Source organism: Adelges cooleyi, unplaced genomic scaffold (assembly GCF_023614345.1).
Source record: "Adelges cooleyi isolate 19-005CV unplaced genomic scaffold, UGA_ACOO_1.1 ACOO_flye_CR_arks_rails_tigmint_CR_PRNA_1, whole genome shotgun sequence".
NCBI classification, from domain to species: domain Eukaryota; kingdom Metazoa; phylum Arthropoda; class Insecta; order Hemiptera; family Adelgidae; genus Adelges; species Adelges cooleyi.
Genome location: NW_026095751.1, coordinates 3,200,045 through 3,255,315, shown reverse-complemented (window position 1 = coordinate 3,255,315; position 55,271 = coordinate 3,200,045). Strand labels below are relative to the sequence as shown.

The window sequence follows — 55,271 nt, the reverse complement described above, 5'->3', positions numbered from 1 at the left end:
AGTAAAAAATGATTTTTCTACAAGAACAATTTACCGATCAATGGTTGCACATTTTTTTTTAAAGTATCAAATACTTTGTTCAACGATGACTGAAAATACACTATCAGCATTATGTCTTACTAAAGTGTACAACAAAGTGAATATTTTAGATCAAAATAGATCATAATTATTATAAATCGTGTTCATCCCACGCTCAATAAGGTACACGTTATGTTCCCTTGGTCCTAACTCAAACCATCCAGGGTGTAATAACAGTTGGTTGATTAGGTCTAAGCGATTCGCCACCGAGATAGCACTTAATAATAATAACACTTTAATGTAAATTACATTTTTTCGTTTATAAAAAATGTTATATAAAGATTTTTTCGTTTGTTATACACGTGTTATAGGTAGGTAAATGCTAGATCTATCTTCAGACTTATTCACAGCCCTTAAAACCTAAAATGTTTAAATAAAAACCATTACACTTAAATCTCTCTTATGCGTTGTAACTCACTTTTTTGGTCTTTTAATTTAAAATTTAATTTTTATTTTACATAATATGTTTTTGGTGTATGATAGATCTATAACAAACTGAATTTAAGCTCTTAAAACCTAATATTTCAAGTAAAAAATAAAAAAAAACTAAAAACCTAAATTCCCCTTTTATGCGTTGCAACACACCTTTTTGGACTTGTTAAAAAAAAAATGTCGTCTAAAGATTGTTATTTGTTGTTTTAAACATGTTAGACCTATTACAGACTTATTTCAAGCCCTTAAAAACCTTTATTTAAAACTTAAAAAAAACCAACTCAAATCCGCTTTATGCGCAGCAACTGGCACTTGGGTTTTTCAATTTAAAATAAAAATGTAATCTAAAAATGTTTTATTGTTTTACACATGTTTTTGGTATATGATAGATCTATAACAGACTTATTTTCAGCCCATAAAAGCCTAATATTTCAAGTAAAAAATAAAAAAAAAAGAATTCAAATTGTATCATGTTACATATAGGGTGTAATGTAAAGTTCTACCGAGCTTTAAATGAGACAATCAGGATGCTCTTTGGGTACAATAAATGGTATTAATTTTTTTTTTTAATTTAAAAATTATTTAAAATAGAACTCGTTTCTCATTAAAAAATTGTCTTACGAAAAAGATAATTTCAAATTTGAAATCAGACGAAAAAATCTTGTTGAATTGATATGTAACATGATTTTTTGGTATCTGGCCACACATACGCCCACAGGGTGGCCATCATGTGACCAAAACCAACAGATGACACATCATTTTGGGTTAGAGTTTAAATCTCAATTCGTTGGTGTCCTTAGAATTATTTTATATTAAATTATGTGTCTCCTGCCATAATATATTGGTTTTAGTCACATGTCGACCACTCAGTGGCTCACTTAAAGTCGACCCGGAACCACGTCTAGGAATGCGTTTAAAAATCTAAAAAAAAAAATATCAAAAATTATCTTTTCGCTCAAATAATATATTCTCAAGAGAAGAACAAAATAAAACAAAAAAAAATGTTCTTGAACCACCCTATTGAACATTCTATAGAAATGTACGTTAGCCCATAGAAGTACAACAGTAACTGTGAAAGTATAGGAAAATACAGAACATCTCATACATTTTTAGTATGCACAAATGTCCCATAGCTAAAAAAAAAAAAGTCTTCTCTGTGTCGTATAAGTATACCTAGTATTGTAAAGAATATTATGTTTTAAACTGTGCTTGGTTCAGATTGTGCTAGCTTGGACAGAGATGTTTTGGATGTCTTAAGGCCAAGGCGGAAAATGAATGACATTGGAACGGCTTAGACTTGGAGAAATGTAAAATCATCATGGGTGGATCCATATAGCCAGGATGATTTTGCAACCTCCGATAGGAGAGCAATATCAAGAAGATTAATATTATATTATAACAATAATGTTTATAATGTTAACACACCAAGTTACTCCTAAAAAATACATAATTTAATTTATGTATTAAATAATGAGTAAAATTAAAAGTTTAGTAATATAATTTATAAAGTAATATGTACCGTATACGTTCTCCTTGGTTAGCTTGATAAATCTCTTTTTTTACCTAGTCATTTTAAAACCACTAACTGAGAAACAGATAATTTTTTAAACTCCTCTTCAGACTAATATAAATATGTTATTCATATTGAAACAAATACAAATCAAATATGTTATTGTTATTTGTATTATTAAAATATAATATAGTTAGCGCCAAATCGACTTTTGGTAATGTATACTAATTAAAATTCGTATAACTAAAACCAACAACAATTACAAACTATGAACAAAACAAGATACTACAATAAAACCGTTCTATAAAATTCAAAACATACAAAGAAACTGACCAATAATAGATGATGGCATATAAAATAACAACACAAATACATTACTAACATAATTTAGATAGGAAGTGGGTTGGTAAAAACTTTGTAGTTTAGGTCGACTCGTTTACAATAGTAGCATCATATTAGCCGAGGGGTGTGCTGTGGGGAATATATATTTGGATTTTATTGTTTTAGACCAATCGACCATTCGTAAGCAACCTACTTAAAAAAAGTTTAACAAGCTCATAAGTGTAAGTAGAACCGTTGAATTTTACAGATTGCAAGTACACTTTTGACCAAAGATGTGCAAATTTAAAATTTATTTATTTTATACTCGGTTGTACAAAGAGGCTATTACTTCGGAAAGGAATGTTTAAAGAAACAATTTCAATGGAAACTGAAAAATACCTAAAAAACTTTCATAGAAAAGACGGTTGGAAAATCATTAAAGTGTTACAAACAGAAACCCATTTGAGCAAGAAAAAGGAGAAGAACAATTATTATTAAAACCAACTGCCTTTTTCCCCGTCTAGACTAATTTATTTATTCAAATTTTTAATTTAAAAAAAAAAATGATATATGTTATAGTGATTTAAACGAAAATAGTCAGTGTAATGTAAATATGCAATCATATTAAAAACAAAAACAGCTATTAAAATAAATTGACAAATGCCTTGGAAAATTAATTTTAATTTTTACTGTTTTGGTCGATATAAAAGCCCGTCCATAAAGCGCAAAAAAAACACTTTAAAACAATTCAATAAACAAATAAATTGTTGTTTTGCTTATGAATATTAGTATTCGAATAGTTCAAGTTTATTACTTATAATATACCTTTAAACCGTCTTCTGACATTGTAAGTACATGTTTTTTAAGTTTTACTAATTATTTGTTATTGTATACATTTTGTATTTGCTTGAGACAACGTTTAACCACTAGGTCAATGTTTGAGGTGTGTTCTTACACGGAGACAATAGTAAAAAAAAATTATAGCTTTTCTAAATCAAAATAAAAAAAAACAACACTAAAATTAAAAACTTCTTTTTTAAAACTCACTTTTGGTCTAGTTAAACACTTCACCTTAACTAATTTTCTATTGGATAAATAAAAAAATGGGCCTTTTAGCTCCCATAGAGAAAATACTAAGCTTCTCATAAACAAAATAAAAATGTAAATCCATACAACAGATACGCCGGGAAATTACTTCTACGAAAGCCATTTTATATAAAACTTTCTCCATAATTCGGATGTATATAAACTCAATATATTTTTCCATTAAAATTAGCCGGTGTACTTAAATTGGTTACTAGATAAATGTTTGTCAAATCCTATGCCCTTTAATAAATAGCGCTTTCCGTTCCACTGAAGTCAAAATTTAACTTTAGGTACAATAAATCATAGGTTGAAATAATCCTCGTTTGGGTGTACAATACAAAAACAGTTCAACGCAGATATTTTGACATTTTTTTTTAACTGCCATTTTGAATATTCATAAAATCAAATAATATATAAATTATAAATAAAATAACATGAACAGAATACTTACAAGGTACAGATTTTTTTATCATAGTCATTCAAAATCTCATAGGGTTTAATAAGAAATTTCATTTTTTTTGTTTTTATACAATATGATCTCAATTTTTCATATTTTGTTTTTGTTTTTACTCCCTCCTAACTCCTAACATTATCGCATATATTTCATTAACTTTTTAAACTTAGAATAATGTACTAAACATTTTAACCAGTTCGAAAACCAGTTTTGAACAAATATTTTTAAAGTTATAAAAGTTAGGATGTGAGGGGAAGTGCGGTTTGGAAACGTGTGCAGATAAAAATAATACTATAAACTTTCCTCCTGCCCTGAAATTGAAACTTCAATAAATTCAAAAATAGTTATCCAAAACTGGTTATCGACCAGTCAAAATGTTTAATACATTTTTTTCGATTTAAAAAGTTAATAAACTAAATTAGGAGGGTGGTAAAAACAAAAAAAAAAATGGTGAAAAATTGACACATTGTATAAAAACAATATGAAGAATGAGATATTGAGTGGCTAATGATAAAAAAAAAAATCACTCTGTAAAATTAGTGTGAATAAAGAAAAATTTTGTTCGTAGTAATGTAGTACTTTATACTTAGCTTAGATATTTTAATATATTTAAAAAAAAAAATTATTCTGTATTGAATATCCATAAAACCAAATATATTACATTTTTAATGAAATAACGTGTAAAAATTACTTTGGTACAACGATTGCAATGTGTATCATGTACACGTTGTCTTTTAGTTTAATATTTGTTTAATGGCTATATGTGCGTTTTAAAACTTACAACATTTGTGATTGTACACATAAATGTAATATTGGATCCGTTTGATGGCAAAATGAGTGTTTATCATTTATTGTGTACACAAGTGTCTTACTACTTCAGTCAAACTAAACCGTCGTACTTACAACAAATAAGTGAACACGTGTGCTCTACATACGAACTTTAAAAAAATTGCCAGTCTTCTCAACGTCGTTTAATAAAACCGAATATCTAGCGAAAAATATTTAATAATTATAAAACGTTCGAATTCACAAAATAGTGGTGCTACTACATTATACTATAACTCTTACTACGTTAGTCTATCAAGGAGCCACCAAATTAGGTACCTATTTATAGAAACTTCTGCCATATGTGCTAAATTATATAGAACTAATTTATTCTGTACTTCTCGACGAATAATTTAGAGGTACTAATAGAATCGCGTTAAAAAAAAAATGCTCCGTTGCGAGTTTGTGATGTACCCATTTGTGATGGATTTGATTGTGATGAAATCACAATGAGAATTACAAGTTTTTTTGATCCAACAATTTGTACACGTTGTCTTTATTTTAATTTATACAGTGAAAATGTGGCATACTGGACAGGGGGGTCACATGGCTAAGTCATTATTAAAAGTTAAAATATATGTAAAAATTTATCGGGTATTTTCCTTGATTTCAAAAATCGTTTCTTGTTTATACATGTGTCCCACGATGCCGACACTAATCATTAGTATGAAAAAAAAAATTGCTAGACTTCTTATATATTAAAACCGAAAATCTTATGAAAAACATTTATTATATTTAAAAATGATCAAATTTACAAAATAGTGGTTCCACTACATTATACCAAACTCATATTGTGTTAGAATTTTCAATGTATAAAATAATTGCCTTCAAATTTTTTTTTCCACGTTTATTTGAGCACTTGTATAACTTGATATATTGAAATTCGTAGGATGTAATAAATCACAGGTGGACAAAATTTCCAAAATAGTAGTTCTTTTACATAATACTAACCTCTTATTGTGTTGGCTTATCAAGGAGCCACCAGATTAGGTACTCTATTTATAGAAACTTCTATCATATGCTAAATTAAATAGAACTAGTTTAGACGTATATGATGTTCTCCTTGACCAATGATTTAGAGTTACTAATAAATTGACGTTCAAAGAAATGATTCGATGCGAGTAGTCTGTGGATATTTTGTGATGGATTTGATTGTGATGAAATCACATTGAGAATTAAAAATGTATTTGGTCCAACATCAGTTTTCTAACTTGTTCTATATTGTACTTTGGTATTGGTTCGGACTGTGCTAGTTTAAATTGTACAGGTTTGGACTGTACCGGTTAATGTACTGTGCTGGATTTTTACTAATTACAGATTGCCATCAAAGCGTTTGATTGTGATAAAATCATATTCAGATTTTATAACTGCTTCGGCCCAACTTTGCTAACGTCTTTAGTATTGATTTATATTGCACCCAACTAGTACTGTAATGGTATTTTTTTTTATTTTACGTTTTGTAACTAAGTTTTGAGGATTTACCTCCACCCATCACAGTTATCTTGTCCGAGGAGCGAAGCGCCACGACTGACCCTCTCTAAGTAGCTCAGCAAGGCTCTCGTTCCTTCCTCTGCCCTGTCAGTCTGGGTAGAAGCTAATAATTATATGGTGACTGAATCTAATACACAAAGATTAATTGTTTATTATTATTTTTGCAGATAAAAAAATGAAACTTTTGTGTATTTTAATATCATTTGCATTGGTTGGACATGTTTTTGTCACTCAATTAGGTGAATATTTAATTTTTACACGTACCTACATGAGGTAGTAGAAATATATATAAAAAAAAATCAATATTTAACTTTTTTTTACAGATGAATATGTTAAAGAGGTTCTCATAACAAGTCCGTATAAACTTTTTTTCATACAACAAAGTTTGTTATAAATTAATATTTTTATACAATTTATTACAGACGATCACATCAAACTTGCAGAAAGTAAATTTGTTTAAATTTAAAAAAATACTATAAAATGTCTTTGGTATATTTGGCTAACTAGCCAAATGATTTTCCAATTAAAATTTTTAGTTCCTATAATATATGTTCAAATTAAGAATGGATGAGGTTGTATTACCTGTGTTATTAACACAAAGGAAATGCCTAACTTATGCAAATCAAATAACATATAATAACATATATGTTGAAGAAGCAGTATCTATAATTAAATTAAAATTCACTTGACTACATACAGCGACTATTTTTAACCTAACAAGATGAGTAGCGTTAAGTAAAATGGTAACCACTTAAAGCATGTGGTACGCTGTTATTCTGAAATCTTAATTATTAATTAAAATTAAATTTAAAACTAAATTTATTTGACACGAATCAGATGTAATTTTTAGGCTAGTTGGTAATTTTTTATTATATATAATATAGCACCAAAAAAAGGAAATAGAATTTTATAAATATTACATAAGTAGGTCAAAAGGAAATAATAGGATTAGATTCGAAGATAACACACAAGCAGTATAACAAGGTAAAAATTTCATACATGGTGCTGTATAGTTGGTGTGTTTTTTTTTATGGTTAAGGTTTTTCTTTTTAATATTATTTGTCTATTATTTCATACTAAACCGTACGTATCGATTAAGTTTGTTATAGATTTTTTTTTCCCTACTTAAACCATTTTTTGTTTATTCTAGGTAGCATGCCGACAATAATTAAAAATATTGTTCAAAAAGCTAATGTATATGGGATGGGTAATAAAAAATTATCTAATAAAATATAAACATCGATAAAAAATGGAATCCAATATTAATTATGAAATAATACTTTTATGTTATGTTAATTTCAGTGCCAATGGTTTATATGATGGCGGTGCCGGGTAATAATGACCATTTAACATTTAATGCTAATATTTCACATGTTTTTTGGTACCCCCCCCTTCCCCCCACCATAAATCTAGCTTCTTAATGTAAGAAGAAACTTCAAATTATTACTGTTTGGTAAAAATTTTAAATGTTTCACAAGTAATTTTTTTGTAAAATCTTACTATATCATCAAAAAAATCTGGTGAAATCCAACATAATCAAACTAAACCAATTAATGCAATGTCATGAAATAATGATTTTTACTTATTATAATTACAGAGAAAATTTATTCTGTATTGTTAATAGAAGGTAGTATTTTTTTAAAGTATTTCATCATAACTATTTGATATTGACTATTTACAAAATGTTTTTTTTTTTAATTTCAGAAAGTGACCACTCAGATTCTGATGGTAAAATATAATGCTTTTTTTTTCCATTGTGGTTATGTTTGATGATCATTATGAACGAAATGTTTTAATTTTTAGAAATTGAAAATCCGTTGATAGAAGCATCCGCTGGTAAAATACGATTATATTTTTAAGTATAGTTATTTGATATTTATTAAGTACAAAATGATTTAAATTTAAATTTAAGAGAATCTAAGTGAAGACTCTATTCCTTTGGAAGGCATGGAAGGTAAACACATATATATTTATGATATTGATTTTTTTCATTATAAATAACGGCTTACATTCAAATCGGTTTTATTTTGAACATTAGAAAAGTTGGAGTTCCAGAAAATGATGCAAACGGAAATCAGTGCCGAAGCACGTTAGTACAAAATTAAACAAATGATAATTTCATTATTATAATATTATGGTTCTAAAAAAAAAAAAAATGATAAATATTCGATTAAAATTTAGTCGAAACCCCTTTTAGGTTTATTGCAAAATTGTTAAAACATTGTCCACATCGTTATTTCAAACGAGGCTGCTAGAAATTCTTTAATTATCCTGCATTGATTAAATTGACTATTTAATATATATATATTTCATATTTTGGTTACAGACATCGATGCACCAACAGTAAATTTAGGTAATCACAATCGTACATGAATTTTGCTTTGTAAGTATTGCTAACTATTGCACAGGCCGTTGGACATATAGACTAACTATGTATGGACTGCTAGAATTGTATTTACCAAGGCGTATTAGGAATGAATTGAAAAACTGAGTATACTGTTTAAAAAAAGGTTTGAATTAACTCAGACTGCGTGTCTCATGGTTACATTAAAAAAAAAGGGAAGTGCCAAAATAGTATATCATAATGACAGCTTGTACACAAATTGGTAGAGTTACAGTTATTTAAAATGTATTGCAATGCAAACACGAGCGACTAATTTTTAAAAAATTTTTTTTTTTATTATCGACACGGAAATTAATCATTTTTTTTTTTCCAGAAAATTTATTCAGTCTTTTAGAACATAGAAGACGTCATACTTCACTAGCACTAAGACATAGAATCACCCGTGCATGTAAGTGTTGTTATTGAGTTTTAACGGTTTTTGGATGTCAATTTTTTACAATTAATTTTGTTTTTACCCTCATACCAACTTGGTAGGATTAATTTTCAAGGTGTTTCAAAATGGACAATCCATAACGATACATCAAGGAGCCAACTAATTTTAATTTTTCAAAAATATCCTTATTGTACATTATCTTGTTGATTTTAAATGAGATAAGGGTTTATAATATAATTTTTCGGATTAATATAGTACCTTTTAATAATAATGGCGTGTTGCTAAAAAAATTACAATATTACAGTTCTTTTAAATGTAATGCGATTCAATCTTAAAAAAAAACGAATTAATTTTTTATTTGTTATAAAGGCCTGATTTGTATGGGAATTGCAAGAAGAGAAATGACTTTAGAAGCTATAAAATCATTAATACGTAAATATCCATATATAGTATAAATGATAACGAAAGTAGTTCACAGTAATACACGAACTTAGTTTTTTTTTTATAATAGGAGTATAGATCTGACACAACATGAATATCTGAATTATTTTTCCTAACATACAGTTTAGAGTTGGTAATATTAAGATTACATTTTATATTTTCGAGATGGTTCTTTGAATGCCTATACATTTTTTTTTGGTTGTAATGTGAATTCTATGTAATCAATTAATATTTTTTTAAAAAAACGAGATGACTAATTATATCTAGAGTAGAAATTTGCTATCAACATGGCGCTATTTTGAAAAAGAGAATGAATATAATTAACACGGTTGTATAACACGGAAACCCTGTGTTTTGTTATATTTTTCTGCGGTCGATTATACACGTGTATTATTGTGTGAAGTTTTGTCTTGTAAATAACGAAAATTGGTGATGAAAATGTGCTGAATTCGAATTTTTTTTTTTTTTAAGGTCAAAACGATCCACTTTTCTCGGATTTTATCATGATGTGTCGTTTAATGGGAGTATTCATAAGTATTAAATATCCAGATTTATATATTGAAACTGCTCATGTTAACGGAGTATTATGCACTCTAACAAATGAAGATTTCGAGGTAACGCACGTGTATAAAATCATTGATGGTGCAGTTTGGCAAGTAGATCGAGATCCCGACGATCCCGATCAAATTAGGCCTTTTTTATCCGAGTTAGAATAATCTGGACCAGCAATTATAGTAATAACTTCATTTAAAGTGACAATTTTCCAAATCGTCACAAAAAATTGAATGTATTTAATAATAAACAATTTTTATCACGATTATAAAAAAATTTTTTGCTCATTTTTTGTATTTAAATTGTTTTTTTAAAAATAATTTTTTGCTTATTAAGAATATATTATTATAGAGTCGTAAACATTCCCATATTTTAAATAGAACCTCATTAAAGCCAATTAAAAGTTGATAAAATGTCGGTATCCTAAGGAAAACTGTTGCCGATGCTCGTATAAATCATAAAAATTAACATCAAATATTTGTCCAGGAAAAAATAATAGTAAAAAGTGAACTAAAAAGTAAAAAAAAATTGTATTACAAGAACAATTTACCAATATATTGTAGCACATTTTATTTAAAATGTCAATTACTTTGTAAACAACCGAAAATTAACTACAATTTTAAATAATGTTAAACATCTTTAATTTTTGACTAAAAAGAAAAGCGTGGGCCCTATTCAACAAAGTCCAAATTCATTGAGTTAAGTATTATGAAATGTATGTGTCACACACAAATATTAAACTAAATTTAAATTACAAAAGAACTTGCAATATAATTTATTTAGGGACTTTGTAGACAGTTAAACAAACAAATCGGTTGTTGCTTTGCTCACGAACATACTATACACCTATTAACCATCTTCTGATACTTAAAGTACTGAAAAGTTATTGTATTTTAAAATAATGTGTTCTTATTTTTATTTTTGCGTCTCAACCCACAATATTATTTTAACTGCTGATTCGATTTCTTTGTGTAGCATCTTCAAAAATTAGATAATTACCTATTTAAAACTGCTGATGCTCTATGACTTTAATAAAAATAGTCAAATTAGTTTCAAATTTGTGTGGAATATTCTACAGATTGGTGAAAATACAAAATTCAAATTTTCTGAGAAAGGTAGTTTCATTTCCTCAATGAATCACTCTGTATACAGTTATTTCCGAGAAAACATGCTTCACGGTAATTTTATTGCAGTTTATACAAGAAAAATGTACAGGTTATCATTAAATTCACAAATGTCAGTATATAAAATACATTAATAAATAAATTGTGTACAAATTATCGTGCTGCGATTTTTTTTCTAACAACGCAAGGTAGGAAAACATTTATCAAGAAAATATTTTATGTTATAGCTATTAGACTTAAAATCCGAAAAAAATACCATACAAATTTAGAAATTATTCGATGACAAAAAAGTACATTGTGTATAAGAATTACAATAAGGTACACAGAAAAAATATATAGTTGGTCCGACTAATATTCTGGTTAACATAGGGACATAGTAAAATTCTAGTAGAAATAATAAAATCAATAGTTCTGTGTATATAAACCTGTGTTCAAATTGTAATGCTCGGAATATGAATTTTTTTTTAATAAAAAAAAACAGTCTGAACTCTTATCGGTGTAATGTAAATTTGCAATAATATAAAAAAAAAAAAAGCTATGTAAGAAAATGAACTATATTACTAACTATGCACTTCAAAATTTATTTCGTTAGTACCGTTGCGGTAGACATAAACGTTTTATACAATAGTAGCTAGTAAATTGTTTTAAAATAATTTAACATCAGATCAATTGTTATTTTGCTCGTGAATTTTACATTTCAAATACCTATTAACCGTCTTCTGACATTGTAAGTACATTTTTTTTTTTATACATAATTTAAGTTTTACTGATTATTAGCTTCAATGTCAAAAAGGTATTGTATATTTTATAACGGTGTGTTTTTATTTTCGGCGTTTGTTATTAAATCGTTTCTCGGCCTGGCTAACTATTATAAACGTTTTATCGAACATTTTGCCAAGATTGCCAAAACCTTTAACGACCCTTTTACAAAATAAAAAAAAACATTTATTACGTTTGGGCGGGCACCTGATAACCAGATTTGGATAATTACTTTTTAAGTCACTGGAGGTTAAAGGGTAGGATGGGAGGTGCAGTAGAGTAAGCGCGTAGAGCTATTTTTATCCTACCCTTTAACCTTTGGTGAATTAAAAAGAAATTATCCAAATCTGCTTGTCGACCGGCCAAAATTTTCAGCAAATTATTCTTAACAAAATGGTTATCATGAATTTTTTAAAAAAAAATGTAACAGAAAATATAATTAGAAAAAGTAAAACAGTTAAGTGCAATAAAAACCGTGGTGCTTATAGCGCAAATGATTATAAATTATTTAAAAAAAAAAATCTTCCAAATTTGTCAAATCATTGTGGGCCAGCCTGTACATAAATTCTAAGGTTATAATATAGGCTGACAAAATCCTCGTTCAGATATGCAGTTATAACAATTTTGCACACATAACCAAATAATTTATTAAATTTTACCGTGTGTAATATGTGCACGTTGTCTTTATTTAAATTTAGTACAGTGGAGATGTATGACACATATGTGTCCCACGATGCCGTACTTGCGTATAATAAATGAAAACGTATGCACTAATCATAAAAGTATAAGAAAAAAAAATTGCTAGACTCCTTATACATTAAAACCGAACATCTTATGAAAAACATTAAATACATTTAAAAATGTTAAAATTTACAAAATAGCGGTTCCACTACATTATACCAATCTCGTATTGTGTTGGCTTTATACAAATTTCCTGTCATGCGCTAAATTAGAATTAATAGAAAACTAGTGTGAATAACGAAAAATTCGGTTCGAAGTAATGTCAAATACTTTATACTTTTTAGAATTTTCAACGTATAAAATAATTGCCTTCAAATTTTATTTTTTTCCGCGTTTATTCGAGCACTTGTATAACTTGATATTGAAATTCGTAGCTGTAATAAATCACAGGTTGACAAAATTTACAAAATAGTGGTTCTTTTACATAATGCTAACCTCTTACTGTGTTGGCTTATCAAGGAGCCGCCAGATTAGGTACCTATTTATAGAAACTTCTATCATATGCTAAATTAAATAGAACTAGTTTAGACGTATATGATGTTCTCCTTGACCAATGATTTAGAGTTACTAATAAATTCACGTTCAAAGAAATGCTTCGATGCTAGTAGTCAGTAGATATTTTGTAATGGATTTGATTGTGATGAAATCGCATTGAGAATTATAAATGTATTTGTTCCAACATCAATTTTCTATCTTCTTCTATTTTGTACTTTGGTATTGGTTCGGACTGTGTTGGTTTAATTTGTACTGGTTTGAACATATACTGGTTTATGTTGTGCTGGATTTTTACTAATTACAAATTGGCATCAAAGCGTATGATTGTGATAAAATCATATTCAGATTTTATAATTGCTTCAGCCCAATTTTGCTAACATCTTCTGTACTAGATTATACTGTGCTTAAATAATTTTTCTTTTTTTAGGCATTTCAAATTCTATTTTAGCTATGATGCATTTTTTTCGTATTTTACATTCACATAAAAGTTTAATATTAAAATAATATAATATTAAACACGTATTATACATGTTAATTTACCCAACTTTTTGGTAAAATTAGTCCGATGGTAATTTGAGTTAAAAAAAAGATATGTAAATATTTTGTTGTTTTTCTCAATTTTAAAGGGCAAGGGGTAATTTTTTTTAAAATTTTTGACATAAATAAGTATCTTACAAATGCAATTTCTGATCTATAAAGTTGCGAAAGTCACAAAGAATTCGCTTCAGTGGATTAAATGATATCGCGGGTTCAGTCACACAACAAAAAAAAAAACACATCGTTGTGAAACCAATGTCTTCTCAATTCCGGGTAGAAGTTAATAAATAAATAGTGACTAAATTTAATACATACAGCTAATTGTTTACTATTATTTTCGCAGATAAAAAATGAAACTTTTGGGTATTTTAATATCATTTGCATTGGTTGGACATGTTTTGGCCACCAAATACGGTGATTATATAGTATTTACACGTGCCTTATTTTATAAACTATAAAAAAAAATCAATATTTGAATTTTTTACAGATAAATATGTCCAGGAGGTTCTCATAACCAGTCAGTAGAAACTTTTTTAATACAACAAAATATTTGGTTTTAATATTTTTATAACGTTTATTACAGACAAACAAATCAAGCGTGCAAAAAGTAAATTTGTTTAAATTTAAAACGCTAAATTATTTCTAAAAAACCGATTTTTAAATTTATTTTAAAAATATTTTACATTTATTAATATTCTATTTGAAACTAAATTTCTTAGATATGATTAAGATATGATTTTTAGGTTAGGTAAATAGTTAATAATATACAATATAATTATAAATGATGGACGGTGGTCAAGGGAAGATATGAGAGCCAGCATGATTTTGCACTGGGGAGGGGGAAGTGGATGAAGACAAATGATTAGTTGTGGTTTATTTTCAAAGTATCTTAATGGGTTAAACAATTTGTATTTTTTTTATAACATTAATTTATTACTCGATATACTACGGCAAGTATTGCTTATATTTGTACTAGATTTTTTTTTTTTACTCTAACCATTATTTGTTTATTCTAGATTTCATGCCAAGAATAATTAAAAATTTAGTCGAGAACGTTGATAAATATCAAATGGGTAGTCAAAATTATACAATAAATAAACATTAAACGCATAATAACGATAAGGCGTGCTAAAAGATAAAAAACATTTTAAAATTATATAAACGATCGCATGATATTAAATGTTACTCTAAAATCTAAATGGAATCTTTCTGACAAACAACGTTGAAGTTACCATTTTTAATCCTTCATCTAATCACTATTCAGTGATCTTATTACCCTAGTCTTGACTCAATTTATTACAATGGATTCAATTAAATTTATACCATATTCATTATTACACATGTGTTTCCTACTGAACGCCCGTCTTTTTATTTCGATTAAAATAAAACATGAAATCCAATACGATTGTAAAGTAATACTTTTATTTTATGTCAATTTCAGAGGCAATAGCTTTTATGGTGGGAGTGCCAGGTAATAAATACCAAAATCTTTTTATACAAATATAACACATGTTTAAAGGCGTACCCCCTTCTAACCCCTACTAACTTTTAATTTTTACTGTTTAATAATAATTGAAACATATACAACATAAACGTTACCATATTATGATATGTGAACTTCGTACTTACTGGGATAGTGTAGATCTGTGATCTACACTGTTTCTTATATTAGTGCAATATAATGTAATGTCATAAAATAATACATTTACGTTATGTTAAATCCAGAGAATATTGATTGTGCGTTGCAAGCACCAGGTAATATTTTTCTTAGCATTATTTTATTAACATATTTCCACATAGTTATTTGATATTCGTTAAGTACAAACTGATTTTATTTTAATTTCAGATAATGAATCCTGTTCTGATGGTAAAGTATGATATTATTTTTCTACATAGTTATTTGATATTCATTAAGTACAAAATGTTTTAATTTTATGCTAATTTATAATTGAGTTTTAAATTTTTTATAATTGTAGTATATGTAATTGAGTATATGTACAAGATTGGAGATAATGGATCAGAGATAAGATATAAGAGAATAAAAATAGAGATAATAAATTAGATATTAGAGATAACATAATATAACATTACTATATAATATGAATGCCCACACATTTATTTAGTATTTATAGAATAATTTATTTAAATGATTTAATAATATAAAATGTCGTGAAATAATGCACTTAAGTTATGTTAATTACAGATGATAGTATTGATGATTATTCGAAAGAAGCAGGTAATTATTTTCTTAGTATTTTATGGATATATATCCACATAGTTATTTGATATTAATTATGTACAAAATATCAACATGGATATTTTATTAGGTTGAGGGTCATTCCGAAATTAAAGTTTTACAATAATTAACATTGTTTAATTGAATTTAAACAATCTTAGTTAAAAGTAACTTCTACCGAGAAAATCATAAAAACTGTTATTACTGACTGTATTATTAATGTGTATTTTTTTACAGGCTTTAGTCAAAATAATATTCCAGATCTAAATATTTATCCGTCTACTGATTCCGAAGAAGGTAATTATGAATGTAATTAATAGTCGTAAATATTCCTTAAGGGTTAGATTATCAAATAAAATGTATATATGTTTGGTAAAAGACTTATTTCGATTGATTTGTCGAAATTGACTTATGCCCCCGAGGATAATAGATTATAATGTATAATATAATATAATGTCATGAAATAACACATTTGAGTTATGTTAATTACAGAAAGAATGGATGACAAATTGGAAGAATCAGGAAATTATTTTCTTATTATCTAACATTTTATGAATATATTTCAACATAGTTATTTGATATACATGATGTACAAAATATTCCGAATTTAAGTTGTACAATTGATCACATTGCCTAATTTAATTTAAGAGAGAATTTAACAGTCTCAGTTTAAAGTAACTTCTATAGAGAAATCATAAAAACTGTTTAGTAGTGACAATGTTTAATTATTTCATTTTTTTAATGGTTCCTATATTTTTGAGTAAGTTGTGTATATTATAACTCCCACTAGCTCATTCTTGAGTATAATTTTCAGAGCTTATGTCACAAATGTATGCTCTTGCAAAGTTTCCAACCCTTCTAATGGAAAGGTTTCTATTTTTTTTTCGTTTGGTCTTCCTAAACCGAGAAAAGAACTAAATGAACCAATAAGCTAAAAAAAGGTAATTAATTAAGAATGGTAGGTGTGGGAAGTAGACTGGCAAGGTATGTATAAGCCAAATGAAAAAAATTGCCACAACCAATGCTTGGCACTATTACAATTAAAAATAGATCTTTTATAGATTTATATAAAAACTTAGAAGTAGTATAAGTAGAAGTATTTCTTATAAAATTAGTAATGCCATTTGTTGGTAATACTTACTAATAGTAGACATCTAAGAGTGTTGTATTCAACCACAATTTTTGAATGTAGTTATTTTGATATTTATGAAGTACATGATGCTGTTATCTTCATTTCAGATAGTGATAATCCAGATTCTAAACATAAAATCATTATACATTTCGAAGGTAAACACATAATTATAATATTGATTTCTGTCGTTAGAAATTATTTATATAAAAATGTATTTTATTTTTAACATTAGTTAAGTTAAAGTACCAGAAAATGATGCAATCAGCAATAAGCGCTGGGACAGGTAAGTAATAATTTTTATTTTTTTATAAGAATAATTATTGTTTGTTATTATAATATAGTCCTGGCCCCCCCCCAGCAGATCGCTCTAGTGGTAGAAAAGTGAACTAATTTTGGCTTCGACTGATTGGCGACATCACCAAACATAACATAAATATATTATATTAGATTAAATAAAATAGAACAAAATCAAAAAAAAAAATTTCCTATTCATTATTTAATTTTGGTGTAGTGTATCTTCCACCCAACAGTCCTGTTCAGCTATATGAATCCCTCGTATCTTCGGTGGAAAGTATACTTGCCATGTATTCTCATAAAACTGTCGTCCTGCGTGGTGACTATAACTTACCCAACATCAACTGGGCTTCCGATGATCTTGGCTTTATTGCAACTGGTGCCTTAACTCCTTCATCTACCGTACTGACTGACTCATTCTCTTTACATAATTTTTTTCAAAGTAATTCCGTCCATAACTACTATGGTGGTCTTCTTGATCTAGTTTTTTCAAATTCTAATGAGCTCTCGGCTTGTAGCGCAGCAGCTCCTTTGGTACCTGTTGACTCGTATAACCCTCCCTTAGCAATTATTTGTCCTCTTCCCAAGCTATCGAGAAGGTCTAATTCATTTTCATACCGTGATTTGAAGAATGCTAATTATTCCGCCATCAATGAGTTTTTTCTGTCTTTTAACTGGATTGATACTTTTGCTCAGTATAACACTAATGACTCTGCTTCAGTTTTTAATGACTTATTATTATATTGTATTAATTGTTTTGTTCCCCTCAAACACAGTAGGAGCTCTTCATTTTCAAAGTGGGCCTCTAAAGAGCTTAGGAATTAAATTTTTCAGAAAAAAACAAGCTCACCTCACTTTTAAAAGAACTTCTCTCGCTTGTGATTACAACAAATTCTCTGAATTAAGAGCTAAGTGTAAGCGCGTCTCCAAGCTTAACTATCAGACTTATATTAATACTACTGAGAGCCAGTTCTCTCGTTCTCCTCGTGATTTTTGGAAATATTTCTGTGGTCTTAATCAGCACTCCTCAATTCCTAACAAAATCCATTATGGTGGAGCGATGTCTTCTAACAACTTTGAGACAGCCTTTCTTTTTTCGGAATACTTTGTGTCCGTCTTCAAGCCAGTCAATTCATCCTGTCTGTTTGACCACTCTTTTAGACTTCCTTATACTCTCGCTTCTAATTGTCTCTTTTCTCCTGATGATGTTTTTGCTGCTCTTTGTAAGTTGAAACTTGTTTCGTCTAATGGTCCTGATAGAATTTCAGCTTATATACTTAATCAATGTCGTTACTCTTTATTCTTCCCTCTATTTCTTTTATTCAGAAAGTCTACGGATGAAGGTGTTTTCTCATTAGTTAGGAAAATTTGCTCTGTCACTCCAGTGCTTAAATCCTCTGATCCGTCTCTTGTAACCAATTATCGACCTATATCTATATCACCTCACATCGCTAAAATATTTGAGTCTATTATCTATAGTTATGTGAGGTCTGCACTAAATAACATTCTTATTCCACAGCAGCATGGGTTCCGGTTTGGGAAGAGTACTATTACTTGTAGTGTGTCATTCTCTTCCTTTATTTATGATTGTCTTAATAAAGGACTTCAGGCAGATGTCATCCTAACTGACTTCTCTAAAGCACATTGACACTGTACCTCACAACCTACTTGTCAACGAACTTGACTGCATATTAGTATTGGTAGATCCTCTCCTATCATGGTTTCGCTCTTACCTATCAGACCAGAAACAATTTGTTAAGGTAAATGGTGTTTCCTCTAATTTGGTTAATGTTACGTCAGGGGTGTCACAAGGCGAACACTTGAGTCCTCTCTTGTTTTGCCTCTTTGTGAACTCTATTTTCAGATATCTTAAGAAAGCTCAATTCCTTCTCTATGCCGACGATATAAAAATATTTTATAAAATTGAAACCCATGCTGACTGCCTTCTTTTACAAGAGGAACATAGTCAGTTTCATATTTGGGTCTCCCGTTTAGGTCTTTCCATTAATATCAGTAAGTGCAGTGTGATTTCTTTCTCTAGATCCAGAAACCCTATGCACTATCCATATCTACTTAATGGCTCTCGATTGCAACGAGTTTCTATAATCAGAGATCTTGTTATTTATTATTCATACAATCTTTCCTTTAACCACCATATCGATGTCATCATCGGTAGAGCCCTTAAAGTCTTAGGTTTTCTCAAGCGTAATACGAAGCTCTTTAACTCAATTAATTGTCCTAGGACTTTGTATTTCGCTCTTGTCCGATCCATTTTGGAATATGGGGTTGTTGTTTGGCATCCTTATCTGGCTAAGGATCGATTGCGGCTTGAGCGTGTCCAGCATAAGTTTTTGTCTTATGCTGCATACAAGCTTAAATTACCTCCATTGCAACATGATTACTCCCATATTAGCCGTATCCTTAATATCCCATCTTTATCATCCCGTCGTAATGATACTGACTCTCTATTTATAAACGCTCTCCTTAATAATTCCTTTGATGCTCCTGATCTTCTCTCCCGTGTCTTATTTTAAGTTCCTTCATACACTACTCGAAATCCAACTCCTTTTTATACTCCTATTCATTCCACTTCTTATAGCCACAATCATCCAATGCACATAATGCTCAGATCGGCGAATCTAGTGTGACCTTCGTCGATTGTCAGTCATTAAATTTGTATTATTATTATCTTTATGTTATGTCTATTTATATTTGTTATCCTTTGTTTAATTGTACTTTTAATTATTATGTCAACTATGTAACTTAAAACAGCCAATTGGTGGCGTAAATACAAAAAAAAAAAAATAATAAACCAAGCAACACAAATAAATTATCCTTTCCGAGCGATCTATCTGTAAAAAAACATTATGAAACAGCCATTTTTCAGCCGAGTCTGCAACCACGATAGAACATTTTCATGTCTCGTTGAAGTACCGAATAAATTTAGAGTAGTTGCGGAATTGTAGATAATAATATAGTATATTAAGAAGCAGCAACAAGCTAGTATATTAAAACGTAAATTTTCTGGCTAAAATTGTAGTGTTTATTATCTGGCTTAAAACAATTCATAGAGAATTTGGGCCCTTAAACTGTTTTGAATTTATTATTTAGTTCTAATTTGAACGTTGAACGTAGAACATATCTCTCATCTCTTATCTTCTATATCTTACCCCTATCCCCTACCCACTATCTCCCGTCCCGATCACTCACCTCTAGCCCTTACCCCTATCACTCACACCTATCCCCTACCCCCTATTTCCCACCCACTATCACTCACCCCTATTCTTACCCTTATCCCCTACCTCTATCACTCACCTCTATCTTTTATCTCATATCAGACAACAGCGTAACGCTTTTTTTGGTAATACTTTTTTTCGGTTATGTACCGGCTAATTCCCACCCCAACCCCATCTTCGTGCGGTAACACTTTTTTTGGTTATGTGCCAGAGCTAAGACATGAAAATGTCAAAAAGCGTGAAGCTGTTATCTGATATGAGATAAGAGATAGGGGTGGAAGATAGGGTGAGAGATAGGGGTAGGAGATAGGAGTGGAAAAAATATCCAAACGTTTAAACTGTAAATATAAAATTTCAAGTTGTTTTGCATTATTATTATTATATATCTTCCAACAGATCCAAATCAAATTGAAAGTCTAGATCTAAATCATCCGCCTAATGATCCCGAAAAAGGTAATTATTAATATATTAGATAGTCGTAAATGTTCTCTAAGGGTTAAAATATCAGACGAAATGTATGTAGGTTAATTACATTTTTTCTCCAAGTCGACTTTAATCTCTAAAAATCAACAATAAACGAGGATATTTTTTGTCCGACGTTTTTGACATTTTCATGTCTTAGCTCTGGCACATAACCGAAAATATTGTAATGAAAATATTATAACGAAAATATTGTAACGAAAAATGCGTTACCAAAAAAGAAATGGGGTTGAAGATGAGGTGGGAATGGGAAAGGGGTGTAATTAGCTATGGCAAATAACCGAAAAAAAGCGTAACGAAAAAAGCGTTACCAAAAGAGCGACCACACGGAGATGGGTTGGAGGTGGAAATAGGGGTAGGAGATAAGGGGTGGTGGTGGGATAGGGTTGGGGTTGGGGACAGGAGATAGGGGCGGTGGTGGGATAGGGTTGGGGTTGGGGACAGGAGATAGGGGTGGGAGATAGGGGTGAGTGATAGGGACGGGAGATAGTGGGTAGGGGAGAGGGGTAAGATATAGTAGATAAGAAATATGTTGTACGTTCAACGTTCAAATTAGAACAAAATAATAAATTCAAAATAGTTTAATCCTCTACGTTAAGTTACTTTTGGCCAGATAATAAACACTACAATTTTAGCCAGAAACATGATTGTGCATAATTTTTTAATCCCCTTGGCTTATGCTGTAACTGGAAGCTCCATGTAATTTTTTTTTTTTATTATAATTCCACAACTAATCTATATTTATTCGGTACTTCAACCGGACATGAAAATGCTCTTTCGTGGTTGCAGACTTGGCTGAAAAACTTTTTATTTTAACACTACATAACTCTGCTAAAGGAGGTATGACTTGTAGTTAATAGTCGAAATTTGAGTGCAACATTTTTGTCTAATTCGAGTTGTCGTTTTAGTTATTGTCAAAAAACTAAACTTTTTACCATTACAAAACGACACTTTAGATATTGCAACTGACTAAGTATTTTCAATTTATGAGACAATTGTGATGAAAATAATTAAAAAAAAATATTTTTCTAACCGTATAATTGTTTGATATTTTGGTTACAGGACGTGTCGAAGCACCTAAAGTAAAATTAGGTAATCACAATCATACATGGGTTTTTTTGGGGGGGTTTCGCTTGGTAAATTGCAAACTACCGTTTTATTTACCGAGGCACATTATTAATTAAAAAACTGAGTATATTGTTTTAAATGTTGAAAAAGGGTTTACTTTGAGTCATAAAACTAAATTAAAAAAAGGGATGTGCAAAAATAGTATAATTTGGGTACTAATGGTAGGTCATATAAAAATTAGTGAAATTATATTGCGATGCTATCGCGAGCAACTAATTTGTTTTTTTTTCCTACCTATTTTTCTTCAACACGGAAATTTATAACTTTTTCGCAGAAAATTTAGCCAGTCTTTTAGAAGAGAGAAGACAACATACTTCAGCAGCTCAGAGAAATAAAATCATTCATGCGCAATCAGGTAAGTGTTAATATTGAGTGGTAATGGTTATTACTACTATTCAAATAATGGATGTAAAAAATAATGTTTATATTTTAATAATAATATAATTGTCTGTTAATTATATGATACATTTATATCGTATTATATTACACAAAATAGTGGTAACATTATGATTAAAATTAGTTGTCTTTGCTTGTAGGATATGTTTTTATGTCAATTAATTTTCAATGTGTTTAATAGGGACAATTTATAATAATACATCAAGGAGACAACTATTTTTAATTTTTTTAAATTTTCCTTTTGTATATTATTTTTTTCAATTTTAATGGGATAGGAATTTATATTTAAAATATTTAGTTCAATATAGTACCTTTTAATATTAATAGCAGGTGGTAAAAAAATGTGCAATACTACAGATCTTAATGTAATGCGCTTCAATCGCAAGCAACTAATTTATTTGTTATTTGTTATTTAGTCCTGACTTTTTTGGGAAGTGAAAGAAGAAAATTGACTTTAGAAGCTATAACATCATTAATTCGTAAATATACATTTAATATAAATATATTAAAGAAATAAAAATTAATTTACAGGCATTCATTGTTTTCACAGTAATACACAAATTTAGTAGTATCGATCTGACACAACATAATTATCTGAATTTTTTTCCGTAAAACAAAGTTATGAGTTAGTAATGTTAAGATTACATTTCATCTTTTCGAGATAGTTCATTGTTTGCCTACAGATTCTTTTTGGACTTAATGTCAATTCTATTCAATCAATTTTATTTCTCAAAAATTACCAAACAAGTTAAATTTCGAGTAGAAATATGTTCATAACACAACCTAGTGTTACCCAATTTTTTTTCTTTAAAAAGCGAATGAATAAAAGTAACACGAATGTATAATATGGAAACTGTGTGTATTGGTTGGTTTTTCTATGGTCTGTTATACACGTGTATTATTGTGTGAAGTTTTGTCTTGTAAATAAAGAAAATTGGTAAAAAATATGTCGAATTTTTTTTTTTGTTTAAGGTCAAAACGATCCACTTTTTAAGAATTTGAAAATGATGTGTCGTTTAGTAGGAGCATTCCATACTATTAAAGATCCACAAGCATACATCCACTATGCTGATGTTGACGGACATTTTTGCGTTATAATTGATATAATGTACATTGAAGCTCACGTATATAAGTTCTTTGGTGGTGTATTTTGGAAAGTAGAACCTGATCGTTTCAATCCTGCTCAACTTTGGACATTTTTATCTGAATTATAATTTTAACTTATTTTATAGTGATATTGTTGTTTTGTTTAAACAATATTTTCATACCACACTAATTACCAAATTGTCAATAAATTGAATGTATTTAATAATAAACAGTTTATAAAAATGTTTGTTGCTTATGTGTTGTATTTGTACTGTTATTTAATAATATTCGGTAGTTTGGCGGATCAAAAGTGGAAAAAGTCAAAAATACTGGACCTGATTTTAATAATTTCCTACTAAACTAGTGTATACTTCGCTTGATTTAGGCTGTGTTGGAAAGATCTACTGTCAAAACAAAAAAAAAAACATTTGCTTAGTAAATAAATATTGGTCGTTGTCTAAACCATTAAGACGATGATAACACTGACATGACAAAATAGGTGTAAGGAAGATAAAATATGATCATATTAGAAGCAATCAACTTTCAACAAAAATGTGTAATATTTTAAGTTACAACGTTATGACGGATGGTAAATGTAATGTTATAATGTTTGATGTGTGAGCCGTGCCTTTAAAATATCCAAACTTCTTCTAATTTCATTATTACTCGAAAGTCTAACACAAGCTGTCCCGACCCAACGTTGCCCGTGTATTAGTCACACAATCAGCTGATCGGATCCCTGTGGTATGAAAAATGATACCGCAGCTCTATTGATAACTGTTGACACTATAGATAATCATATAAATCAATATTAATTGATTGCAAATTAAAAACACGTTCCATCGGATCAAATTGTGAATTTAAACCTTTCTCGAATCAACTTAATCGCGCACACAAAATACCTTAGTTAGCGGCTATCCCTTGTCAAGTGGAAGTTGAATTTGACATTATGTTTACAGATAAACTGAGTTAAGCCTCGAGTACAATGGGAATCGCTAAAATCATATTTACATCCTCCTAACTAGTGAGTAACAGGTAAGTATGGCTAAAGACTGGACATAAGAAATGGTCGCCGGCCCGAACGCAAACCCACTGACCACGAGGTCATAGAGGGACAAAGCTCTGACCGACGACTGGATATGACAAGAAGTAAGTGAGAAGTGTGAAGAGGGTCGCTGTTGTTATCAGATGATCGCCTTTCTATATGGATAAATCTGTAAAATATGCATGCGGTTTTATAAAATATTCATAATAAATACATTCAATATTTATAGAATACATTTTTATAATATGAATTGTTCAAAGTCACTGTTCACTTTAAAACAAAGTAACTGGTAAGTTTCAGATTTTTCAACTTGATAAGTAATCAAAAGCTTATACTATCTACTATATTATTACACAATATAAAAATAAATAGGTATATCATAATATTGTATTGAGTGTGGTTGAATGGTATTGCCTGACAATGTGAACGTAATTACGAATTTTAAGGGCAACTGGGTTTTGGATAACCGAAGTAGTAAAATATTATAAGAGGAAAAATATAATATCTTTACAAAGACAAAGTTAATAAACGGATTGATGAAAATAAAAAAATAAAACACCATCTTTATTAATGCTTTTTTCGCACCTACGTTAATATCGATTCAAAAATAGGGTTTAGGTATATGTTGTAGAGTTTAAAAAGAAAATAATTTGAACTTGCGTCAGTGTAATATAAACAGGCAATAATATTGATAATAAAAACAGCTATGTAAATAAATGAACAAAGGCACTGCAAAATTTATTTCGGTTTTACCGTTTCGGTCGACATAAACGCCCATTCGTTCGAGTCGCAAGAAACTTAATTTAAAATAATTTAACAAACAGAACAATTGTTATTTTGCTCATGAATGTTGCTCATGAATCTTTTGATATTGTAAGTACATTCTTATACATTATTTTAAGTTTTACTAATTATTAACTTCAAAGCGGAGCTGAAAAGGTATTGTATTTAAAATAATGTGTTTTTATTTTTGTGTCTGGATCCACGATATTATTTTAACTGCTAATCCGATTTCTTTGTGTAGCAATACTATAAATCAGAAAATATGTGTGAGTGAATTAACAATCATATCCCGTAGACCAGTGACCTATCCCTAGCCTACCCTAACCTCATTGTCAACTAAAATACAACTATCGATAATAGTATTGTAATGACAATAATGATTAATGTACTTTATATTGTAGTTTTACTATTAGGGTGGTTACGATTAAGGTTGGTCATTTTTCTACAACAATTTGTTGCCGTTGTTACCTATATTATATTGTAACAAACGATATAATGCAAATGAATTTCAGATACCTGTTGATCGTTGATTCACTCTCACTCATTGCAACATACAAACTAACAAATGCCAAAGTGTAATTTTCCCATTTAGTTTGGGTTTTCCTTAACACAATAAAGTTTCACTACATTTTTAAAGGAAATTTGTATATGACGTTATAGCGTTGATTTGAAAGTGATGTTATCACTTTCAGCTGTAATATTTTTTATAGATATGTGACCCTATAATATCCATCGTGCGTCATCCTCACTGTTCTGGCTTTTTTATAATTGTAATTAGCGCTATACTTTTATATCATTACCCTAAAATATTATTTTTAAATCACATGTTGACAATATTTTTGCATTAAACATATTATTTTAGAATTTGTGTACAAAGATAATTTAATCTGTGTTTGTACACGTTGCCTTTTACTTTAATAATTGTTCAATGACTATATGTTTGTATTAAACCTCAAAATATTTGTGATTACACATAAATGTAATATTATAATACCCGCTTGATAGCAAAATTCTGGTTTAAAACAAAATAAAAAATAAAAAAGCCGGTACAGCATTTTGTTTACACAAGTGTCCCACTTTCAAATAATTAATAAACACGTATGCACTACATACATTAATACATATATTGAAAAAAATTGCTAGACTCCTTAACCGCATATGTTAAAACAGCATATCTTATGAAAAACATTTAACAACTATTTTAAAATGTTCAAAATGTTAAAATAAAAAACTACTGTGGTAGATTTGGGTGTTTGGTGTATTTAAGATTTGAGGTTATTGTGGGATAGAGTTTGCCATCAAATGTACAAGGGGATAAAGTTAAAATTGAATAAATATCGTATTTTATTTTCGGTTTCCCTGATTTTTTAAAATTATAAATGTGTAAAATCATTGCCTTCAAATTTTATTTTTTTCGCGTTTATGTGAGTAGTAATATTTAGGGGCTTATCCGTCCGTTTTTTACTTTATCAACTATTTATGCAACTTGTGGTTAAACCTAACCTATCATACAAGATTATATTGCATAGTAAAGAAAGTACTTTATCAGAATTGAGTTTTTACTATTTTGAAGTTTTTAGTACTTTTCTAATATCTAATCTCTTATCTTTAATCTCTTATCTCTTTTATCTAATCTCCCACTCCTCATCTCCGCTGTTGTCGGATGTGACATTCAGCGTGACGTTGCGGACAAATTTGTGTGATAATCACCAGCGATAAGACATAACCATGTCAATGTGTAATTATATTTGATGTTTTTCTAAACTTTGAAGGGGAAGGGGTACATTTTTTGCCAAATTAAGTACCTTTTAGGTACGATTTCTGATCTATTTAATTGATACACAGCTATAAAGTTGTCATGTGCCCGGACACATTCAATTTATAAGCCAGTTATAACATCACAACTCCTGATAGAATATAATAATTAAATAGTCACAGAATCTTATACATAAAGGTTAAGTGTTATTTATTATTTTTGCAGTTAAAATATGAAACTATTATTTATTTTAATGTCATTTTCATTGGTTGGACATGTTTTGGTCACTGAATTAGGTGATTATTTAAATTTCACACGTACCTACGGTAGAAGAAATCTATAAAAAAAAAATCAATATTTAATTTTTTTTATAGATGACTATATTAACCAGGTTCTCTTAATAAGTCAGTATATATTTTTTTCATACAACAAAATATTTATTTTTAATATTTATATATAATTTATTACAGACGATGACATCAGACAAGCAAAAGGTAAAACTATGGTATACTCTAGTTGCATCAAAAATAATAACTTAATATCTTTATAAGGTAGAACCAATAAAATGAAATAGGGGAAAAGGAAGTATCGGGGAATTACAGATTACAATGATTTACTTGTGATAAATATCACATTGATCGCTCTAAAGGAAATACTAGGGTTAGGCTTAAAGAACAGACAAGGACATTTAAAAATTGAGAATTTCATAAATCTTAGAAAAACACTTAGATTAAAAAAATAATAATACTTTATTAAATTGGACCTTAAGTCCATTATAAAACATTTGATTAAATCTCGTATGGTGACATGTATGCGATGAAAATGTAATAACTCCGGTATGACGCTGCTGTATAGAGGGTGAATTATTTTTTTATGGTTTAGGTTTTTTTTATATATTAATAATTTATGTAAAATTTTGCTTAAGATTGTTCCAAATTATTTTTTACTCAAACCATTTTTTTGTTTATTCTAGAATTCATGCCGAGTATAATTAAAAATATTATTGCGAACCCTGATGAATATGGGATGGGTAATAAAAGTTATTAAATAAATTAACATTAAACATATTATAAAAATAATAAAGCAATATCTTCTTCTTCTTCTGCTGGAGTTTATTACTCTTTAAGAGTTTTCACCGCCATCATAATCTACCTTCTTTCTTCCCTGTTATGAACTATCGTTCTCCATTCTCGTACTCGTATTTTCTTGAGATCTCCTTCTACTGAATCCATCCATATATTTCTAGGCCGCCCGCGAGGTCTCTTCCTAGTAGGTTTCCATTCCAGCACCGCTCTAACCATCTCTTTATCAATTCTGCGCATTACGCGACCAAGCCATTGCATTCACTGGCCACTTATAAAGCTACTGACTGATGCCAGTCCCAACTCTTGTAGTTTCCGATTCAATTTTCTTTTCCACGCAACTGTTCGGTTATTATAGATAGGACCACAAATTAATGGTATGCTGTCTGACTCAGGTATATTCTTTCTGTGATCCAGCGGTTTTTGACTTTGAATTTTTAGTTTGAATTTTGCTACAATTAAAAAATGGTACGTGACAGAGTCCGCTCCCTTTAACTACGTAAGTCTATAATGCATGGCGGAATATTTTTTGAATAAGAACGTGATCTATCTGGTTAATTGTTACACCACCTGGTGACTTCCATGTACCTTTATAGATTCTCTTACGTGGAAAACGTTGTGCTACTTATTACCTTATTTTTCCCTGTCGCGAATGATATTAGTCTGAGCCCATTCCCATTGCTCGTCTCATGTAGACTTTCTTTTCCTAAAGTAGGGGAAAACTGCATTTCTCTTTCACATTTAGCGTATAAGTCACCCAACACTATCTTAATTTCATTCCCTGGCAATTTTTCATATACTTGGATCAGGTCCTCATAGAAGGCGTCCTTACTATCCTCGTCAGCGGATTCCGTTGGTTGCATTAGTGCATATCAAGGCGATATTTATAGGTTTAGTGTCAATTTTTAGTACCGCTAATCCCTCTAATATAGGGTTGAAATCCTTTATATACGGTTCATTGGTCTCATGTATGGCAAATCCACACCCAAAATGGCGGATCTTTTCACTCCTGAGAAGTATACAACATACTTTCCTACTTTTAGTTGTCCTTTTCCCGTCCATCTTACTTCTTAAATACCTGCTACTTTAAATTTATACACGACCAATACCTCTACTAAGTTTTGGCACGCAACAGCTCTAAAGATACTCATTACATTCCAGGTCGCTATCTAAAATTCTATTGTCCGTTTTCCGTGTCCAATCTATAATCCGTTTCTCTGTGTCCGAAGCAGGGTCGTCATAAAGTAACACTTATTTTATGTTATGTTAATTTCAGAGCAAATGGCTATTATGCTGGCAGTACCAGGTAATAATTACCAAAATCGCTTATACAAATATTTCACATGTTTTACGGTATCCCTACCTTCCTAACTCTAGCTTCTAACTAAAAAAAAATTCAAATCTTTACTGTTTGATAAAAATAAAATTTTTTTCACAAGTCTTTTTTTAAAAATCTACATCATAAAAAAATCGGGTATTGCATGAAATTCTGAACACATGATATGTAAACTATGTTCTTACTGGAGGACCCACACATTTTTTTTTAAGTTAGAATAATATAATGTAATGTCATGAAATAATAATTTAAAATTATATTAATTACAGAAATAATTCATGTTAGATTGAGGGAACTAGGTAATTATTTTTTAACATTTTTTGAACATGTTTTAACATTGATATTTGGTATTTATTATTTACAAATTGTTTTCATTTTAATTTCAGATGAAAGAGAGTCAGATTCTGATGGTAAAATATTATGATATTATTTCTCAACAGAGTTATTTGATTATCAGTAAGTAAAAAATGTTTTTATTTTAATTTCAGAAAGTTCCTCATATTCCGACGGTAAAATTTGATATTCATTAAGTACAAATTGCTTTAATTTTAATTTTATGCTAAATTATAATTGAGCTTAGTACTATTTTGGACCGTACTGGCTTAAACTGAGCTTTGTTTGTACTCCTACTAGTTATGACGGAACTTGATTTATACTCTAAATGTTTAAACTATACCGGTTTGGAATGCACGGGCATAGGCTATGCTGGTTTAAACTGTGCTTGGTTTGAGGCCATTGGCCATATAATAGTTTTTGCATTTTATATGTGTGACATAGATACTGGCCGATAATTTTCTTGGGCAAGTCGCCTCTTTTCCAGGTTTTAGTAGAGCAACTATCTTGGCTTTTCTTTATATTTTTGGTATTATTTGTGTTTCATTTAAATAGTTGTAAAGGTTTGCGATCCACTGTCAATGGCCCTCGGTCCGAAATGTCGTACTTGTTCCGTGCAAATGTCGTCCAGTCCAGCTGGATTCTTTCATAGCAGCGATTGCGTTGTCAAGGTCTTCCACGTTAAAAAGTTTCACAACTTGTCGTTTTCTCCAGTCGCATCTCGTTTTTGTTGTTGCCTGGAGTTGAAAAAAAGCCTGTATTATCAGTTAGGATAACACAGTTGCCTCGGGTGCACCGCGTAGAGGTTTCTTCATTGCCCCAGAGAATAATAGATTATAATGTACAACATAATATAATGTCATGAAATAACACATTTGAGTTATGCTAATTACAGAGAGTATGGATGACAAATTGGAAGAATCAGGTAATTATTTTCTTATTAATTAACATTTTATAAACATCTTTTAACATAGTTATTTGATATTCATGATGTACAAAATATTCCGAAATTTAAGTTGTTCAATAGTTCACATTGCTTAATTTAATCTAAGAGAGAATTTAACAGTCTCAGTTTAAAGTTACTTCTATAGAGAAATCATAAAACCTGTTATTATTGACTGTATTATTATTATGTATTTTCTTACAGGCCCTAGTCAAAATAAAATTCCAGATCTAAATCTTGATCCGTCCACTATTTCCGAAGAAGGTGATTATGAATGTATTTAATAGTCGTAAATATTCTTTAAGGGTTTGATTAATAAATAAAATGTATATATGATAATCTACTTATTTCGATTGATTTCTCGAAATTGACTTATTGAAACTATTGACTGTTGGTTTATTCACAAATTACGTCCTGGAAAATTAATATCGTTTTTATCTTGATTATTCCAACGCCTGTGTGGATGTTATTGACTTAATACTATACTGTCATAAATAGAATTCATTTTGAATAAAAAAAATACAGCTAATAAGTAGATATTAGGTTGGTAGATGAATAAACTTCTGAAAATCAAACGCCATGAATTTTCATTAGGTGTTACCTTAAGCTATAATTTTTGAATATAGCTATTTGATATTCATTAAGTACAAAATGTTTTAATTTTAATTTTAGAGAGTAAAGTACTAGTTTCTGTTGGTAATACAATAATACATCTTAAAGGTAAACATAATACATTTATAATATTGATTTGAATTATTAGAAAAGATTTACATTAAATTTATTATATTTTTAACATTAGAAAAGTTAGAGTACCAGAAAACGTTACAGTTAGAAATACTTGCTGTTACAGGTAAATAAACAATTTAACGAACAATATTGTATAACATAATTTACATTGCTTAAATAAATCCAAAAAATTTCAGTTTAATGTAACTGTTATAGGAAAATTATAAAAAATTTTTATAACTTTTTTATTTTTATAATTTTTAAGGTCATTAGTTATAATAGTATCATTAGAAATAATTTACATTCAAACTGATTTTATATTGAATATTAGATAGGCCAAAATACGAGGAAATTATGCAAGCAGCAATAAGCGATACACCAGGTAAAGAAAAAATTTAACTTTTTGGATGAACAATGATTTCATTTTTATAATATAGTTCTAAATAAAAATAATAATTATACGACTAGAAATTAAATTGAAACCCTATACTTTTTGTTTTGTGATCCTTAAAACAATGTCCAAATCGCTATTTCAAACGAGGCTACTAGAAGTTCTTACATTATGGTCCAACTGTACTTTTAATGAAATTGTAAAGTGCACAATATGTAAATAATATTTTCACACTAACATTATTATTTTTTAATTAAATAGCATTTTGATATACAATAAAAAAAATTTATATTTTATTTAAAATCATCAAATATTTTAAAACAAGTATAATATGGCTAGATATAAGTGTTAGAAACACACTATCCGAGCGTTTATATAGTAACCATAATACTTAACATTATTATACGAATAATATTTTTTCAACATTGATCTAGTTCAAAATCAATAAGGCATATGTTTATTGCTTCTAGTCTGGACGTTCGACCGTAATTTAAATTTGCCTTTTTTAAACTATTTTTAGCTGTAAAATGGCTTACATTAAATAATTCCATCCAAGCATGCTCAGTTTAAAGTAACTGTTATGGCAAAATGATAAAAACAGGTTTTTTATTGACTGAACTATTATTATATATTAATTTGTTACAGATCCAGTTTCAATTCAAAGTCTAGATCTAAATCTTCCGCCTGATTATACCGAAAAAGGTAATCATTAATATATTAGATAGTAGTAAATATTCTCTAAAGGCTAAAATATCTGTGCGTGACGCTGAGCGTTACAGTAGAAAATATGTAAGTGTGGCACGATCTAGTTTTTTTTTTTTGAATGAAAGAACTGATAAATAATTATCTGATAAGATATGAGAGATTAGAGATAAGGGATAATGTAAAGCTGTTGTGAAGGGATGGAAATGGGGCTGGGGATGGGAATCGATTGAGGCCAAATATTAAAAAACTGCTAAAAACAATTTTTGGCCAACAAAAAATATTTTAAAAATCAGATAATAAGAAATTTAGGTATACTTAAATTGACATTTACTCGGTCATAAGACATATAAATGTGCCTATGTATCCGCTTGTAGTGTGGATACTTTGAATTATTTTTTCCAACGTTTTTTTATTTTAACACTTCATAACTCTGCTAAAGAAGATATGACTTGTAATTAATAGACGAAATTTGAGTAAGCAATTTATATCCAGTTCAAGTCGTCATTTCAGTTATTGTCAAACAACTAAACTTTTTACCTTAACAAAAGAAGACTCTAGATATTGGAAATGATGTTTTTTGATGATCGTTAAAATATTGTCCAAATCGTTAATTCAAACGACGCTACTAGGAGTTCTTGCATTGATTGAATTGACTAAGTATTTTTAATTTTAAAATGACTGTGATAGGTAAAAAAAAAAAAATAAAAACATTTTAACCGTATTATTGTTCCATATATTATCTTCTTGTTACAGGACGTATCGAAGCACCTACAATAAAATTAGGTAATAACAAACCTACATAGTTTTAGCCAGTTTTATTTACAAAGGCAATTAGGAATTAAAAAAACAGAGAGGTTTTGAGGTGGACGTTAAGGAAGAAAGGAGTTCCGAGCGCGTATGTGAAAGTAATAAAGAAAAAAGTATAAAGGGGCAAGTGCAAAAGTGAAGAGTGTGTGTGGAGAAACTGAAGATTTTAGTGTAAGAGTAGGCGTGCATCAAGGTTCAGCGTTTAGTCCTTACTTGTTCTCTTTAGTAATGGATGAGATTACGAAAGATATACAGGGAAGGAGGTGCCATGGTGTATGATGTTTGCGGATAACGTAGTGTTAGTGGGGTAAAGTCCGGAAGAATTGGGTGAGAGACTTGAAGAGTGGAGAGCGCCGCTTGAAGGGAAAGTAGGAGTAAAACGGAGACAATCGTGTTTGATTTTGGAGAAGGTTATAGGGTAAGACAGGTAATGCAGATGGGTGATGATGAAGTGTGCGAGGTTGATAGGTTTAAGTACTTAGGATCGGTGGTACAGGAAAATGGTGGGTACGAGGAGGATGTGAAAAATAGAATAAATCGTGGATGGGTGAAGTGGAGGGGACCGTCGGGTGTTTTGTGTGACAGAAAGATGCCTATAAGATAGAAAGGTACAATTTATAGGTCGGTAGTGAGGCCAGTAATGTTATATGGGTCGGAATGTTGGGCAGTGTATAAGAAAACGGAACAGAGAATGAGTGTAGCGGAGATGAGAATGTTAAGATGAATGAGTGGAGTGACTGGGGAAGACAGAATAAGAAATGAATACATAAGGGGCAGTCTAGGAGTTGCATCAATTGTGGAGAAAATGAGAGTGAATAGGTTGAGATGGTTCGGTCATGTTATGAGAAGAGATGAGGCAGAGGCAGTGAGAGGTGTTATGAAGATGAATGTAGAGGGATTAAGAGGAAGAGGAAGACCAAAGAAAAGATGGGTGGACGGAATACAGGGTGATATGATGATAGCGGGGGTGATTGAACGAGATGTAGAAGACCGAGCTCTATGGAGGTGTAGGACTAGGGTGGCCGACCCCATATAGTTGGGAGTGCAAAGCGAAGATAAAGAAGAAGATTTAGGAATAAAAAAAAACTAATTAAATTGTTTAATACGTTGAAATAAGGCTAGCTAAATTAACTGTGACTTTCGAGTCACATAGCTACATTAAAAATAAGTAATTGCAAAAATAGTATGATTGTGTAGTATATTTTAGGTATTAAGGGCAGGTTGTACAAAAATTGGTAAAATTACGGTTATTTAAAATGTAATGCCATGCTATCACAACTAAATAATTTGTTTTCTGTTTTTATGGCATAACATCATCACAGTATTTTATGTTTTTTTACAGAAAATTTAGCAAGTGTTTTAGAAAAGAGAAGAAACCATCCTACAGCAGTTCCAAGAAAAAGAATCATCCGTTCATTTGGTAATTGTTAATATTGAGTTGTAATGGTTTTTAAACCACTGTATACTTTTTATATGGACCAATGAAAATAATTCATTTACATTTTTATTTTTATAACAATTATGTCTATTAATTAGGATATCTTTATATTCTATTATATTGTACCAACTATTTGCAACACTATGATTATAATTATTTGTCTTTGCTTATGAGATGTGTTTTTATGTCAATTCATTTCTAAATTGTTTAATAGGGACAAATCACACCATTATATCAAGAATAGAACTAATTTTGATTTTTTCAATTGTATATCATCCTTTTATGTATTTATTCCAATTTTAATGGGATGGGAGTTTATATTTAAAATTGTTGGTGTAATATAGTACCTCTAAATATTAATGACATGGTTATGCGAAAATTGGCGATATTACATTTATTTTGAATGTAATGCGATTCAATCGCAAGCAACTAATTTATTTTTCATTTGTTATTAAGGCCTGTCTTCTTTGGGAAGAGCAAGAAGAGAAATGACTTTAGAAGCTGTACAATTTTTAATACGTAAATATACATATAGTATTTATTATAAAAAAATATAATAATAATTTACAGACATTTATTTTTACCACAGTAATACACAAATTTAGTATTAAAGATTTGACTCAACATGAATATCTGAATTTTTTTTACTAACATACAAATATGAGTTAGGTATTATTCTTAAGGTAACATTTTATCTTTTCGGTATAATCATTAATTGCCTATAGATTAATTTTGGACTTGATGTCAATTTTATTTAACCAATTTTGTTTCTTAAAAATTACCAATTAAATTAAATCCAGAGAAGACATTTGTTTATAACACTGCTTAGTGTTTCCCCTACTTTAAAAAAATAATGATTAAAAATAACACCATTGTATAATACGGAAAGCCTTTGTGTTGTTATTTTTTTATGGTTTATCATACACGTGTATTATTGTGCGAAGTTTTGTCTTGTAAATAAAGAAAATTAGTAAGAAGTTAGCTAAATACGGACAATTTTTTTTAAGGCCAAAACGATCCACTTTTCAAGGATTTAGAAATGATGTGTCGTTTAGCAGGGTTATTTAGATCTATTAAATACCCACTTTCATTTATATCCACTGTGTTTCTTGACGAACCTTATTGCAGTTTAGAAGATGTGACTGGCGCTACAATTTTCGTATATACATTCATTGATGATGACTTGTGGGAAGTAGAAATAGGTAATCGTACTCCAATAAGGCCTTTTTTTTTTTAATTACAATAATTTGAATCAGTTATTATAATAATAATTTCTTTTGTAATGCCATTATTGTTTGGTTAAAATATTTTTTTCTTACCTCACTTTTATCCAAATTGTCAATAAATTAAATGTATTTAATAATAAACAGTTTGTATCACGATTTTATAATAAAATATTTATTGCTTATATATTGTATACATATTGTTATTTTATAATATTTTGTATATTAAGATTGTTTTATTATATTTTTTGGGTAGAACCTCATTAAAGCCGTATAAGTAGTGATAAAATGTCTCTATTCTAAGGGAAAACTGATGCTAATGCTCTTATAAATCATAAAATTGAAATTTTAATTTTTCTCCATGAAAAAAGAATTTAATATGTTGTACTCGTCTCTGAGACTTACTCTACTAATTCATCCTACGCCATGTTTTTGGTTATTACCTCCAACATATAAACTACCCTGTTAACGCGGTATTCGTGGGGAAGCGACTCAATAATTATGATTATATGGTTATAAATTGATTTCAAAGTAGGCCGTACTACTTTTTGTTAATATTACCGATATTGAAACATTGAAATACAGAATATGTGGAATGTGGTAATCATGCAGCAAGAGTTAATTAAATTTAGTTATTTACTATTGTGTATGGGTCCGCTGGATGTCTTTCAAATAACAATATAGAAATAGCCGAGAAGGTTTTAAATTAGTTGTGTTTTATTTTGTGCCTGAAGACATGACTGCTTTTTTTTTGTGAATCAACTTACTTTGGTGAGATCTTTATCACACAATTGGTACTCTGGCAGTTTAGAATAGAAAAAATAGGAATGCTTTGGTGCGAATTCATTAAGACTGGATCCCACATTACAACCGTAATTCATTATTGTACTTTAGATTATACTCTTTATGAGTTACACTGGACTTGGTTCGGGCTCTATTGTAATAAGTCGCGTTGGAAACATCTACTGTAAAATTAAAACAAATATCATAAACACTTTACCTAAGAAGTGGTGGAAAATTGTCCTTTATTACGCTTCTTTAGGTAAAGTTTTAGGTCTTGAGGTCTGATAACCAAACCTAAGGTAGATCTGCAGTCAAACGGTTTTTTTTATTAAAACAAAAAAAAGAGGGGGAGGAGAAATTACACGACGACCGTAGTGCGAGTAAACTAACAAGCAACAGGTATCCGACAAATATTTCGGACAAACTAGTGATTCATCAGATTCATCAAAACAAACTAACTTAAAAATAAAACATTGACATATTGAACAGTGGTAATTTTTGAATTGCTATAAGTGGGTAATACAACGATCAATAGGTTATTGAAAATATATTTATTAATTAGAATATATACAGATAATTATGTAAATAAATTATTATAGTTAGTTGATCTAAACTACATTATTGTCATTACGTTGTTATGCCAATACATTATTATTTAGTGATATTTATTTTTTATACTCCGCTTATCATAGTGTTGTTAAAAAGTATAGTTAGAAGTATTCAAGTATAAAATATAGAGTGACCATATAATAAGAGGTCCCCAAGGAAGCGATTTATCTCCAGACCTATACAAAGTGCTCACAGCCGACATCCCCCAGACAGCAAATACAACTCTGGTCACTTTCGAGAACGACACAGCAGTTTTTACAATTGACGGCAATCCCAATGTCTCTAGCCAATCGCTCATTTATTAACTCAGTTACTTATTATAATAAACATATTGTATAGATTGTAAATATCACTTAAATAAAAAAAGAACCTACGCGTTTTTCAAGCAACCAGTTCTGTTAGCATGATTTTTTATAATATTACATTACACATAAATATAGCAGCCAGCACGAGTCAGTGCTGGTGTTTATACTATATATTTTAATCATGTGATACAATATTGGGTAAATAAAACAAAAACATGTAGACATATGCAATAAATGAACTAAACTTAAAAATAAAACATTGTTCAATAAAATGTAGAAATTCAGAAAAATAAACAACACAAAGTATTAAATGTCTAAAAGATATTTTTAATTTTAACTAAATGTCCATAAAATGGTTCATTTTTTGTTACAACAAGTATAAAGTAATGATTAACACATAGACAAAAAAGTCTTACATTTAAATTGTAGGTAAAGACTGATGACTGATAAAGATCAGACTATTCTCCAACATGGTCACGTTTTTGTTGTTTAACTGTGTCGTATTTTTTAGCAAAACACTTGAAACACACTTCGCATTGGCAAGGCTTGTCACCAGAATGGACATGTTTATGTTTTTTTGCGAGGTAGGATTTCACCGCAATAGGTTTCAGGCACATGACACACTTGTATGACTTTTCTGCAGCATGCATGCGTTCGTGTACTGCGAGGTTTGATTTTTGTGTAAAACACTTTAAACACACTTCACAAGTGTAAGGCTTTTCACCAGTGTGCGTGCGTTCATGTGCTACCATGTTGGATTTTATCGAAAAAGATTTCAGGCATCTAACACATTTGTAGGGCTTTTCGGCAGTATGTATGCGCATATGCTTTACCAGATAGGATTTTACTAGAAAAGATTTCATGCACACGACACATTCGTAGGGCTTTTCGGCAGTATGCAGGCGTTCGTGTGCTACCAGAGACGATTTTGCCAAAAAAGATTTCTGGCACAAGTCACAAGAGTATGGTTTTTCGCCAGTATGTACACGCATGTGCTTTACCAGAGTGGATTTATCCGTAAAATATTTTAGGCATAAAACACAATTGTAAGGCTTTTCGCCATTATGCATGCGTATGTGTCTTACCAGATAGGATTTTACTGGAAAAGATTTCAGGCACAAGTCACAAGAGTATGGTTTTTCGCCAGTATGTACACGCATGTGCTTTACCAGAGTGGATTTTGCCGAAAAAGATTTCAGGCACACGACACATTCGTAGGGCTTTTCGCCAGTATGGAGGCTTACGTGCCTTACCAGACTGGATTTCACTTTGAACGATTTTAAACAAACTTTACATTTGTAAAGTTTTTCATTAGTGTGCACGCTTTGGTGTGTTACCAGGCTGCATTTCACAGTAAAAGATTTTAAACAAACATTACATTTGTGTGGCTTCTTGCCAGTATGCGTGAGTTCGTGTTTTACCAGATAGGATTTTACCGAAAAAGATTTCAGACACAAGTCACAAGTGTAAGGTTTTTCGGCAGTATGCACGCGCACGTGATTTACCAGAGTGGATTTTGCCGAAAAAGATTTCAGGCATACAACACAATTGTAGGGCTTTTCGCCAGTATGTATGCGCATATGAGTTACCAGATAGGATTTTACTGGAAAAGATTTCAGGCACACATTACACTTATATGGCTTCTCGCCAGTATGCGTGAGTTTGTGCGTTACCAGAGTGGATTTTGCCGAAAAAGATTTCAGGCATACAACACATTTGTAAGGTTTTTCGCCAGTATGCATGCGCATGTGCTTTACCAGATTGGATTTATCCGTAAAAGATTTCAGGCATACAACACAATTGTAAGGCTTTTCGCCATTATGCATGCGTATGTGTCTTACCAGATAGGATTTTACCGAAAAAGATTTCAGGCACAAGTCACAAGAGTATGGTTTTTCGCCAGTATGTAAACGCATGTGCTTTACCAGAGTGGATTTTTCCGAAAAAGATTTTTGGCATACAACACATTTGTAAGGTTTTTCGCCAGAATGCACGCGCATGTGCTTTACCAGATTGGATTTATCCGTAAAAGATTTCAGGCATACAACACAATTGTGGGGCTTTTCGCCAGTATGTATGCGCATATGAGTTCCCTGATAGGATTTATTTGGAAAAGATTTCAGGCACACGTCACATTTATATGGCTTCTGACCAGTGTGCGTTCGTTCGTGTATTACCAGAGTGGATTTTGCTGAAAAATATTTAAAACAAATTCCACACTTGTAAGGATTTTCATCAGACTTGTGTTTTTTGAGTGAACGATTAGCCGTTGCAGTACTGTGGATGGTAATCATGTGACGGAAAATTTGCTTTTTGGTAAAAAAACATTTTTTACACAAATCGCAAAGGAACGTCTGAAGTTTGTTTGAATATTGGTTGGTTATAGTTTGTGCCATTTGATCTATTTGTATATTCGTTTGATTGATAATTTCGGTTAGGTCCTGCACTAGAACAAAAAATATCATGTCGTTCTAATAAAAAAGTTTATAAAACATATTACAGTATTTATTCGTTAAAATATAGGTATATATATATATATATATATTTAAAATTGATTAAGCAATAAATAAATATACACAAAATGTAGAATAGCGAATTCAAGATATAATTTTCAGAGCTCTGGCCACTTTTAGAACTTTAATAGTAAGGTATATTATTTATTTACTTAATTAAGAATAAATTCCTGAAAATGTTAACTGGTTATCTGGTTATACTGGTTCTTGGTTTCAACGCTCTAAAAGTAGTCGAAATAAATTACCACTACCCTTATTTTTTATCGACTTAAAACCAAGCAATCAAAATACTAATATAATTTAATTAAATCCCATTTGTTTTAAGAGGACCACATCCTCACCGTCACTTATACAATGGCTCAGCTCCCCAGATTTTGATTATACAAAACATGTTTGCAACCACCAACCACTCTGTGTTAAATGTGGCAAATTACATCTGACCAAAAACTGTTCAAACGCACCCGATCAACCTCCCACAAAGGATGCATAGTTTACAAGGATCTTACAAAAAAACCAAAAATTAATTACGTATAAAAAAAAAACCCTGAACAAAAATTAGTTATTCCAACAAACTCAAACATTGTAAATTAATTCCAAGTCACATCTCACAAAAAGAGTATACTCAACCCCACTCACAAAAACTCTTCACTTAAGTATTAAACAACAAAAACAACCAAGACACAACAAATCTTACAAATACTCTATCATCGTTTATTAAGGACTTAATACACTTCTCACCTCAGGCATAAACAAAGTGCTTTTAAAAAATGAATTTCTCCAATTATAACTTGTCTTAGTTGACCACCATATTCCTCTGGAATGCAAATGGAGTAAACCAACATAAATATTAACTACAAAATTTGCTTTACGAAAAAAATAGAAATTACTCTTATCATTTGTCTTCTTGTACTATACCGGTTGTCAGATTTAATGTCGAGCAACTGTTTGTACGTTTTTCCAAACCAGTGGTAAAGGTTCAAAATGTAAATGTAAATTGTGTATATTTCCAATAAGTGTAAATCGTAAAATTTGATCGCTTACCACGGATGTTAGAATAATTTCTCCAACACCAAACTCTTACCACATGTTCTACTTACTTATATGTAAGTACCCCGTAAATTTGGAAAATGTTCGTTCAGTCACATTTGTGCTGTGGGTCATTAACGTAGGCCGTTTTCAGCTTACCACTTATGTTTGAAAATAGCAAAAAAAAACTTAATTGGTTCAAAGATGATATGGATCATAAGAGCATAACTTAAATTTTATAAAAAAAAAACAGTTTTTTAAAAAATTTTACTTTTTAACCTCAAAAAAAGTTTTTGAAAAAAAAAAAAAAATTGAAACCTTATTTCTGGTGTCAAAATAATTTCTCCATCACCAAACTTTTACCAGATGATCTTCTCACTTATAAGTAAGTATTGCGTGAATTTGGAAAATTTTCGTTCTGTCACATTTGTGTTGTGGGTCATTAAAGTAGGTAGTTTTCAGCAAAATACCCATGTTTGAAGCCGTAAATTAATAGCAAAAAAAAACTTAATCGGTTCAAAGATGATATGGATCATAAGAACATAACTTAAATTTTATATAAACAAAATATTTTTTTTTAATTTTTAACTGTTTGACCCCAAAAAATGTTTTTGAAAAATTCAAAAAAAATAAAAAAATTTCTAGGGTTAAAAAATAAAAATAAATATATTTTCTTAATATATGGTTAAAGTACACCTAATTATAATTTTAACTGTGCAGGTTTTATATCTATACCACTATCGGAGGTTAAATTACAGAGTCGGGAACATGAGGTGTTTTTGGATAATTTTTTTTTAAAATTGACCTACCTAGGTCCAAAAAAAAATTTGTTTTTAATGTTTTTGTTATTAAGGACCTATAAAGAATGTACGATACAAATTTCAAACATTTTTGGAGTATAGTCGCACACCCATTAGGTAATTTGACGTGGAATGACCCAGTGAAGATGACAGAAGTAAAAGAGAAATAATAAAGAGAATATGCCAAGCTAAGATAGCATTTAACAAAAAAGAGGACTTTTTAATTAAAGAAATATCAGCATACGCACCAGGATAAATCTTCTGAAGACATACGTATGGCGTATAATGCTGTATGGCAGCGAAACGTGGACGATTGCCAAAGAGGAACAGAGAAGAATTGAAGCTTTTGAGATGTGGTGTTACAGAAGAATGCTTAAAATAATTTGGACGGATATGGTAACAAACGAGGAAGTATTAGTAAGAATGTCTGAGAGAAAAACTTTATGGAGTAGTATCAAGAAAAGGAGAAATGAATAGATTGGACACGTATTAAAACATGGTGGATTGCTGGGATTAATTATAGAAGGCTGTGTAAAAGGTAAAAATGCTAGGGGAAGACCACGAATGGAGTATATCATGCAAAAAATAATTAAGGACCAAGGGTGTAGTTTTTACGAAGAGACAAAGAGGAAGGCAAGTCACAAGGAACAGTGGAGAATTGCTACAAACCAATCTCAGGATTGAATACAAAAGAGAGAGAAGATAAAAGATAAATTCATAATTATCTATTTATAATTAATATAAATTATTATTATTCCCGAAACACACCTAACACACAAACCAAACAACTAAATTTACGGCTACACACTATACAAAACTGACCATCCTGACCGCACGGCGCGTTACTTATCTCCTCTTATATTTGGGATTAACAAGTCCCGGCTACCAAGATACTTCTTTAATATAAGTGCAATTTTTATAAAAACCTACAGCTAATCATGATAGTATATTAAATATATTTTAACCAATGTATAATAAAATATAGTATTATCACGATATAACTATTAAACGAAACAAACTTATCTTTTTACTCAATTAAAACTAAAAATAAAAAACCAGTACAGTGGGGACAGAGAATATTGGGACGGGAAGGTCACAGGTCTACAGGGTGATTCATTAAGGATAAGACACTAATTTTCTCGGAATATATTAATATTTGGAAAAATATTTTTTTCCAAGATTTTTGGGTACACATTATATTATATTTTTCAATATTTTGAAAATTTTTATCACCAATCCGTGAAGGCCAAAAAGGGAGATTTTAGTTTTTTTTAAACTGCAACTTATATTTATAATAACATAAATTTGTAGACAAAAAATAAAAAAATATTTTAGCGTTTGAATTTTGTATTTTCATTTATTTGTTCATTAGCCATGACTTTGTTAAGATACTACATTTTCTCTTAATAATTATCATGTTTCTTCGGTTTTCCAAAACCGGTAGCACATTAAGTTCATATTTATGTTCGCATTGTCCATTTGGCGATAACACTCTAACAAAAAAAAGTCACTGGTTTAAAAGACTTTGATAGACAAACGATTCTTATCTACAGATTACAACCTATTCCAATTTCTAACACAGGTATACATATTGGTTTTACAAACCCACTTTATCAAAATATTTTTATGCGTGTAATAAAACTACTCGTTTTTGTAGTAACGATTGAAAATACTAAGAATTACAGTAAAAAAATCAAATCTTTAAAAAGTCATAACAAATGAACAAATAAATGAAAATACAAAATTCAAACGCTAAAATATTTTTTTATTTTTTGTCTACAAATGTTTGTAATTAAAAACACATGTTGCCATTTAAAAATCCCCATTTTTGGCCTTCAAGGATTGGTGATATAAATTTTCCAAATATTGAAAAATATTGGAAAAAATATTGTTCATAATATTAATATATTCTGAGAAAATGAGTGTCTTATCCTTAATGAATCACCCTGTATACAACTAAACGAATATTTTTAAATACCTGTTGACTGTTGAATGTTGATTCACTCAAACAATATGACCGCCTAGAATTTGACTACGGTCCAAGTGTATTTTTCTCCTTTTTTTCATTACGCCAAACAACTTAAAATTATAATATTAATTTTTGCTAAATATTACTAGTTTCCAAATGGACAAAATTATAAATGTATACGAGGTATTCTAAAAGAGAAAGGCCAAGCTTGTAGAATTTTATTCTAAAGAGTTTGCAATTTAGAATTGTGAGAATATTACTACTTTTTATTTAGCCTTACCTAATAATATAAAATAAACACTAAAATTGTGTTATTATGGGCAATAAATTGCACGGGTCAGTGCTAATGTTTATATTATAAATTTCGAATATGTGATACGAAAATTGTGTAAGCAAAACAAAATCATGTAGGCATTAAATAAACCATATGCATTTAATAAAGTATTGTTTAAATAATTTATTTATAACAATTAAAATGTGGAAATTCAGAAAAAAGGACAATACAATGAGTGATATAAATCTAAAATATGATAAAAAAATGTATTTCTATAAAATGATTTATTTTTTGTTACAACAAGTATAGAGTATTGAACAACACACAAACTAAAAAAAATCTTAAATTTGAATTTTAGATTAAGACTGGTGAAGAACAAATATCTGACTATTCTCAAACATGAACACGTTTTTGTCGATCCCGGTTTCATTTTTGAGCAAAACACTTGAAACAAACCTCGCATTCGCAAGGATTTCCACCAGAGTAAACATGTTTATGTTTTTTAGCGAGGTAGGATTTCATTGCAATAGGTTTCAGGCACACAACACACTTGTATGACTTTTCTGCAGCATGCGTGCGTTCGTGCCTTACCAGATTACATTTTGCCTTAAAAGATTTTAAACAAACTTCACATTTGTAAGGCATTTCTCTGGTATGGACACGTTTATGTACCGTAAGGGTAATTTTTTGAGTAAAACGCTTGAAACACACGTCACAAACGTAAGGTTTTTCTCCGGTATGCAATCGTTCGTGTACGGCGAGGTCGGCTTTTCGTGTAAAATACTTAAGACAAACGTCACATTTGTATGGCCTCTCGCCAGTGTGCGTGCGTTCGTGGCTCACCAGATAGGCTTTTCTCGAAAAATATGTCGGGCACAAAAAACATTTGTAGGGCTTTTCGCTAGTATGCACTCGTTCGTGTACTACCAGAAGGGATTTTACCGAAAACGATTTCAGGCACACAGCACATTTATATGGCTTTTGGACAGAATGCCGCTGTATGTGCGTTACCAGACTGGGTTTCGCATTATACGATTTTAAGCAAACGGCACATTTGTAAGGATTTTTTCCGCTATGGATACGTTTGTGTCGGGCAAGGTGAGCATTTTGTCTAAAATACTTTGGACACAAGTCACATTTGTATGGCTTCTCGCCAGTGTGCACTCGTTCGTGTATCGCGAGGTTTCCTTTATTTGTAAAACTCTTCATGCAGAAAACACATTTGTATGGCTTTTTATCAATATGGACACATTTGAGTCCAGCCAGGCGGTGCTCTGGAGTCAACGATCTTAAGCACTCGTTACACTCTTCTCTGGTATGGACACGTTTGTGTTGGATAAGGTTCGCTTTTTGTGTAAAACACTTTAGACACAATTCACATTTGTATGGCTTCTCGCTAGTGTGCTCGCGTGCGTGTTTTACCAGATAGGATTTTTCCGAAAAAGGTTTCAGACAGACGTCACGAGTGTAGGGCTTTTCTCCAGTATTCACTCGTTTGTTTACGGCTAGGATTGTTTTTTGAGTAAAATATTTTAGACACACGTCACATTTATGTGGCTTCTCGCCAGTGTGCTTGCGTTCGTGCGTTACCGCACTTGATTTTGCCGAATTTGATTTCAGGCACACGACACAATTGTATGGCTTCTCGCCAGTGTGCGTGCATTTGTGTGTTACTAGATTGCATTTTTCCGAAAAAGATTTCAAGCATACAACACGTTTGTAAGGATGTTCGCCAGTATGCTTGCGCACGTGATATACCAGACAGGATTTTGTCGAAAATGATCTCCGGCACACGTCGCAAGTGTAGGGTTTTTCCCCGGTATGCAATCGTTTGTGCACTGCGAGGTTTCCTTTTCGTGTAAAATACTTCAGACACACGTCACATTTGAAGAGATTTCCGTCAGTATGCAGCCGTATGTGCGTTTCCAGTGAGGATTTCGCCTTAAACGATTTTAAACAAACGGCACATGTGTAAGGTTTTTCTACGGTATGGACACGCATATGTACTGTGAGGTTAGGTTTTTGTGTAAAAGACTTTAGACACACGTCACATTTGTATGGCTTCTGTCCAGTGTGCGTTCGTTCGTGTATTACCAGATAGGATTTTGCCGAAAACGATTTCAGGCATACAACACATTTGTAGGGCTTTTCTTTAGTATGCACGCTTTGGTGTCTTACCAGATTGGATTTCGTCTTAAAAGATTTTAAACAAACTCCACACTTGTAAGGGTTTTCATCAGACTTGTGTTTTTCGAGAAAACGATTCGCCGTTGCAGTATTGTGGATGATAATCATGTGACGGAGAATTTGCTTTTTGGTAGAAAAACATTTCCTACACAAATCGCATAGGAACTTCTGAAGTTTGTTTGAGTATTGGTCGGTTGTAGCCATTTGATCTATTTGTATATTCGTTTTATTGGTAATTTCGGTTAGGTCCTGTACTAGAACAAACAATATCGTGCCGTTCAAATAAAAAAGTTAAAAAAAACATATTACAGTGTTTATTCATTGAAATGGAGGTATATATATATATATACATATAAAATTGATTGAGCAATAATAATATACACAAAATGTAGAATTCAAGATATAATTTTCAGAGCTCTGACCAATTTTAGAAGTTTAATAGTAAGGAGTTATATTTATTTACTCAATTCGAATTAAGAATAATTTGCTGAATATGTTAACTAGTCGATAGCCAGTTTTGGATATTTCATTCCTTTGAGTTATTTTTTTTATAAGTTCGCTATTACTCTACCACACTACACCCCCGTCTTAAATTTTAAACATAAGTTGATATCATTGGAAAAAAATAACATTTTTAATATTTTATGGAATTTTCTAAAAAAAGCGATATTGACACATTGATCAGTGGTAATTATTGACTTGCTATATGTGAGTAAAACAACGATTAACAGTTAAAGAAAATATATTTGTGTACTAGAATGTATACAGATAACTATACCAATACATCATTATAGTCAGACGATCTAAAGCATAGTATTGCCATTACGATTTCACCTCATTACATTATTATTAAGTGATATATTTTTTTAAACTCCGCTTATTATAGTGTCATTAAAAAGTATAATATAAAAGTATTCAAGTACAAAACATTGAGATATTCTAATACGAGAGCTAAATATTTTTTATCGACATGTTGATTATTATTTTTAAATAAAAGAAAGAATTAAAGTGAAGTGCAGTGTTTACAGGTTAGCATCAAAGCGTTATTTTGAAAGTGATTTTATCCGAGAAGACTAATACTGTAGGGTCGAGGCATAAAAGCATAGAGGGGACGGAGTGGTCACGGGTCTACAGGAATTATTATTAAAAAAAGTCACTCTAATACAAAATCACTCTCAAAAAAAATGCTTTGATGAACGATTTTTAAACACTGCAATTCTCTCACTTTAATTTTTTCTTAATATGTTAATTTATACTGTGCTTAGTTTGGATCACCCCGTCCCCACAATGGGATGACCCCACTGTATTGGCTTTTTTAATAATAGTATAAGAGAATTATCACTAAGTTAAATTTCCCGACAATTGACCTAGTCATAATATAAAGTATTATTATTTATGTTTTTTAATTATTGTTAAAATATATATTTATTTGGACATAGTAATAAAATAATGACATATTGTGTACAACATCGGAGCTGGAAGTTGATGAACTAAAAAAATTTAACTAGCATGAAGCAAATTATCTAATATTGGATAATTTATACAATAAAACGTGTGTAGTAGTGTTAATAACAGTATAACAATATGCAAAACATTGGTGTTTTGCCACATGTGATTGAAATATTTAGTTAACATTATATTAAATAAACTCATAATTTCATAAATTTGTTTTGCTTTTAGTTTTATAATTTGTACTTATAATTTTCTTTTCTAAGGTTATGGCAAATTTATAGTGAGTTGTCAACAATTGCACTTGATAACACAGACATTTGATTAACACATAAAAGATTAACGTTAAATATTCATGTAAAGTTTGACTTCAAGTACATGATCCGGCAGTGAAACCGGACCATGAATATAATTTACAAACATAATCTTAACAAACATTTAGTACACTTTGAAAAAAAAAAGGGTTTTCAATATACACAACAATTTCCATTATACGTTACTTCCATAACCTAAAACTTGCTTACAAAACATCAAACACGACAGATGTTTCTAACACCCACTTTGTTCTGCCATAAGGATAAATATAAATAAATAATAATAACAATTTCATTGAATCGGCAATAATGAAGCTAGTAAATACTAAATAGCAAGTCACTTAACAAGCTGAACGAATTTGCCTCGGCAAACACTTCCAACACTTCTAAAATAACAGCACTTAAAATGAACGTTAAAAAAAAACCGATCATCAATAAACAATATTATTATAGTTTTCACTTTTCCAAAAAAAAATCAAATATTTTCGGATTAAACTTTTATCAGCTAGGACTTTTTGAATGTCATAATTTTATCTACATACCTAATTTACATTAATTGATAATAAGAACTATTATAGTACCAACAGTTTATGTTATAATTTCTCACAGTTTTTAGTTACTTAAATTAAATTCATTCAATCCAATTCATTAAATAAAAAAAGATTTAAGGTGTGATGGATACATATGAGTTATAACTACTGACAAATTTGAAATTACGACTAAAAAACCCAAAAAACTTGCCTTCCCCCCCCCCTTAGAGGGATGGAAAATGGGTACAATTTTAATTTGAGACTATTGATGTGTGAGGGCGTACCAAATAAATATTTCTTATAAATGTCAACTCGATCCGACTCTTTTTACCTAACCTTACCAGCTACTTGCTGAATTATGTACTATTTATTCAAATTTGCTTCATTTGGTCTACCTCCAATTATTCACGTTTATTATAATTCTGAAATGCACACAACAGTATTTACACTATGGCCCACGCTTTTCATTTCAGTCAAAAATTAAAGATTTTGAACATTATTTAAAATTGTAGTTGATTTTTGGTTGTTTTCAAAGTAATTGCCGTTTTAAATAAAATATGATGCAATTGACCGGTTAATTGTTCTTGTAGTAAAATTCGATCTTACTTTTTAGTACACTTTTTTACTATTTTTTAGAAAAGCATGTTTTTAAAAAAGTTTTTTAAATTAATTAATTTTATTTTTTACTTTTTAGTCCTATTAAAGGTACTTAATAATTGGCGAATAGTTTACTAAATTAATTTTGGAAGATTTAACAAAAACATTTAATTTTATTAAAATGACCCCCCTATTTGACACCCCCCCCGGCATTTTGTGACCTGGATGACCGGGTCCCAATATTATAATGGAGCATTATATTGAGATCCAAAATGAGTATCTGGGTTATATTTCAGCCTTCTACGATATTCTATAATAAATCGCCTATTTTTCAACCAAATGTAAGAAAATATTTTTTCATCACGATATAACCAATATACGAAACATACTTATCTTTTTCCTTAATTAAAACTAAAAATAATAAACCAGTACGGAACGGGGAGGTCCCAGGTCTTTATGAGTTAATACAACTGAGCAAATATTTTCAAATACCTGTTGGCTGTTGATTCTCTCACACAATATGACCGCCTAGAAATTGACTACGAAGAAGTCTGACTAAAGTTATTATTGAGAAAATTTTATACGTTTTAGCTCCATCCTAGATCTACCTTTGGTGTAATTTTAAGACCTTAAGCTCTAAAAATTCACTTGAAAAACTGAACTAAAGAAAAAGTTTCCATCCCTTCTAGGGCAAATGGCTTTTGGTATTTTTTTTTTTTTGTTTGTAATTAATTTGTCCGTTTTAAATAAAAGTTTTAGAGCACCGCTATGTCAAGTTGAAAAACCAGTAAATTGTTTGGGCTTTTTCTCGGTTTTCAGTGGAAGAGGTGGACTTTTTGTGAAATTTTCGGGCCAAGACTGCCGTTTCAGGTACGATTTCTGGTCTATAGAGTGTCTATACTAAAAAATCGACCAAGCGGCTTAGATACCGACGATGGAAGACAAAAAAAAAAAAAAATACTAAATAATAAGAACATCATTGTACAAATAATAATATGTTTTAGGTACGCGTGGAAGCTAATTGATCAATTATATGATCTACAATTTGTCAAGACTCATTAATACTACATAGTAGGTTGTATTATGTTTAAAACTTACCTGGAAACTGCCAACTGGTGTTTGTTTTGTTTGGGTATTTTTTGCCAGACGATAGCGCTGCGACGATAACGAAACTACTCCGGAGGGTTGCAAACTTCAACTGTACTATAATTATTACCTTTGCAATGTATAACACGGCGGTGGATTCTGCACCGTTCGCCGGGACCCGTGGGTGGGACTTCCCGGCCGTCTGGCCGACACATTACACATTAATCAATAATCTACCCCGTCAGACCTAACTAAAGGGGTGAGTTTGTACACTGCACAATGCAATCGTAATGTTGTGAGGGGTGCGCTTTGTGGTGTCTGGCCTGCAGCCATAGTATAGTATGCAAATCGATAACTCTTGTCAGTACACCTTTTGTTGTGTTCAAAATAATTGAGACGTTTAGGGATTTTTATTTGTGCAAAATGCGTTTTTTCTTAAACAAAATTTTTTTTTTTTCATTTGATATTTTGTTAAAATATTGGCCCGGCACGTATACCGGAACATACCGTAATAAGAAAACATAATTTTATTTTACTAAAAAAAAGGGCCTAATATTAGTGTTATAATATGTACAATCACAGCTGTGATTAAAACAAGTAATTTGCAATGTAAAATGTAAATTCGATAACCACTTTTCAATACTGTAATATTCTCAAAGTTAATGTTGTTGTTTGCTGTACGGCACTTTATTTTTTCTTTAAGCATATTAATTGAATATTATAAAAATGTTACGTTTCATACATAGAACAAGTGTTTTTTGTGTTAAATAAATATTATAAACAATCAATTATAAACTTTTGAAAAATTCCATTAACGACATTAACTTTTGCATGCTGACTAAAATACTGTATAATATTATATTGCGTTGCTTAAGAAAAACTGTCCAAAACAGCTTAAATCTGAAAACGCATGTGTAATATATAACTATTAGACAACATTTATACCATACAGCACTTTATTGACCAACAAACAAATCAAAACGCTCATTAGAACAAGGGTCTATTTTCAAATACTGGCTTTTTATTCAGGAAGTTTTTAAAAAAATCCTTAAACTTAGCAATATTAATCAATATAGTAATAAAACGCTTCGCTCTAAAAGAGCAAAATCAATAATAAATCTGTTCTATGTCAAATTTGTTATTTGCAATTAAAAGTAAAGTAAAAATAAAAAGTAATATTTTACTCGTTGAGGTAAATAACGTTTGTTATTAATTAGTAATACTGAACGCAAAATTAATTAAAAATAATTAATAAATAAAGATTTTACATAAAGTAATACACATTATAAAACAAATAACTATTATTTTTTAAAACTTGAGTTATTTTATCGGAAAAATAAAATATACTATACAGGTTGATCCAACTAACGCAAGACACTCATTTCTCTAAAAATATGAATATTTTGAGAATTTCTTTTTTCTTTACTTTTAAGTACATATTTAACTATATTTTCAATATTTTGAAAATTTTTATCACCTATCCTTTTAAGCCAAAAAAGGTAATTTTTGGTTTTTTTTAAATCAAAACATTATATGTTGTTAAAAACACAAGTTTGTAGACAACAAATTAAGAATTATGCTACCGTTTGAATTTAGATTATTCATTTATTTTTCCATTTGGTATGGCTTTATAAAGGTTTTAATTTTAATAATGCATATAGTACACGTCAAATTGTTAAAAATGTTTAAATGTAATAGGGAATTTGCTAAGAGAAATCCATATTATATGGGTTTGAAACTCTGTAATTCTTTGTGTATTGATATAAACAGTTTCCATAGTTATAGTTTTAAGTTATATAAAAAAAATTGTCATCTATAAATTAAGAGCGTCAAAACTTTGAAAAATGTTTGCTTAACACGCTAACTTACTTATAATTATTACAATCTACTTATTTTTGTTGTTTATTTGTTCTTATTATATTATACTGCTATTTGTCATTTGTAAACTAACTCAATATTGAAAACAAAAAAATTTATAAATTTAAGACATAAGCATCAGGCTTTTGGAGAAAAACTTTTTCCTTTATTACTCATATATTGTAAATTATATATATTCTGTTTGGAAATAATAAATAAATAAATCATCATCAAATATGAATTTTATGTGCTAATTAAAAACATATGTTGTCATTTAAAAAAAAAAAAACAAAAATCCCCATTTTTGGCTTATAAAGATTGGTGATAAACATTTCCGAAATATTGAAAAATGTAGTAAAATATGTAACTAAAAGTAAAGGTAAAAAAAAAACATGCTCAAAATATTCGCGTTTTCAGAGAGAAAATGAGTGTCTTACGTTAGTTGGATCACCTTGTATACGTGCGACGGTATCAATAAGGTCATTATTAAAAAAAAAAAAAGCTACACCGAATGTCCCAAAGGGTTCGACCGTCGTTGCACAAACGCTTACCTGCACAATATAATATTATGATTCTGCACGGATAAATCATGCGCCGTGACCGGTGGGTGGTGGGACGCCTGGTCGCCTGGCTGTCTGGCTTGCATGCACATAAAAAACCCCTGTTGAAAACGTTCATCCCTCGACGCCGGTCCACTCGACACGTGCTACACATGTTTACGCCCACCCTATAGTCACCGTTTGATATTGTGTTGTGCGTCACCCTATAGAGGTCTACCCCACCGGCTGCCGTTTTTGTTCGGATCTCTCTCAACACAACTTGAACAACTCCTACCACGTCCATTCGACTTGTTTGTGAACCGTTATATTCACTAACACTTGTGTGAACCAATACACGTGGAATCGTCGAACCCGCAGTAATGAATAAAACGGTTTATTAATTATAAAAAAAAAAAACGAAAATGCCCATTTTTCAAAATATTGGAAAATATAGTGTAACGTGCACCTAAAAATATTGTTCAAAATATTAACATATTCCGAAGAATTAGTGTCTTATCCTTAATGAATAACCCTGTAGAGTTAATACCAAATTAGTATGGTTGAAAAAAAAATTATTTATCGGTTTGTTAGGAACAAATAAAAACAAGTGTCGAGTAATTAAAGATAAGGGGAAATCTTTAATATACGATAACATTTCTGTTGTCATGGCGTTGGCGTATGTTGTGCTGCAATTTCGGTAACTAACTGCAAACAAATTTTCAACTATTAAGAATTGTCGGGAATTGGTGCTGGTGTACAAATGAAAATGTAGATAAAAGACAATCCAATTAATTTCCAATTTATACAAGCCACCTATATAACATTGTTTGTTATATACGTGTTATATACGAGTATGTATTTTTTATATTGTATATTAATTATACATTTTAATAGAAATAAACGAATATCGATGGTAGGGTTTTTGTTTTATTTTTAATTTTTAGTGAAATCTTTGTTTAGCTCTACTATATACACTGATCTTGAGAGTTGAGTCGTATGAATGATATACAATAATATGTAAACACGAGGCATAATGTAGATATCATTGTACCAGTCTGGATTTAGAAGTATTCATTATTAATATTATCGAATAAGCAAAAAATGTTATACAAGTGGCTTGTATAAATTAGAAATTAATTGGATTGTCTTTTATCTACATTCTCATTTGTACCAGTACCAATTCCCGACATTTCTTCATAGTTGAAAATTTGTTTGCAATTAGTTAGCCGTTGTAATAAAACAATTATTGGAAAATAAATAATAACAATGTTATTTCAATACAAATCTTAAGGCCTTGTGCGACACCTGTTATTCTTAAGTGAAAAATCTGAAAAAATTATGACATTTTTTTTTCGACAATTCAAACCTATTTCTATACTTTGCTCCTCAGAATCAAAATAATGACCACCCTAACACACGCACACATATATATATATATATATATATATATATATATATACCGGTTTTACAGTTAATACATATTTATAATTCGACCTTCGTTTTTTTTTTGTATTCTAATTTAGTCGAGTGTTTAATATATATTTGAACGAGAGGGTTGTCAAATGTTACAACTAAATAGCCACATATTAGCCTAATGGCGAGTTGCAAAGCACTCTATAATTTACCATTATAGAGCATGCTTACCTGTATAATTAGGATAACGTCTTAAACATAATATACTTTGCCATTTAAGTCGACAGAGCTTTAGTAAAAGTTTTGGTCGTTTAATATTGTAAAGTTACATTGACTCAAGTGTGTCCAAAAAGAAAAACTACAAAAGTTGCAATTATTTTAAGTGAAAAACACGTGTCTTATCCTTAATGAATTACACTGTATTATAAAATAAAAATTCTAAAACAAAACATTTCTGTAGAATTAAAATATCATCACCCTTAGTATTAACAATTTTTAAATGACTGTTTAGTTTTCAGTTAAAACTGTATAAACTTCAAGAAATATCAACAATTATGCTAGTATACCTAACCTAACCCGATCAATAACTTAGAAGATAATGGACTTTTTTTAGTTATGTTTTTCTTATACTTTTATAGCTGCTATTAGTTGGGACAAATTTAATACATTTTTAAAAAATATAACCCAATCTCTCAAAGTTATTAAAGTTTAAAATCTAGAAGATATCGAATCACGACAATATTTTTATGAACACTAAAAATTACAAACTAGATAAAATCCCAAGAAATGTCAATTGGATGATCCACTCTTTTGAAAGGTATCTAAATATGTGTAAGAAATA

General features: G+C 30.0%; 4 protein-coding genes across 14 annotated transcripts; 3 read left to right on the top strand and 1 right to left on the bottom strand.

The window, feature by feature from the left end:
- Window positions 1-3,036: 3,036 nt before the first annotated feature.
- On the top strand, window positions 3,037-10,925 carry LOC126838473 (uncharacterized). Of its 4 annotated transcripts, none has more exons than XM_050572984.1 (15): window positions 3,041-3,188; window positions 6,365-6,436; window positions 6,521-6,550; window positions 6,620-6,643; window positions 7,348-7,404; window positions 7,500-7,529; window positions 7,795-7,824; window positions 7,902-7,925; window positions 8,001-8,033; window positions 8,110-8,151; window positions 8,236-8,286; window positions 8,524-8,550; window positions 8,915-8,989; window positions 9,344-9,406; window positions 9,887-10,906. In XM_050572984.1, exons 2-15 carry the CDS (start codon window positions 6,373-6,375, stop codon window positions 10,129-10,131), a joined length of 795 nt encoding a protein of 264 aa, XP_050428941.1. In that variant the 5' UTR covers window positions 3,041-3,188; window positions 6,365-6,372; the 3' UTR covers window positions 10,132-10,906. The 4 variants fall into 4 exon arrangements, with proteins under 4 accessions (XP_050429186.1, XP_050428941.1, XP_050429015.1 ...); XM_050573058.1 differs by lacking the exon at window positions 3,041-3,188 and adding an exon at window positions 4,753-4,981 and having other exon boundaries at window positions 9,887-10,909; XM_050573142.1 differs by lacking the exon at window positions 3,041-3,188 and adding an exon at window positions 6,199-6,293 and having other exon boundaries at window positions 9,887-10,910.
- Window positions 10,926-11,687: 762 nt separating this feature from the next.
- Window positions 11,688-23,799, top strand: LOC126838089 (uncharacterized). 8 transcript variants are annotated; one of them, XM_050572251.1, is made up of 17 exons: window positions 11,688-11,818; window positions 13,967-14,037; window positions 14,111-14,140; window positions 14,207-14,230; window positions 14,640-14,696; window positions 15,065-15,094; window positions 15,349-15,378; window positions 15,470-15,490; window positions 15,827-15,859; window positions 16,097-16,156; window positions 17,099-17,146; window positions 17,224-17,274; window positions 20,918-20,974; window positions 22,064-22,093; window positions 22,404-22,484; window positions 22,942-23,004; window positions 23,498-23,799. In XM_050572251.1, exons 2-17 carry the CDS (start codon window positions 13,974-13,976, stop codon window positions 23,737-23,739), a joined length of 921 nt encoding a protein of 306 aa, XP_050428208.1. In that variant the 5' UTR covers window positions 11,688-11,818; window positions 13,967-13,973; the 3' UTR covers window positions 23,740-23,799. The 8 variants fall into 8 exon arrangements, with proteins under 8 accessions (XP_050428208.1, XP_050428553.1, XP_050428376.1 ...); XM_050572596.1 differs by lacking the exon at window positions 14,640-14,696; XM_050572419.1 differs by lacking the exon at window positions 15,827-15,859.
- A 1,593-nt stretch (window positions 23,800-25,392) lies between these two features.
- Window positions 25,393-36,373, top strand: LOC126837946 (uncharacterized). Its single transcript, XM_050572007.1, has 19 exons — window positions 25,393-25,529; window positions 27,421-27,491; window positions 27,570-27,599; window positions 27,666-27,689; window positions 28,169-28,225; window positions 29,554-29,583; window positions 29,883-29,912; window positions 30,000-30,023; window positions 30,102-30,122; window positions 30,842-30,871; window positions 31,094-31,153; window positions 31,562-31,609; window positions 31,689-31,739; window positions 31,947-31,997; window positions 32,652-32,708; window positions 33,465-33,494; window positions 34,861-34,938; window positions 35,413-35,475; window positions 35,964-36,373. Exons 2-19 carry the CDS (start codon window positions 27,428-27,430, stop codon window positions 36,191-36,193), a joined length of 978 nt encoding a protein of 325 aa, XP_050427964.1. The 5' UTR covers window positions 25,393-25,529; window positions 27,421-27,427; the 3' UTR covers window positions 36,194-36,373.
- Window positions 36,374-38,198: 1,825 nt separating this feature from the next.
- Window positions 38,199-50,712, bottom strand: LOC126835712 (zinc finger protein 585A-like). The gene is made up of 3 exons (XM_050568478.1): window positions 50,634-50,712; window positions 44,915-46,899; window positions 38,199-40,317 (listed from the first exon to the last, which is right to left on the bottom strand). Exons 2-3 carry the CDS (start codon window positions 46,847-46,849, stop codon window positions 38,335-38,337), a joined length of 3,918 nt encoding a protein of 1,305 aa, XP_050424435.1. The 5' UTR covers window positions 46,850-46,899; window positions 50,634-50,712; the 3' UTR covers window positions 38,199-38,334.
- Between the last annotated feature and the right edge of the window lie 4,559 nt (window positions 50,713-55,271).

Bases quoted from the DNA above. Each gene is read 5' to 3' on its own strand.
- LOC126838473 (XM_050573142.1), top strand. From the start codon at position 6,373: ATGAAACTTTTGTGTATTTTAATATCATTTGCATTGGTTGGACATGTT. The intron at 6,644-7,347 runs GTAAATTTGTTT...TGTTTATTCTAG, and splicing joins TCACATCAAACTTGCAGAAA to GTAGCATGCCGACAATAATT. The intron at 8,990-9,343 runs GTAAGTGTTGTT...TTTGTTATAAAG, and splicing joins ACATAGAATCACCCGTGCAT to GCCTGATTTGTATGGGAATT.
- LOC126835712 (XM_050568478.1), bottom strand. From the start codon at position 46,849: ATGGCTACAACCGACCAATACTCAAACAAACTTCAGAAGTTCCTATGC. The intron at 40,318-44,914 runs GTTTGTTTCAAG...GTTCTAGTGCAG, and splicing joins GAAATCCTTGCGAATGCGAG to GACCTAACCGAAATTATCAA.
- LOC126838089 (XM_050572251.1), top strand. From the start codon at position 13,974: ATGAAACTTTTGGGTATTTTAATATCATTTGCATTGGTTGGACATGTT. The intron at 14,231-14,639 runs GTAAATTTGTTT...TGTTTATTCTAG, and splicing joins ACAAATCAAGCGTGCAAAAA to ATTTCATGCCAAGAATAATT. The intron at 14,697-15,064 runs GTAGTCAAAATT...TGTCAATTTCAG, and splicing joins CGTTGATAAATATCAAATGG to AGGCAATAGCTTTTATGGTG.
- LOC126837946 (XM_050572007.1), top strand. From the start codon at position 27,428: ATGAAACTATTATTTATTTTAATGTCATTTTCATTGGTTGGACATGTT. The intron at 28,226-29,553 runs GTAATAAAAGTT...TGTTAATTTCAG, and splicing joins CCCTGATGAATATGGGATGG to AGCAAATGGCTATTATGCTG. The intron at 30,024-30,101 runs GTAAAATATTAT...TTTTAATTTCAG, and splicing joins AAGAGAGTCAGATTCTGATG to AAAGTTCCTCATATTCCGAC.